Below are 72,089 nucleotides of genomic sequence, written 5' to 3'. Positions count from 1 at the left end.
TGCCATACTCCGTGAACTTGCCATGTCGAGAGTCAAAGAGATCCGGTCTCGTCCCTTCACCGCCGCGGAACTGGATGTTCTCATGGACGGTGTGCTCCGCAACTTCGGACGCCTGTACGGCGCATCTGGTCAGGTGGTAAGTGCAGTGGGGGACATGTTGGTGTGCATGAGGTGGTCCATGACACCTGGGCTCTGGAATCTTGGCGGTGTGATGTGGGACCAACACATGAGTCAAAATGTGCATGGCTGCAGAGAGATACGTGTTGCCCCTATCTGTGTAACTGGCCAACTGTCCACTGACTTGCACCCTTTTGTCTCCCATCATGGTAGGTCAAGCTGCACCTTCGCAAGGACGTGTGGAGGAGCATTGCGCGTGATGTACGGGCAGTGGGGGTGTCCAATAGACGACATACACACTGCCACAAACGCCGGGACAACATTTCCAGGCTGAGCAAGAATGTAGCGGAAGTGACACTAGGGATGATTCCAAGAACGGCATGTCTGGCCCGACGCTCAATGACCCCTCTCATGCACTGTATCATTGCTGTGACGCATCCTGACCTGTCCGAGCGGTTGCGTGTGGATGAACAGCAACGTGGCGGTAAGCATACTGTCAGTGTATGTTGCTTGTGAGTGCAATGCATGTATTGTTGCCCAGACACATTAGTGACTTCCGTGTATCGTGTGTCTCGTTGCAATGGCATGTTGGTGACATTGGCGCAGTGAAATGTCACGTCCAGGTCCGGCATGTTGACACGCCACTCGCTAAGCAGTTGAGTGTTGATGCACATGCTGTAGTGCTCCGTCACCCCATGGCAAGACTGGTGTGCAGATGTACGTGCTCATGCCCTGTCCGCATGCTGTACATGTTGCACGGCCAAACGGCCAACACCACTTATTTTCTGTGAGGATGACTGGTAGGGGTGGCCCGTGTGCAGGTTGGGGGATCGATGTACATTGTCATCAATGGCATTAAGGATTCCGTGGCAGTACTGTACGTGAGTGTGCCCATGACTTACACCCATTTCCTGTGCATTTCAGCATTGGCAGAGGGCACTCAGCCACAGACGGAGGAGATGATTGAAGGCAATGCATCCGGATCATACGTCGCGCACACGCAGACTGACACAGAAGAGGCCAGCGCCGGAGAGGGGGACAGGACTGTCCCGGAGGACTCGCATGTGGAGACAACATCGTCATCATCTTCCGACAGTGTTGGTGAGTCAGCACTGTTGTCACGGACTGGGAGTGGGCAATCAACACCTTCGGTCGGGACACAGCACACAGGGCCCACCCTGGCGCCAACTGCACCATGTACTGTTGGTGCACGCAGGAGTAGGGGGAGCAGAGTGGCGTTCCGTGTCGCCACCGCTGCCCCAGCCTCGGTGAGCCAAAATGCTCTTTGTGCAGAGGCTGTTGATCTGCTGCGACAGCTGTGTGTGTGGCAGACCAATATGATAAATGCTTTCCAAGACCACGATAGGAAGTTGGGGCAGGTGGTGGCTTTCATGGAAGGGATGCATGGCGATCTGGCTGGTCTACACAGGACAATGCAGTCATTGGCTAACAGTGTGTCGTCTGCCATTGTACAGTTGCATAGACTGGGTGCTACTTCTGTTCCACCATCTACAACACTGGATGTCTCAGGGGGGAGTGAATATTCTGACCAGGACTCTACTACAGGTTATTGCACTGGAAGCAGCGTCAGCCAGCACGTCAAGGCACGGAGGGCTCAGACACCATTCCCTAGGTCAGCAAAATCTGTTCACAAAGACAACGTCAGATACACTGGAGTACACATATGGGATCCAAAAGAGGGGTTGGGTGTAATGGCTACACATGCTGCACAGGCATCCCACACAAAAGGTACTCCCAAGGCAAGCCTCACTCCCAGTTCCATGGACACTACCTTGGACAAGGACAGTCAGAAGACGAAGGAACCTCATGAGAGCAGGGACACTCCCAGGGACAGGGACACTAGGAAGGAAGGAGCCACTCCCAAGGACAGGGAGACTAGGAAGGAAGGAGCCACTACCAAGGGCAGGGAGACTAGGAAGGAAGGAGCCACTCCCAAGGGCACGGAGACTAGGGAAGGAAGGAGACACTCCCAAGGCCAGGGAGACTAGGAAGGAAGGAGGAACTCCCAAGGGCACGGAGACTAGGAAGGAAGGAGACACTCCCAAGGCCAGGGAGACTAGGAAGGAAGGACCGACTCCCAAGGGCAGGGAGTCTAGGAAGGAAGGACCCACTCCCAAGGGCAGGGAGACTAGGAAGGAAGGACCCACTCCCAAGGGCAGGGAGACTAGGAAGGAAGGACCCACTCCTAAGGGCACGGAGACTAGGAAGGAAGGAGGCACTCCCAAGGGCAGGGAGACTAGGAAGGAAGGAGCCACTACCAAGGGCAGGGACAAGGACAGTCACAAGACAAACGCACCTAAGAAGAGCACGGACACTCCCAGGGGCAGGGACACACACAGGGAGAAGGTGTGTTCTGGGGATAGGTACACCACAGACAAGAAGTCTGCTGCCTGGAACAGGGCACCATCCAGGGAACAGGGAAGGTCCACAGACAACATTCCTCCTACAGAAATGGAACATCCAAGGGACAAGGCATCTCCCATGGACAGTGGCGCTGTCAAGGACAGGCATACATCACCCCTTGATGCACTGAGGCTGCTGTTGTTGAGGGAAGGGAATACAGATGTCTCCGTAGTGGAGTCACCCCTTACCTCCACTCCCATCAGGGCCCGTCAGGAGCGGATGCAGGGGGACCCTGTAGTAGCATCCCCCATGACACATGTTGCAGAGGCCAGAAGGCAGCCACACAGCAAATGACAAGCAGGCTCCAGCACGTCCCCAGAGAGCATTCCCCCCGCCAGCAGATGCACCTCCCATGGTGGGTGATATTTCTTTTCAGTCCGGGCCACTTGCCAGTCCTCCTGTCCTGTCCAGGGTGCAGTCACATGTCCCCAAGAAACGTAGACACACAGCATTGACACATGCCCACCCCGATGCCGGCCAATTGCAACTATCCCCTGCTCCCAGAGCCACCCTGCCTCCTGGCCCATACAGCCCTGTGGCTCATCATTTCAGTGGTCCCAGTGGCGCAGCTGCAGTTGACTCGCATGTGTCAGATAGTGGCACTGTGTCTGTTGTTTGCTGTCATGCATCATGTAGTGGCACTTTATCAGTTGTGCCCTCTCCTGTTTCTGGTGCTGGCAGGGTGTCTGGGTCTATGGCCCATGTGTCAGTCACTCGAGCTGTGGCTGTGTCTCAGACTCCTGTATCAGGTGCTAGCAGTGTATCTGGGTCTGTGGCGCATGTGTCAGTCACTCGAGCTGTGGCTGTGTCTCACACTCCTGTATCAGGTGCTGGCAGTGTATCTGGGTCTGTGGCGCATGTGTCAGTCACTCGAGCTGTGGCTGTGTCTCACACTCCTGTATCAGGTGCTGGCAGTGTATCAGGGTCTGTGGCGCATGTGTCAGTCACTCGAGCTGTGGCTGTGTCTCACACTCCTGTTTGTGGTGCTGGCAGTGTATCTGGGTCTGTGGCCCATGTGTCAGTCACTCCGGCTGTGGCTGTTTCTCACACTCCTGTATCAGGTGCTGGCAGTGTGTCTGGGTCTGTGGCTCACGTGTCAGTCACTACATCTGTGGCTGTGTGTCACACTCCGGTTTCTGGTGCTGGCAGTCTGTCCAATGTGGGTACTTCACGCAATCCACCTGATAGTGTGATGTAAGGTGCTGTTGACTTCACTCACATGTCATTGGACATGGTGTGTACATTGTCCATTGTAAACAGTCTTCCACTGCTGTGGTCCTTGGGACGGGTTAATTGTGATTCGTACTTGTGGTGCCTCAGATACTGCATTGTGCCCTCTCATGTGCTGCCTCTGATGTACCTGCTCTGGTGTCCACAATGCCCTGTTGCTGTTCTGATACTGCATTGTGCCCTCTCATGTGCTACCTCTGATGTACCTGCTCTGGTGTCCACAATGCCCTGTTGCTGTTCTGATACTGCATTCTGCCCTCTCATGTGCTGCCTCTGATGTACCTGCTCTGGTGTCCACAATGCCCTGTTGCTGTTCTGATACTGCATTCTGGCCTCAAATGTGCTGCCTCTGATGTACCTGCTCTGGTGTCCACAATGCCCTGTTGCTGTTCTGATACTGCATTCTGCCCTCTCATCTGCTGCCTCTGATGTACCTGCTCTGGTGTCCACAATGCCCTGTTGCTGTTCTGATACAGCATTGTGCCCTCTCATGTGCTGCCTCTGATGTACCTACTCTGGTGTCCACAATGCCCTGTTGCTGTTCTGATACTGCATTCTTCCCTCTCATGTGCTGCCTCTGATGCACCTGCTCTGGTGTCCACAATGCCCTGTTGCTGTTCTGATACTGCATTCTGCCCTCTCATGTGCTGCTTCTGATGTACCTGCTCTGGTGTCCACAATGCCCTGTTGCTGTTCTGATACTGGTGCATGCCCTCTCATGTGCTGCCTCTGATGGACCTGTACCTTGCCATGGACTGTTGGTGCACTTAGCCCCTCTCATGTACTGCCTCTGATGGACCTGCTCTGGTGTCCACTATGCCCTGTTGCTGTTCTGATACTGCCGTCTGCCCTCTCATGTACTGCCTCTGATGGACCTGTGCCTTGCCATGGACTGTTGGTGCACTTGGCCCCTCTCATGTACTGCCTCTGATGTACCTGCTCTGGTGTCCACAATGCCCTGTTGCTGTTCTGATACTGCTGTATGCCCTCTCATGTGCTGCCTCTGATGTACCTGCTCTGGTGTCCACAATGCCCTGTTGCTGTTCTGATACTGCTGTATGCCCTCTCATGTGCTGCCTCTGATGGACCTGTGCCTTGCCATGGACTGTTGGTGCACTTGGCCCCTCTCATGTACTGCCTCTGATGTACCTGCTCTGGTGTCCACAATGCCCTGTTGCTGTTCTGATACTGCTGTATGCCCTCTCATGTACTGCCTCTGATGGACCTGTGCCTTGCCATGGACTGTTGGTGCACTTAGCCCCTTTCATGTACTGCCTCTGATGGACCTGTGCCTTGACATGGACTGTTGGTGCACTTGGCCCGTCTCATGTACTGCCTCTGATGTACCTGCTCTGGTGTCCACAATGCCCTGTTGCTCTTCTGATACTGCTGTATGCCCTCTCATGTGCTGCCTCTGATGTACCTGCTCTGGTGTCCACAATGCCCTGTTGCTGTTCTGAAACTGCATTCTGCCCTCTCATGTGCTGCCTCTGATGGACCAGTGCCTTGCCATGGACTGTTGGTGCACTTGGCCCCTCTCATGTACTGCCTCTGATGTACCTGCTCTGGTGTCCACAATGCCCTGTTGCTCTTCTGATACTGCTGTATGCCCTCTCATGTGCTGCCTCTGATGTACCTGCTCTGGTGTCCACATTGCCCTGTTGCTGTTCTGAAACTGCATTCTGCCCTCTCATGTGCTGCCTCTGATGGACCTGTGCCTTGCCATGGACTGTTGGTGCACTTGGCCCCTCTCATGTACTGCCTCTGATGTACCTGCTCTGGTGTCCACAATGCCCTGTTGCTGTTCTGATACTGCATTGTGCCCTCTCATGTGCTACCTCTGATGTACCTGCTCTGGTGTCCACAATGCCCTGTTGCTGTTCTGATACTGCATTCTGCCCTCTCATGTGCTGCCTCTGATGTACCTGCTCTGGTGTCCACAATGCCCTGTTGCTGTTCTGATACTGCATTCTGCCCTCAAATGTGCTGCCTCTGATGTACCTGCTCTGGTGTCCACAATGCCCTGTTGCTGTTCTGATACAGCATTGTGCCCTCTCATGTGCTGCCTCTGATGTACCTACTCTGGTGTCCACAATGCCCTGTTGCTGTTCTGATACTGCATTCTGCCCTCTCATGTGCTGCCTCTGATTTTTTTTTTTTTTTAAATATATTTTTATTGCAGGAATCAGTAAATCAATACAGTAGCGACCAGCATTGTATTATGAACAACATATACAAAATAAAGCCCACCGACCCCCCTCCATAACGTTTGTACACAGCCAATTAGCCCATATCCCTGGGGTTGGGCGGCAAATGCAGCTGGGGTCAGTAGAATGCTGGAGCCGGTCCGGATAACACACTGTCCGTCATCTGCTTTTCTAAACAAACCCAAAACCCCCAAAATAACCCCCCCCCCTCGAAACACCCATTAACTATGAAACCCCCCCTCCCCCCCCCCCCCCCCCACCATCAGCGCCAGGGAGCTCATCAACATAGGATCCACTGCTTGACCCATGGGGAAGGTAATAGTGCTGTCAATGCTAATGTTTAACGGGACTCGGGGCGAGTTGCTTCTTCACTTTCGGAGTCGCTGGGGGTACAATAATCCCTGAGGGCCTGCACCAGTGTTTCCCACTCCAACGCGGCCTCCTGCGCCTTCTCATTACCCTGCCTCCAAGCCAGCTGGTATCTTAGCGCGCTCTCACCCACCGCCCATTTCAGAAGCTCACTGTGCCATCTGCTGCCTGCAGGACCAGCTCGTGCCTTCCAGTTCCTGGTCACCTCTCGCTTAGCAAGTAGGAGCCCCAGGTCGATAAATTTACTGGAGATTTTATTCCGGGGGGTATGGGGGAACCAGTGCAAGAGCCCTACCGCCACATCGAATGATAAGTGCCTCCCCGTCACCTCCTCCAAAGTCGTCGCTACCTCCTGCCAGTAGGACGTCAGTCCTGGACAGGCCCATAGCATGTGTAGGAGGTCCGCCTCCTGAGCCGGGCACCTAGGGCATTCCGCTGAAGCCGTGGCAAAATAACGCCTGATCTTTACCGGGGTCAGGTACGCTCTATGGAGAACATAATAGTGGACCAGTTGGAAACGGGCGCTACGTGTACCCTTCCAGGCACGCCTCACCAACTGAGCCCAGGTCGTCTCCGGGATCTCTCTACCAATGTCCTCTTCCCAGCGGGACTTCAATGTGGTGAGAGGAACCAACCCCTCGGTTATCAACCTGCCGTATAGGCAAGTGACCGCCTTCACCGTGCCCGCCGACATCATTACGTACTGGCACACCTGAGACAATTGGGGTTCCTCTAGCCCGTTCTGCCAGTGCGCCTGAATCGCTCGCACAATGGCCGAGTGCAGCAGAAAGTCGCCCCGGGGGATCCCAAAGCGGTCAATGAGATCCTGAAAGGACAGGAGCGCTCCGTCCTCGTACAGGTCCCCGACGAGCTGTAAACCCGAATCCTCCCAGTCCGCCAATCGTGACCAATCTCCTCCGTAGGGGAGGGCCGTCAGCATCCCCAACGGTATTTCAGGCGCATATGGCGTCCGTAGGTGGCCTCTGGCGTGAGCCCGATTCCAACATAGTCGGATAGTCCGCTCCTCCATCGACAAGTCCCGTAGGACCAAGCGTTGTCGCAGCGCGATGAAGGAGAGGACGTGCCTGGCCATACCCGTCCCTCTACCGTCTTCCGGGCCTCTGAATTCCCTGGCTATCTCCTGGGTGTAGGTCTGGAGCTGCGCCGCCAGATAGTACTTCTCAAAGTCCGGCACAGCGAGCCCCCCCTCATCCTTCGGCCTCATCAGGGTATTGAGGGCCACCCGCCGCCGGCCCGTTCCCCAGAGGAACCCGACCACCATAGAACGCAGGCGGCGAAACGTGGCCGGTGGGACCCAGATCGGCAAAGTTCGGAAGTAATACAATAGCCGGGGGAGCGCCACCATTTTGAGCAGGGCGATGCGTCCCGCCACTGAGAGCGGCAGCGTGGCCCAAAAATCCATGCAACCTCGGAGTGCTCGCATGCAACGGGCAATGTTCCCATCTAGGAGGTCGGGTTGGTCGTGGTACACAAATACCCCAAGGTATTTAAAGCAGTCGGGCTCCCATCTGATCTCCTTACTTAGCGCAGGAGCGGGGGTACCCCTGCGTACCGGGAAGAGGCAGGTCTTAGACCAATTCACTTGGAGGCCTGAGACCGCTCCGAACTCCGTTAGCGCTAATTCCGCTCCCCGCAAAGCGTCGACCGGATCCTCCAGGAAGAGCAACAGGTCGTCCGCATATAGCGAGACATATTGCGGGCCCGCCGCCGTCCATAAGCCCGTATAGTGGGCTCCCGAGCGAAGGTGCATCGCCAGTGGCTCCACCGCTAGTGCAAAAAGAAGCGGGGATAAGGAGCACCCCTGCCGCGTGCCACGCTCCACCGGATATCGCGATGAAATCAAAGGGCCCGATCTAACCCTGGCCGAAGCGGAAGCGTAGAGGACTGCAGTCCATTTGACAAATCCCTCCCCGAGGCCGAATCTCCGTAATACCGTGCATAGGTAGTCCCACTCTAGGCTATCAAAAGCCTTCTCCAGGTCCACCGACAAGACTACCGGGGACGGGGCATCCACGAATGGTTCCCCAAGCAAGCGGACCAACCTTCGGATGTTCATAGTCGTATTCCGCCGTGGGATGAAACCGGCCTGGTCCTCGTGCACTAGGGAACTCATATGTCCCAGCAGCCTCGAGGCCAAGATGCTGCTCAATATTTTGTAGTCCACCGTCAACATTGATAGAGGACGGTAGGACCCCGGGTCAGATGAGTCTCGGCCCGGTTTGAGGAGAGGAACCACCAACGCCTCACACATCGAGCCAGGGAGACGACCCAACCTCTTCGCCTCCCTGTAGACCACCAGTAACCGAGGGGCCAAGAGGTCAGCGTAAGCTGCATAGAACTCCACCGGAAGGCCATCTAGGCCCGGGGTCTTGTTCCTTGCCATCCGTTTGATGGCCTCGCGGATCTCCCCCAAGTCGATATCAGAACCCAGGGTTTCCGCCACTGCCTGTCCTACTGTGCGGAGTTCCAGTGGGCTAAGATAGTTATCAAGCCGGTCTGGGTCACGTGCGGAGCGACTGCGGTATAAACTTTCGTAGTAATGCCGGAAGCAACTAAGAATCTCCGGTTGGGTGCACACCTCGGTTCCATCTGCCCTACGCATATTTGTCGTCGTCTGGGACTGGCGCGTAGGGTTGGCCAACCACGCCAGCAACGCACTCGACCTGTCTCCCTCCGCAATGGACCGGACCGTATAGGCCTTATAATCAAAACAGCGGAGCCGTTCGACCTCCACCGCTACCTTCTCCCTCGCCTCTACCGTTTGTGTTTGCAATTCCGGGTGTCCGGGGCGGCTAACTTCAAGCTCACGGAGTGCCCGGTCCGCTGTGTCTAAATCAGTCAGGATAACACGCCTCATGCCCACCTTCTTAGAGATACAGTAGCCCCTCACCACTACCTTAAAAGCGTCCCATTCGAACGCCCTAGTACTCGCGGAACCGCCGTTGGACGCAAAATAATCCGTGATTCTCTCCCCTAGGTCCGCCTTGAAGACACTGTCCTCGAGGACCTCGGGCGCATCTTCCAGGTGGGTACTGCCGGCGTCCCGGGGAACCAGCGAATGTCCAGCAGGAGGGGGTTATGGTCCGAGATGGTCCGCGATAAGTACTCTGATCGGACCGCTGCCGAAACTAGTTCGGGCGAACCAAGAAAGCCATCTAGCCTGACATGCAGCTCATGGAGGCTCGAGAAGTATGAATAATCTCTAGACGCGGGGTGATGCGCCCTCCAAATGTCCGTTAAACCCCAGCGGGTCTGCCAATCTTGACGACCCTTAGCCGTACGCCGGATCGGGGAATCGGGGAGCGGGGGATGCGAGCGGTCTATGTCCACATCCACTACGGAGTTAAAGTCTCCCCCCAGCAGGAGGGGCCCGGCGAAAAAGTGGGCCAGCGAGCCCGATAACCTGGAAAGGAAGGCAGTCTGGTCTACATTAGGAGCATACACACAGCAAACGTTCAGGTCCCTCCCTCCTAGAGTGCCTGAGATGGCCACGAAACGCCCCTCTGGGTCCAACACTGTCCTCGTGACCTGGAAGGGGACTCCTGCCCTAATCCATATTAGCGCCCCCCTGGCATAAGCAGAGTACGCCGTGGAAAAGACCTGCCCTCGCCACCTACGCTGAAGCGCCGCCCCTTCCGCCTTGTTCAGATGCGTTTCCTGCAGCAGCGCCATTTGCACTCCCCTACGCACTAAATAAGCATGGACCTTGTGACGCCTGGACATAGTGTGAAGCCCCCTCACGTTCCAAGTAACACATTTCAAGTTAGCAACATCAGCCATTGTCCCAGAGTGTTCTTGCACAGTCTCCCCGTTCGGGTCCCCACAAAGAAAAAGCATCAATCCTCCCAGCGCTGATGGCGGCCATTTTCCCCAACCAAAACCAAACCACCCAAAAAACAACAAGGCCCCCCCCCAACCACCCCAGAACAGGACCCAAACTGCACCATCTAGATCCCATCCAAACCTCGACGTATATCAACCCCAAAACCCCCACTAGTCCTACGGTCGCCACCGTAGGAAGGCCTTATGGGCCAGGTGCGGGCTGGGCGGAGGCAGTGGGCCCTCGTCGCCCAGGCTACCAGGACTATAGCAAGCCCCCCCCGGTGTCACAACCTTCCGGGGCAAGAGCAGAGGCCCCCCAACCCTCTCTCCTTCGTTGTCAGCAATAAAGAACGGCAACCGCCTCCCCCCTGCCGGGCCCCCACCCAAAACAAGGCAGCATACCCCGTTACTCTTGTCCGTCCAGAAGGTCCTCCACCGATTTCGGTGTGATCACCGGTGTATGGGTACTGTCTGCCACTGAATCCTCCGAGTCCGATGGTGCCCCCTGAGCACCCGGGTTTTCTTCCTCCTCCTCGATGGCTTCACCTCTTGCTCCCGACAGTTCCGACAGAACTTCCAACACTCCCCTCCGCTCCGATGATGTCTCCGCAGTCGAGGGCCCTCCCGTGCGGCCGCGGCGATTCCTGACCCTCTTGGATCGCCTCCTTTGTTCCGGCTCATCCTCCTGTTGGGTCGAGGCGCCAAAACCATCTTTCCCTGTCCGATACAGTTCGAGCCAGTCACAGACCTCCTCCGGGGTGTCGAAGAACTGGGTTTTGTCGTCGACAATGACGCGGAGCTTTGCAGGAAATAGGAGTGAATATTGGATGCCCTCACTCCTGAGTTCGCGCTTAACCGCCAGGAAGGAGAACCGCTTGCGCTGCGTCTCGTAGGTGTAGTCAGGGAAGATGTTCACCTGACTGTTCGCAACTTGGAACGGGCCATTGTGCCTGGCGGCATTTAGGATCAAGTCTCTGTCCCGAAAATGTAGCAACCGCGCCACCACCGGCCTTGGGGTACGTCCCTGCTGTGGGGGCCGTGCTGGGACTCTGTGGGCCCGTTCTAGAGTGTAGAAGGAGGACAGACCCTCCGGGACCACCGTGTCTCGGAGCCAGGACTCCAAGTATCGCACCATATCGCCATCCTCGACTTTTTCCGGCAGGCCCACCACTCGAATGTTATTCCTCCTGTTGCGGCCTTCCGCATCTTCCGCCCTCCGTTCGAGGGTCTCGATTCGGGATAAGGCATCCTTTATCGTCGCAGCCAGGGTTCTCTGCGCCGGTTCTAGAGTTTTCACCGTGCCCTCCACCTCCTTGACCCGGTCCGAGAGTTTACCATGGTCCGCCTTAAGGAGGCCCAGGCCCGTCGCCACCTGAGCAATGTCCTGTTGGAGGGCCGACCGAGTAGCCTCTATTGCCTCCAGTACACGGTCGAACTGTTGCTGCAGTGGTGCGCCACCAGGTCTTTTTGGGTCTCCATGCTCTTCCTTGTCCTGGGCTTCAGAGTCCGAGGTAGTCTGGTTGGATCCCTTGGCTCCTTTAGGCTTCCCCATGCTGCCAGGGGTTCTCCGTGAGGGTCCCGGAGTAGGCGTCTCCGTGTACAGGTGTCGATCACGACCTTCCCGGGAGTACGTTCTCACGTCGGGTATGGGCGATCTCCTTCTCCAGAGCCTGTGGAGACTCCGCCGCTTCGGCTCACGCCACCGCCACGGCGTCCGAGGGCACCGATGAGGGGGCGGAGACAACCGTCGCCGGGTCAGGCAGGCCCGTTCACCCACTATAGCTCCGGGGTGAGGGCCACCAACTCCCTCGGTTGATCTGTGGCGCCAGAGTGTCGCGCCTCCCATGTAGTTGGACTGGCCAGGAAATCGTAGCTAGTTGCGGAGTCGCAATGCGGACCACCGCCTGGATCAGAGGGCACCCTCACTCGGTGCCCTCTAGTACGTGGGCACCCGCCCGGTCGTCTAATCGAGTATGAACCCGTTGCAGAAGGTCCGAGCCTGTCAATGTCCAATGTCTCAAACAACCGAGGATGGTGAAGCCGGGTGCCAGTCGACACCCGCGAGACCACTTCAACTCAGTAGTTTCGATCAAGGGGACAAAGGAGTCCGGGCGCCATGTTGGGTCGCACTCCGCAACTCCGCAAACTTCGGCATTTCTTCGGAGTAACCCCCGTCCAAACTCCACCAAGGCCCCCGGCAGGGTGTCGTCGTCTCGCTCAACCGAATGCGGGGTCTGGGGTGCCCCTCAGCCTCCGATGTTCACGATAATCTCGGGCTTAGTCCCGGAGCCGAGCTCTCAGGCGACCATCGCCATCGGCGCCCAAGCCACGCCCATGTGCTGCCTCTGATGCACCTGCTCTGGTGTCCACAATGCCCTGTTGCTGTTCTGATACTGCATTCTGCCCTCTCATGTGCTGCTTCTGATGTACCTGCTCTGGTGTCCACAATGCCCTGTTGCTGTTCTGATACTGCATTCTGCCCTCTCATGTACTGCCTCTGATGTACCTGCTCTGGTGTCCACAATGCCCTGTTGCTGTTCTGATACTGCTGTATGCCCTCTCATGTGCTGCCTCTGATGTACCTGCTCTGGTGTCCACAATGCCCTGTTGCTGTTCTGATACTGGTGCATGCCCTCTCATGTGCTGCCTCTGATGGACCTGTACCTTGCCATGGACTGTTGGTGCACTTAGCCCCTCTCATGTACTGCCTCTGATGGACCTGCTCTGGTGTCCACTATGCCCTGTTGCTGTTCTGATACTGCCGTCTGCCCTCTCATGTACTGCCTCTGATGGACCTGTGCCTTGCCATGGACTGTTGGTGCACTTGGCCCCTCTCATGTACTGCCTCTGATGTACCTGCTCTGGTGTCCACAATGCCCTGTTGCTGTTCTGATACTGCTGTATGCCCTCTCATGTGCTGCCTCTGATGTACCTGCTCTGGTGTCCACAATGCCCTGTTGCTGTTCTGATACTGCTGTATGCCCTCTCATGTGCTGCCTCTGATGTACTTGCTCTGGTGTCCACAATGCCCTGTTGCTGTTCTGATACTGCTGTATGCCCTCTCATGTACTGCCTCTGATGGACCTGTGCCTTGCCATGGACTGTTGGTGCACTTAGCCCCTTTCATGTACTGCCTCTGATGGACCTGTGCCTTGACATGGACTGTTGGTGCACTTGGCCCATCTCATGTACTGCCTCTGATGTACCTGCTCTGGTGTCCACAATGCCCTGTTGCTCTTCTGATACTGCTGTATGCCCTCTCATGTGCTGCCTCTGATGTACCTGCTCTGGTGTCCACAATGCCCTGTTGCTGTTCTGAAACTGCATTCTGCCCTCTCATGTGCTGCCTCTGATGGACATGTGCCTTGCCATGGACTGTTGGTGCACTTGGCCCCTCTCATGTACTGCCTCTGATGTACCTGCTCTGGTGTCCACAATTCCCTGTTGCAGTTCTGATACTGCTGTATGCCCTCTCATGTGCTGCCTCTGATGTACCTGCTCTGGTGTCCACAATGCCCTGTTGCTGTTCTGATACTGCATTCTGCCCTCTCATGTACTGCCTCTGATGTACCTGCTCTGGTGTCCACAATGCCCTGTTGCTGTTCTGATACTGCATTCTTCCCTCTCATGTGCTGCCTCTGATGTACCTGCTCTGGTGTCCACAATGCCCTGTTGCTGTTCTGATACTGCATTCTGCCCTCTCATGTACTGCCTCTGATGTACCTGCTCTGGTGTCCACAATGCCCTGTTGCTGTTCTGATACTGCATTCTGCCCTCTCATGTACTGCCTCTGATGTACCTGCTCTGGTGTCCACAATGCCCTGTTGCTGTTCTGATACTGCATTCTGCCCTCTCATGTACTGCCTCTGATGTACCTGCTCTGGTGTCCACAATGCCCTGTTGATGTTCTGATACTGCCGTCTGCCCTCTCATGTACTGCCTCTGATGGACCTGTGTCTTGCCATCGACTGTTGGTGCACTTAGCCCCTCTCATGTGCTGCCTCTGATGGACCTGTGCCTTGCCATGGACTGTTGGTGCACTTGGCCCCTCTCATGTACTGCCTCTGATGTACCTGCTCTGGTGTCCACAATGCCCTGTTGCTGTTCTGATACTGCTGTATGCCCTCTCATGTGCTGCCTCTGATGTACCTGCTCTGGTGTCCACAATGCCCTGTTGCTGTTCTGATACTGCCGTCTGCCCTCTCATGTACTGCCTCTGATGGACCTGTGCCTTGCCATGGACTGTTGGTGCACTTGGCCCCTCTCATGTACTGCCTCTGATGTACCTGCTCTGGTGTCCACAATGCCCTGTTGCTGTTCTGATACTGCTGTATGCCCTCTCATGTACTGCCTCTGATGGACCTGTGCCTTGCCATGGATTGTTGGTGCACTTGGCCCCTCTCATGTACTGCCTCTGATGGACCTGTGCCTTGACATGGACTGTTGGTGCACTTGGCCCCTCTCATGTACTGCCTCTGATGTACCTGCTCTGGTGTCCACAATGCCCTGTTGCTGTTCTGATACTGCTGTATGCCCTCTCATGTGCTGCCTCTGATGTACCTGCTCTGGTGTCCACAATGCCCTGTTGCTGTTCTGATACTGCATTTTGCCCTCTCATGTACTGCCTCTGATGTACCTGCTCTGGTGTCCACAATGCCCTGTTGCTGTTCTGATACTGCTGTATGCCCTCTTATGTGCTGCCTCTGATGTACCTGCTCAGGTGTCCACAATGCCCTGTTGCTGTTCTGATACTGCAATTTGCCCTCTCATGTACTGCCTCTGATAAACCTGCTCTGGTGTCCACAATGCCCTGTTGCTATTCTGATACTGCCGTCTGCCCTCTCATGTACTGCCTCTGATGGACCTGTGCCTTGCCATGGACTGTTGGTGCACTTAGCCCCTCTCATGTACTGCCTCTGATGTACCAGCTCTGGTGTCCACAATGCCCTGTTGCTGTTCTGATACTGCTGTATGCCCTCTCATGTGCTGCCTCTGACGTACCTGCTCTGGTGTCCACAATGCCCTGTTGCTGTTCTGATACTACATTGTGCCCTCTCATGTGCTGCCTCTGATGTACCTGCTCTGGTGTCCACAATGCCCTGTTGCTGTTCTGATACTGCTGTATGCCCTCTCATGTGCTGCCTCTGATGTACCTGCTCTAGTGTCCACAATGCCCTGTTGCTGTTCTGATACTGCATTCTGCCCTCTCATGTGCTGCCTCTGATGTACCTGCTCTGGTGTCCACAATGCCCTGTTGCTGTTCTGATACTGCTGTATGCCCTCTCATGTGCTGCCTCTGATGTACCTGCTCTAGTGTCCACTATGCCCTGTTGCTGTTCTGATACTGCTGTCTGCCCTCTCATGTACTGCCTCTGATGGACCTGTGCCTTGCCTTGGACTGTTGGTGCACTTGGCCGCTCTCATGTACTGCCTCTGATGTACCTGCTCTGGTGTCCACAATGCCCTGTTGCTGTTCTGATACTGCTGTATGCCCTCTCATGTGCTGCCTCTGATGAACCTGCTCTGGTGTCCACAATGCCCTGTTGCTGTTCCGATACTGCTGTATGCCCTCTCATGTGCTGCCTCTGATGTACCTGCTCTGGTGTCCACAATGCCCTGTTGCTGTTCTGATACTACATTCTGCCCTCACATGTGCTGCCTCTGATGTACCTGCTCTGGTGTCCACAATGCCCTGTTGCTGTTCTGATACTACATTCTGCCCTCTCATGTGCTGCCTCTGACGTACCTGCTCTGGTGTCCACAATGCCCTGTTGCTGTTCTGATACTGCATTGTGCCCTCTCATGTGCTGCCTCTGATGTACCTGCTCTGGTGTCCACAATGCCCTGTTGCTGTTCTGATACTGCATTCTGCCCTCTCATGTGCTGCCTCTGATGTACCTGCTCTGGTGTCCACAATGCCCTGTTGCTGTTCTGATACTGCTGTATGCCCTCTCATGTACTGCCTCTGATGGACCTGTGCCTTGCCATGGACTGTTGGTGCACTTAGCCCCTCTCATGTGCTGCCTCTGATGTACCTGCTCTGGTGTCCACACTGCCCTGTTGCTGTTCTGATACTGCATTCTGCCCTATCATGTGCTGCCTCTGATGTACCTGCTCTGGTGTCCACAATGCCCTGTTGCTGCTCTGATACTGCATTCTGCCCTCTCATGTACTGCCTCTGATGTACCTGCTCTAGTGTCCACAATGCCCTGTTGCTGTTCTGATACTGCCGTCTGCCCTCCCATGTACTGCCTCTGATGGACCTGTGCCTTGCCATGGACTGTTGGTGCACTTAGCCCCTCTCATGTACTGCCTCTGATGGACCTGTGGCTTGCCATGGACTGTTGGTGCACTTAGCCCCTCTCATGTACTGCCTCTGATGGACCTGTGCCTTGCCATGGACTGTTGGTGCACTTGGCCCCTCTCATGTACTGCCTCTGATGTACCTGCTCTGGTGTCCACAATGCCCTGTTGCTCTTCTGATACTGCTGTATGCCCTCTCATGTGCTGCCTCTGATGTACCTGCTCTGGTGTCCACAATGCCCTGTTGCTGTTCTGATACTGCTGTATGCCCTCTCATGTGCAGCCTCTGATGTACCTGCTCTGGTGTCCACAATGCCCTGTTGCTGTTCTGATACTGCATTCTGCCCTCACATGTGCTGCCTCTGATGTACCTGCTCTGGTGTCCACAATGCCCTGTTGCTGTTCTGATACTGCATTCTGCCCTCTCATGTGCTGCCTCTGATGTACCTGCTCTGGTGTCCACAATGCCCTGTTGCTGTTCTGATACTGCATTCTGCCCTCTCATGTGCTGCCTCTGATGTACCTGCTCTGGTGTCCACAATGCCCTGTTGCTGTTCTGATACTGCATTCTGCCCTCTCATGTGCTGCCTCTGATGTACCAGCTCTGGTGTCCACAATGCCCTGTTGCTGTTCTGATACTGCTGTATGCCCTCTCATGTGCTGCCTCTGATGTACCTGCTCTGGTGTCCACAATGCCCTGTTGCTGTTCTGATACTGCTGTATGCCTTCTCATGTGCTGCCTCTGATGTACCTGCTCTAGTGTCCACAATGCCCTGTTGCTGTTCTGATACTGCTGTATGCCCTCTCATGTGCTGCCTCTGATGTACCTGCTCTAGTGTCCACAATGCCCTGTTGCTGTTCTGATACTGCTGCATGCCCTCTCATGTGCAGCCTCTGATGGACCTGTGCCTTACCATGGACTGTTGGTGCACTTGGCCCCTCTCATGTACTGCCTCTGATGTACCTGCTCTGGTGTCGACAATGCCCTGTTGCTGTTCTGATACTGCTGTATGCCCTCTCATGTGCTGCCTCTGATGGACCTGTGCCTTGCCATGGACTGTTGGTGCACTTGGCCCCTCTCATGTACTGCCTCTGATGTACCTGCTCTGGTGTCCACAATGCCCTGTTGCTGTTCTGATACTGATGTATGCCCTCTCATGTGCTGCCTCTGATGTACCTGCTCTGGTGTCCACAATGCCCTGTTGCTGTTCTGATACTGCATTCTGCCCTCTCATGTACTGCCTCTGATGTACCTGCTCTGGTGTCCACAATGCCCTGTTTCTGTTCACGCACGCAACCTGGGCTTCATCCTGGACTCCTCCCTCTCCATGACCAGACAAGTCAACGCCGTCTCCTCGTCGTGCTTCAAAATCCTGTGCATGCTACGGAAGATCTTCCGGTGGATCCCCACCGAGACCAGGAAGACGGTCACCCAGGCCCTCGTCACCAGCCGACTGGACTACGGCAACGCCCTCTACGCCGGAACCACCGCCAAGCTCCAGAAGAGACTCCAGCGGATCCAGAACACCTCATCTCCGGACATCTGAGAGACCTGCATTGGCTCCCCGTCAACAAAAGAATCACCTTCCGGCTCCTCACCCACGCACACCAAGCCCTACACGATCAAGGCCCGAGCTACCTCAACAACCGCATCAACTTCTACGCTCCCAAACGCCATCTCCGATCAGCCAGTCACGCCCTCACCGCCGTCCCCCGCATCCGAAGAACGACAACAGGAGGAAGGTCCTTCTCCTACCTGGCCGCCAAGACCTGGAACTCCCTCCCGACCGACCTGCGCCTGACCCAAGACCACCTCTCCTTCAGGAAGAAGCTCAAGACCTGGCTGTTCGAGCAGTAGCAGCACCCCCCCTCCCCCAAGCGCCTTGAGACCCTCCGGGTAAGTAGTGCGCTCTATAAATGCCCTTGATTGATTGATTGATTTCTGCCCTCTCATGTGCTGCCTCTGATGTACCTGCTCTGGTGTCCACAATGCCCTGTTGCTGTTCTGATACTGCATTCTGCCCTCTCATGTACTGCCTCTGATGTACCTGCTCTGGTGTCCACAATGCCCTGTTGCTGTTCTGATACTGCATTCTGCCCTCTCATGTACTGCCTCTGATGTACCTGCTCTGGTGTCCACAATGCCCTGTTGCTGTTTTGATACTGCTGTCTGCCCTCTCATGTACTGCCTCTGATGGACCTGTGCCTTGCCATTGACTGTTGGTGCACTTAGCCCCTCTCATGTACTGCCTCTGATGGACCTGTGCCTTGCCATGGACTGTTGGTGCACTTGGCCCCTCTCATGTACTGCCTCTGATGTACCTGCTCTGGTGTACACAATGCCCTGTTTCTGTTCTGATACTGCTGTATGCCCTCTCATGTGCTGCCTCTGATAGACCTGTGCCTTGCCATGGACTGTTGGTGCACTTGGCCCCTCTCATGTACTGCCTCTGATGTACCTGCTCTGGTGTCCACAATGCCCTGTTGCTGTTCTGATACTGCTGTATGCCCTCTCATGTGCTGCCTCTGATGTACCTGCTCTGGTGTCCACAATGCCCTGTTGCTGTTCTGATACTGCTGTATGCCCTCTCATGTGCTGCCTCTGATGTACCTGCTCTGGTGTCCACAATGCCCTGTTGCTGTTCTGATACTGCTGTATGCCCTCTCATGTACTGCCTCTGATGTACCTGCTCTGGGGTCCACTATGCCCATGCTCAAGCCTTGACTGTGATGTTACCCCGATTATGTGTAAATAAACTTGTCAATCATGTGTCGTGGGTTGTCGGAGTCATTCCTGCGTGTGTGATGCTGGTGTGTATTTGTATTTACTTCAAGGCAGTGGGTTCAGATACATGTCACTCCCCCCTCCCTACGTCACGACCCTTGCAGGTGCTCCCCTCCACACGAATCAGTGGTTTCCGATACATGTCACTCCCCCCTCCCTACGTCACGGCCCTTGCAGGTACTCCTCTCCAGACAGCGAATGGTTTGTTGCCTACCTGCGTCGTCCTCGATGGTGGGCCAAGAGTAGGACGTGGTGGATCGCGAAGAGTATCGGGTAAGCGTGTAGTGCTGGGTCCATGTCGGCGAGCGGCTCGTGGTGGGTATGGTCGCTGTGGGGCATCCGCAGTGTTCAGGCAGGCTGTTTTTCCACAGCGCTTTTATGTGTATTTTCCGCCATCTTGATTTGGAGGACGGCCCTAGACGTCAGTCCGTACGGCGGAGTCTCTGGATTGGTTACGTCCGCCGCGTGGTTGGGTGTAGTTGGGCGGCGGACCGTGATCTACCGCCGCAGACGGATTTTGGCCCATATTTCCTATCCTGATCTGGCAGGCGGAGTGTCCGCGATGGGCGGACGCAGAATAGGCATGTTCCGCATGCTCCGGGGCTGCGGAGGCACTTCCGTCCGCCATCCTAATAAGCCCCTAAGTATGGCAGTAAAAATAGTCGCCCACGCTAACATGACATGTCACGCCACAGACAGCAAGCAGTAGCTCTATCATGCAGACACTCAAATGGCCAATCTTCCTCTTAAACACTAGACTGGTGGTACAAAGTAGATGCTACTTAATACATCAGCTGGTCCGATCTTTTGTCATCTTCCTCTGCATTGGAACAGGCACAGGTTAACGAGCACCCCAGGCTCTTCAGCCATAAATAAGCTTAAATACCACAGAACTCTTGGAAGAAGTGAACATCAGGGCACACTACAACTGTAAGTCTACTTTCCTTTTTCTTGAAGTTGAGGTGCTTTTATTCCATCCTCGTTGCCTGAGTAACATATATAAATGAAGCAATTGCACGTTCTTGTGGGTAAATAGAAGATACTTCAACATAGCACCTCATCCAACAAGAATCTAGTGGTAACTGACCACTGCTATTCAAAAAAATTCTACATTATACATTCCAATTTCTATGTGACATAACGTAGCAAGCCCAAGCAGTTATCACCCAACAGCACAAAACCAACAGAACACACCATAACTACAACAAAATGGCACACAACAAATATGCATCTTGTCACATATTACCACCACCAGAATCCTGTTTTCATAACATGGTGATAAAAGGTTTTGGAGCTAACACTGCTGTACCTTAACACCAAGGACATGAATTTGTTCAGGTCAAAATTGTATTTGTGATCTGTCATTTTGTCTCTTTGAAGTGCTGTCACGACCGATCTCATTTGAACACAGTGGCAAGCCTTTCCTATGCTAATGACACCTTCAGGCAAACTCCAGTCACTGCAGATTACAAACAAGTTACTAAGAAACAGTGGCTTTCTTTAACTTCTGCCAAGTAGAGAATAAAAAAGAAATATATAATTATTGTTACCTGTAAACACCTAAGTTTTGAAAGAAAGAACACACCATAGTACACCGTGGGAAAGTCCACTTCCTCTGTTTTTGCTCACACAATTATTAATGGTAGTACTGAGAGTGTCTAGCTGAAACATAGATATTGCTTTTATCCAGTCCACACATTAGGACACCCTGTTTTGTACATTTCTGTGTGCTGACTGTCTAATACTAAAAGGCACAAAACCTGCCTTTTAGTTAAAGGTTAATAAACATTTTGCTGTATATTGAGCGCATCTTGTAGGTTGCATGGTCATTTTTATGCAAGGGATAGCTGCAAGTGTTGTCGTAATTTAAGTTCCGCCCTAACTTGAACTCAAATGTCAAAATATTAGGTCTGCAGTGATTAAAAACATTTTTGGGTATAATCCTCTAGTAGGTATGTTTCGTTTCATAATCTTTATTCGAATTCCAACAAATTCATAAAAGCACAAGACACAATTTACACAATTATCATAAAATCCATATAAAATTGATTAAATCATAAAAGCATAATTATACAGATTAATATACAGAGAAAAACTCAGGTATTGTCCATCATTTTCCAGGCTCAAGCAGCGATTCTCAAGAAAGTGCAAGTGCGACAAATTATCTCCTCATTATCCAAGGAAAGCAGCAATTGATTTGATTCCTCCAGAGTAATTGGTCTATATTTTTTAAGCAGGGGGATTAGAAGCCATTTTACATATTTCAGATAAAACTTGCAAGCGAAGAAAAAGTGTAAATCATTTTATTTGCTTACCCCATCACAAGGGTAACTCGTGTTATCTAAGACTGAGTGATGACCCAGAGAAAAATTTAGCAAGAATCTAACAGTTCCAGCCCCCAGTCAAAACAAAAGACATCTTCGCCCAACTTGTCATGGGCAAGGTAAAATATAATAACAGGGGATATCTGTATAGTTCCCTGCTCATGTAAGTAACGACTGTGGTTTTCTCTGATTCTTTCCTAATTCTGTCCGTATTATAAAGTGCGTAGAGTGCCTTCTTCAATTCGTTCTTATGTACCAAGGTAACTTTGCTTGGTTCAGTGAAGATGCTACCTTTTTGAATACTGCACATACTTTTATAGACCCCCGAGAGCCATGGGATCTCCATTCCACTTTCACATTTTAGGCATTCAGTTATAATTTCTTGGGTCAGGGTCGCTAATTGATTCCTCCAAACAGAGTGCCAAAATAACATAGGTCGAGCGCTAATAAAATCAGATATAAAGTGTAGATTTAATTCCTTATGCAAGATATATTTGGAAGTGGAAATTGGTACTCCCAGCAGCTTTCTGCAGAACCGATTTTCTTCCTGGTGTATACACTCATTCTTTGCCGCACCCCAAACTTCAGCCCCGTAGGTGGCTACGGGGATGCATTGTAATTTAAAAATCTTTACAATTGCTTCAATGGCACCTAATTTCTTAGGTCGGGGAATACTTAAAATCGAATTGATGGCCTTTGAGAATTTGCTCGTGGACTGGGCCAAGTGCCCAGTCCACGAGCCATTTGCAGCAAAGACCATCCCCAAATATGGGAAATTATGAATGAAAGTAAGTCTGTTGTCCCCTACTAGTATGGAATTAAGCTGACGTTTCCCTGGGCCACATTACATAATAAATGACTTATTAAAATTCACCCGTAAATCCAGTCCATTTATGTATTCTATGAAACTTTTTACTAGAGTGCGCAGAGAATTAGGGGTGCGGCCCATTATGACCGCATCGTCTGCGTAGAGAAGTACGGGTAACGATTTGCCATTTATTATCAGAACGTCTGGGGTGGACTTTTCCAGATGGTTGCTCAGACCATTAATATAAATAATAAAGAGCAGGGGTGCTAAAACGCACCCCTGTCTTACTACCCTGCCTATTTTAATTGGTCCTGAAAGTTCCCCTCCCATTCATATCCTCACTCGTGCTTTAAGGTCAGTGTGTATGAATGCTAAAAAATGGACCAATAATTGGTCCAAAGCATAACTCAATAAAATAGACCAAAGTTTGGACCTGTTAACTAAATCAAAAGCGGATGACAAGTCCATAAACGCTAAATAAATAGGGGCAGAACGGGCAATATTGTATTTATCAATAACCAATTTGAGGTTTAAACATTGTTCGACTGTGTCGATCCTACTTCTAAAACCCAATTGACACGGGGATAAAATGGTGCTTTCCTCTGTCCACTCTAAGATCCTGTTGTAGATGACACAGCCCAGAATCTTTAGGGTATTATCAAGTAAAGAGATCGGTCTGTAATTAACAGGATCCAATCTATCACCCTTTTTGTACATTGGGACAATTACACTAGTTCCCCATGTTTCAGGCATAGATGCTTAAGGTAAGCTATTAAAAACATTCACAAGGATTGGGGCCCATATTTCAGGTTTCCATTTTATAATATCTATTGGTAACCCATCTGGTTCATGGGCCTTGTTACCAAGGCTCTGTGCAATTGCCTCTTGTACCTCCTGCAAAGTTATCTGTAAATTACCAATCTGTTCCCGCGCATGGTAATTCAAACTATGTGGTGGTGGGGCATACATTTTGGAAAAATGGTCTTCCCAACAACTACTAGAAATAGTACAGCTGACTGGAGTTAACTGTTGGCCCATATTTTGCAGATCTCTTACAGCGGGCCAAAATACATTTCCAGTCTTTCCGGCTGCTATTTCTGCGAGGGCTTCCCATCATTCTCCCAGAAGAGTACCCTTCCACTCGTTTATTGTTGTTTTGTAAGCTTTCCTAGCTACACTAACATCTGCCCTAATTCTAGGTATAGCTGTTAGGGCCTTGTGCAATTTCCTGTTCGCTTCAGAGCAGTTATGGTCAAACCATCTTGGGTCTTTTGGACCCTGGGATAATGGCACTGATAAAAGAGATCTAATCACAGTACATATTTTTGTAAAATCTTGAATTACATTAGGACCTCGAGCTGTTATCAGTAGACAAGAGTTAATTAATGTCTGATGCCCTATTAATAAGGACCTCGTTATTTCCCCGCTGTCTATCCCTTTCCATTTTAATCTCAATTTATCTGTCGAGGGGGCTATGTCCCTCGTCCCTTGTGTGGTAACATACACAGGCCGGTGAGCTAATCTTAAAGCCACTGTCAAGGGGTTGTGGTCCCCGAAATCTGTTGCTACAACCTCTCTGGCCAATATCCGGTCCGCCAAGCTGGGAGAGACAAAAATAAAATCAATAATTGAAACGCTATCTCTGCCTCTCTATGTTGGCACCAGCTATGTTGTGTTGTGTGGGCCTAAGTCCATTACATTACTAAGAATGTATTCATTGAGAAAGGATCTCAATTCTAATCCCTTCCGCACTGGTGGATCTGCCTGTCGTGTGCCTATATTTCGAATGTCTTTTGGGAGCTTAGCATTGAAGTCCCACCCCCCCACCCCCCACCCCTCCAGAAAGATCCCCATGCTCTCACCTGAGCCCTGAGTTTTCTCCAGTTTAGAAATACATTTGAAAAGTGCTATAAAATTCTTGTTTGGGGTAGAATTAAAATAATTATTTTAAAAGTTTATTAAATAAAAGGGGACTTGACGCTTGTATTCTATTGCCTGTATATTGGGATTATTGGTATTTATAATCTTAAAGCTCCCACCAGCTGCTATATTGATCCCAATAAATAGGCCCCCAACAGCCCAACCAAAATTTGACTTGGTAGCAGCTATACTAATACAATGGAACCCTTCTATATGCAGATCATGGGGTGCCCATGTTTCCTAAAACATTATTATATCCTGCAAGGAGAATAGGTGTAGCAATTCTTTATCTACTAGTCTTGGCTCAAGACGGGCAACATTCCAGCTGAGGATTCTGCGGTCAGAGCCATTATTACTTAGATTGCTATTCTGAGGTGCCTCAACTGTTGACACACCTCTGGTTTTATCGTGGCTAGTGCCACCCTTAGCCTGTCTCTGGGAATCAGTAGGGATCGTTAATAACTGTCTATTACAGGTCCCCTGAAGTTCTTGCTTCTTACTGAGTGCTGGTAAGTGGGGACATAAGGAGACAGGTAGTGTATTGTCATTTGTCATCCTACTTGTCAGTCAGTCTTGTGAGTCTAAGTTGGAAAGAGCTGTTTCAAACCCGTTAGATGTTGGTACATTATACTCGTACCTTCCCTGGTTTGGGGCATTAGTTGGTAGATGGCATCTAGTAATAGGTAAAGGTGGTTGGGTCCGATAGAAAAATCCTAAGGGTAAAATGTGTATCGCTTCTCTGTCCATGTGCCTTGTCCCCGCTCTCTCCAGGATGTTATGTACTATTTCTATTGAGCCGAAGTTTAATATTATACAATCACCTCTACTAGATTTAGGCAGTCTCCCTATCCATGGAACCCTTCTTGCCATTTTAAATTCCTGAAACAAGCAGCTCCCCAAACCCGTCTTAATGTCCAGTAGATGGAGTGCCCTGTTTCTTAAAGAAATCCAGTGTTCCACTGTGTTGGGAGCTAAAGGTGGCACATTGGAGAGGACAATAACATAGGGTGTACATTCGGGAGGTAAATTCAAATAATCTTTGGTGTGAGTAATTTGTACAATGATTGGGCTATCCTTGTTCAGGTCCCTATTAGTATTGTTATTCCCCAGCTCTAGTGTTTCCCTCCTTTGATTTTGATTACATGATGAAAAATGTCCCCTATTAGTGCCTGATGTGGGGGCACTTGTGCCCATTCTGATAGGATCACTATTTGCAATCGCTGGTTGACTAAAAATAGGTGCCAGGCATATACTAGGTGCCCCTGGGGCTGCCAGGGTTCCATTGGATATCTGGTTAGGCTAAATCTGTTCAATATTGTCGAGTCTAGTGTTAATATCCGCAAGTTTGTTTAGCAATGGATTTAACAATACTCCAAATTTGTCTACTAACTTTGATAATAACAGATCTTCTAGTGTGGTTTGGGGCTGCTTACAACGGCAGTAGCACCCAGAGATACAAAGATCAGTGGGGCAACTGTCGTTAGCCAACTCAATTGGGCCCCTCTTTCCATGAGCAGTGCCTTTAGTTTTAGCTACTTTGTTGGTCTGTTGGGTTGTGGAAGGTAGGTCCCTTGCTTTCCATTTCCGGTTTAGGGTTTGAGTTGTGTTTGCCCCACCCAGTTTTTGTCGTGCAGATCGTGTGACGATTTGAGGTGGCGGTGGAGACGGTGGAGGGGCCATACCTGCATCTGCATCTAATGTTATAATGGGTGAATCCACAACTACCAACTCAGGCTCAGGGGATCTGGTAACTAGATGAAGAGGATTAACCAAGCTGCATTCAGCTGATTTAGATGGAGTAGAAGAAGGACCACGTGTTACTGTTTCAATAGGAGCAGAACGAGTCAGTGACAGTCTTTTCTGTGTGAGCTCAATCTCCTTATTTATAAAAGATTCCGCCCGGACAAAGAAGGCATCGAGGGGGCCCACAGCCCCATTACCCCCAGCCCCACTACGATTGCTCATTATACAGTGAGAGATTTAACACAAATACTTCAGCTATGTATATAACTGATGTCAAGTTACAGAAGGGGGATGGTCCTTCCCTGCCTTATCCTGCCTTGGACGGCCACAGACGGCCCGCCCTTTGCCTGGGCTTAGCCCGGCACCGCCCGTGAGCGTCCCGCGACGCGGGGGCTCTCACGGGATTTTAAGCTCCTCCGGGCGCTGACCAGGTGGATGCGACTTCCTGTTGCAGGGGACGCTGGGTGTTGTAGTCCGCCTCTCACTGCAGCCACGCCAAGGTTGTAAAATGCTGCGGCAGCGGGGGGAGACTGGCGTCAAGGGCAGGGGCAGGAAGCGTGGTGCAGGAAAGGGAGTCAAGGAGCCAAAGATCGCCGCCAAATCAGGTCTGTCCACTCGTTCCAATTACAGTTAAGCCCCCGCTCCCCCGGGGCTCTCGCGGGATTTTAAGCGCTTCCGGGCGCTGACCAGGTGGATGCGTCTTCCTGTCGCAGGGGACGCTGGGTGTTGTAGTACCCCCCTCACTGCGGCCGTGCCAAGTTGCAAAAGGCTAAGGCGGCGGGGGGAGACTGGCGTCAGGGGCAGGAAGCGTGGTGCAGCAAAGGGAGTCAAGGAGCCAAAGATCGCTGCCAAATCAGGTCTGTCCACTCGTTCCAATTACAGTTAAGCCCCCCTCTAGTACGTATGGTTTAGCATCATTATTTATCCAATACTTTAAAGGTGTATGCCTTCATTTATTTATAGTCATTAGCTTCCAATATGCAATATTTTGGTTCTCTTGTTTTCCTAAGAGCCCCCATTACGTTGTAGTCATTCTAGACATTTTGACACACAAATGCATCATAGATGTGCTCCAAGCCTTATGTCGTAAATAATCAGAGTGATGCTGAAACATACAACTGTTCTATTGGAAGGGGTTCAAACCTCAGTATATGTGAATACAAATTTTCGTGTGCAACTATCCCCTCCTTAGAACTTTAGTAAACAGCTACTGAGCTTTGTATCTGTCAAGTTAATAAACTGCACCCCTTTGAACAGCACTGAAAGTATCAAATGAATTGAATGCCACAGCTAGTTAACCCCTTCGATGCTCATTTTTGAACGGTTCCATCATGAGCATCGGTGCCCCTGTGCTCATGACGGAACCATTCTGGAATGAGGGGCAGTAGCCCCAATATGTCCTCCCCGGGGGGGGGCAAAAAGTCCACTAGACACCAACGATGATGCTGGCTCTCCTAATGCGTTGGGGTGGGGGCTGCCCAAAATGGGCATACCAATTCCCCCATCCCCCAAGAAAATAGCCATAGTGTTTCTGACCACCTTGGGGGCATATTGGGGCAACCCCCCCCCCCCGATATCCCCCCGGGCAGCAGAAAGCCGACTAGGCATGGAGTTGTTTTTAGCAATATGCCTACCTGTGAATTTTGGGCCCTCGCACAGCTAGCACAAAGGTAAACTAAGCAAACCTGTACATTTTTGGAAATAGACACCCATGAGAATTCAGGATGGGGTGACTTGACTGGGTCTTGCCAGGTTCTTACCAGTGTTACCTACAATCCCTTGCAAACCTAAAAATGTGCCCAAAAACACATTTTCCTCACATTTCTGTGGTGGAAAGTTCTGGAATCTGCGTGGATCCGCAAAATTCAACCCACCCCGCGTTCTCCAAAGTCTTCCAAGAAAAATGGCACCTCACTTGTGTGGGTAGGCCTAGTGCCCGCAACAGGAAACGGCTCCAAAACGCAATATGGACACACCACATTTTCACAGTGAAAACGAATCCTTTTTTTTGTAAAGTGCCTAGCAGTAGATTTTGAACCCTAGCTCTGCCGGCACCTAGGGAAATCTAGCAAACCTATACATTTTAAAAAACTAGACACCCAGGGGAATCCAGGATGGGGTGACTTGACTGGCTCTCACCAGGTTCTGGTACCCAGAATCCCTTGCAAACCTAAATATTTGTCAAAAAAACACTTTTTCCTCACATTTCTGAGGTGGAAAGTTCTGGAATCTGCGTGGGTCCACAAAATTCCACCCACCCTGCGTTCCCAAAAGTCTTCTGAGAAAATAGTACCTCACTTGCGTGGGTAGGTCTAGTCCACGCGACAAGCAAGGGCTCAAAACCTATTGAGGCAACATCAAAATTACCTATCACAAAACAACCTGGTTTTGCAAAGGGGGTACCATGAGTTTTTGGCCTCGGGCTTGGCGGCCATCTAGGGAAATGTTAGATCTGGTGGTATCTAGTTGGCAGAGGTGGGTACCAATGTCCAAATAGGGACCCTTGCTTCTAGTCACGGGAAGGGGGATACACACTTTAGATAACCCCTGCTCACCCCCTTGGAAGCTTGGCACGAGCAGACAGGCTTATCAAAGGCAATGTGTAAAGTATTTGTACCAACACTCACAGTAACACAGTGAAAACACCACAAATGGACTCCACACCAGTTTAGAAAAATAAATGTATTTAATCTAAACTACACAAGACCAAAACAACAAAAATCCAACATACACAGTTCAAGAATATGATTTCATAAGAGTTCTAGGGTTTGCGTCAAAATAATCCACAGTGGCATTACGTTTAGCCCAAAGTACCTATAGATGCGACAAAAGTTCCAAATGGAAGCTGCAGCGTTAAAAAATAAGCAATGCATCACTCCTGAGACCCTGGGGAGGCAATGCGGCAGCCCCGCTGGACGCAGCGGGCGTGTTGCGACAAATTCAGTCTTTATGGGGAGGGATGCAATACCTTGTATGGATTCCAGTGTGCAGGTTCGGTAAGAAGCGTCTCGCACAGGCACGATGTGACGATCTTTGGGACGGCGACAATCTCAGGTGCGGTGGCGATGCGCAGCGTCGATCTTCTCCTCTCGCTGCCCCTTGATGTCATGGCTCTGCGACTATGTTCGCAGCGACGTGATGAGGTCGGCAAGCAAGCAGTGCGGCGATCTCACCCAGCAACGACAGGCTCTGCGACGATACTCGCAGCAACAGTAATCTTCCCACCCCGGAGCGGTGTGTTCCGCAAGTGAATGAAGCATCGGTTCTTGCACCGTCAACAAGCGCTGCGACGATCTCGATCTTCGCGGCGGCGTTAATTCCCTCGCACTGTCGGGGATGAGCTCCGCAAGCGAGCAATGGTTAAAATTGCAGATTGTCTTTGTTTCTCCTTGTCCAGCTCCCCAAACAGCAGGCACAACTTCCAGTGGCCCCACAATTGGATCAGGCACTCTAGGAAGGGCAGAACTCTCAGCAGAGTTCAGGGGGAAGCTGAGGGTGAAGACCTTTTGTTCCTGGGACTTCTTAACAGGAAGCCAGCTTTCCTCAGGCCCTTAGAGATCTCTTCAAGCAAGGGGGCACAGCAAAGTCCTTCCCCTCTCCTTGGCAGCAAAGCAACTGCAGGTCAGCCCACAAACATACAGCAGGACAGTCCTTCCTCTTCAGTCGTCCAGCTTTTTCTTTGGCAGAGGTTTGTTCTTGATTCCAGTATGATCTAATTTTCTGTAGTCTGGGTAGCCCTTTTAATACCAGTCTTTCCTTCGTTCTCTAGAGGCAGAGAGGCCTTGGCTTGGTCAGGACCAGTTCAGGTCAGTTCCTGAGCACTTTGTTTTTCTGTCTTCTCCTTTCCTTTCAGAGAGAGGGGCAGGGTCCTCAACCGCCCAGCAGGAGGTGGAGCCAGCATTGTGGAAGGCAGGCACAGTCCTATTCAGGCCCAGGTGCTATCCCCGCCCACGAATCAAGATGTAGATGAAGTCATTCAGCCTACGGCTGACTCATCCATCCTCCTGAGGGCTCCCCAGCCCCTGTCACTCACAAACCAGACAGTCAATTCACAAACAGACCAAGGCACACATAAAGGTTAGATAAGAGAACAGCCACTTTCTAAAAGTGCTTTTCTCAAACACAGGATTTAAAAATCATCCTTCCTAAAAGATGTGTTATTAAATTCTGAGCTCAGGGATACCAGCCTTTAATTTTCTATCTTGCTCCTATGGGAAGATATGCAGGTAAACATTATACTCAGCATTCCCCATTATAGCCTATGGGCAAGTTAGCCCTCTCAATAGTGAAAAACGAAAATGGCTTTAATTCACTACCAGAGCATGTCATCACACACACCAGTACATGCTCTACCTTTCATATACACTGCACTCTGCCCAGGGGGGTACCTAGGGCCTTCTATAAGGGTGTCCGTTGTGTACAGAAAGGGAAGAATGAGGCCTGGCCAGTGTGGACACTGGCCAGGGCAGTACGGCAGTTAGCAACTGCACACAGGCACTGCGGTGACAGGCCTGAGACACCATTGTAGAGCTACTTGTGTGGGTGGCACAGCCAGTGCTGCAGGCCCACTAGTAGCATTTGAATCACCAGCCCTGGCACACTCATTGCACTTTACTAGGGACCTACTGGTAAAACAAATATGCTAATCATGGATAACCAATCACAATAACAATTTATACAGAGAGCATATTCACATTAGCCCTGATCAGCAGTGGTAAAGTGCCCAGAGTCCTATTGCCAACAACCACAGGTCAGGAAAAACAAGGGAGGAAGAAGCAAAAAGTTTAGGGATAACCCTGCAAAAAGGGTCATTTCCAACAAGAAACCTACCATCCACACACATTTCTGAAAACTAGACACCTGGGGGAGTTCAGCGAGGTATGGCTTGCATGGGTCCCCCAACGTTTTCCTACTCAGAATCCCCTGAAAACCTCAAATTTAGCTGAACAAATCACTTTCTTCTCAAATTCCTGGGTGGGAAAGTTCTGGAATGTACGTGGACCCACAAATTTCCTCCCACCCAGCGTTCCCCCAGGTCGCCCGATACAAATGATACCTCACTCATGTGGGTGGGTCAAGTACCCACGACAGGCAAGGGCCCAAAACCTATTGAGGCGACATCAAAATTTCCTATCCCAAAGCAACCTAGTTTTGCAAGGGAGTTCCCATGGTTTGTTGGCCTGTTTTAACCCGTAGGGTTAAAAAACGACAGCTAGGCACTTTGCAAATAATTTCTCATTGTGAAAATGTGGTGTGTTCACGTTGCGTTTTGAACCATTTCCTGTCGTGGGCACTAAGCCTTAACACACAAGTGAGGTACCATTTTTATTGGGAGACTTTGGGGAATTCAGGTTTGTAAAGCAACTGTTATTACCTATTGACTTTTAATGCATTTCATCCTTTCAAATGAAAGACAATGTAAAAAGAAGTAAATTTGAAAAATGATCCCTAATTCTCATGCTAGTATGAGTCTTCCCAATTTCGGAAATGTGCAAACATCTATTGTTTCTAAACTCTATCAGTCTGATTCATGAAAACCGAATTCTGCGAATTATAAATTGCGATTGACAGCGAATCGCAATTTAGAATTCGCAGAACGGCATTCATCAAAATCTGCGATAAAATAAAGCTAAATGCGATCTCGCAAATAGCGAGAACACAAAAACGGGAAGTCGCATTTCGAGCACAGTGATGACATCACAACCAGGAAGCAGGCAGTTCCCACCCCCATTCAGAACAGTGAGGCAGATCTCGAGGCTGCATCACACAGAGCTCCTTCCAGAACACCTCCAAACTTTCAAATCTTTCACTTTTGTGACTGCAGCAATGGCAGAGGATGCAGCACCAGGGCCCAGTGACACCGGGCGCAAGCGCAAGCTTAAATTTTCTAAGCAGGAGTTGGAGCACCTAATAGTCGGAGTGGTTGAAAACCACCCAAAACTATTGGGTAAGGACTCCAGGAGGGTGCCTGAGGTGGAGAAACGCCGACTGTGGCTGGGGATCGGCGCAAAAGTCAACGCTGTGGGCGTGACACACAGGTCGATCGAGGAGCTAAAAAAGAGGTGGTACGACCTCCGAGGTCGTGCCAAGGAGAGGGTGGCAGAGAGGCTGGGCGAGAGCCTGGCTACTGGAGGTGGAGAACCAACAGTCCCTCCCAACCCCCCATGGTGGACCGTGTGGAGGACACACTTGAGCGAGAGGCGTGTATAGGGGTCATCACTCTGGACTCATCCCGACTCACCCAAGACAGCCAAGGTAAGCGGCATGCGACTGCGACCCTGTCCCCTAACAATGGCCATGACCCTATAGCCTCCCATAATCAACCCAAGTCATGCAATCCATGCACAATAGGTTATGCCCAAAAGCATTGTGGGACTTGTAGTCTGCCCACAATGTACAAAAACCCCAATGCAGCCAGACATGTCCCAAAGTACGCAATGCCACAGCCAGTCAGGGAATGTCAGCCAGCATGCATGTAGCAACTGCACGTGTGAAAGATACATGCAAATAATCTACGTCCACTTCCCCTCACAGGTGGAGCTGACAACAACAGCAGCGACAGCGATAGGCTGCTCATAGACGAGGAACGAGAGGATGCAGAGGAGGTGCCAACAGCCACACATCCTGCACCATCAGGCGCTGCACCAATCCCTGCTGCCAGAGCCCCACCATCTGCGCCAGCACCATCAGGCGCTGCACCAATCCCTGCTGCCAGAGCACCACCATCTGCGCCAGCACCATCTGGCGCTGCACCAATCCCTGCTGCCAGAGCACCACCATCTGCACCAGCACCATCAGGCGCTGCACCATTGGCAACCGCAACACCATCACCAGCGGGACCCTCAACATCTGGTGCTGCTAGAGAGGTGACAGTGCGCACACCCACTGTGGCCAGCCAGCACAGCAGGCATGGCAGGGATCGCCAGCAGAGCACAGCATGCAGCGGCAGGAGGGGGATGGCTGTGCGCGTACCAGGGCTCAGCATAGAGCGCCGGATGCTGCGCATCCATCAATTGCAGGCACGACGCCTAGGGGCAATCCAACTCCAGCTCCACAACATTGGCTGCAATGTAGCAAATGTGTCTGACAGGATAGAGCGGATGACAACTGCCATGGAGGCTAACACTACGGCCATCATCTCGCAGCGCAACACCTCCCGCCGCCGCCACCACCAGCTACTTACGCCGCTATCTGCCTACACGCGCTCAAACTATGTAATTGGTAATGCCACCTCCCAGCTCTCACGTCGGTCCCTGGCTATGCAGCAGCAGATGGTGCAATGCTGCGAGGATGTGGCGCGAGTACTGGAGCAGGTCACCAGTGCCGTACTGGCACTACATCCAACTGGCCCAGCCAATCGTGGTGGGGACAACACCAGTGAGGGGACCTCCAGTGTCAGCAGCCTGTCTGCTTCACAGGTCGGTGTGCTACGCCGCAGCAGCAGGCCCACTGCGGGTTCACGTGCCGTCCCTGAGGATGAGCCAGAGAGGCGATTGGGTGCCGCGCGCCGGAGGCGCACTTGACTTCACTGTCCATTGGCAGGGACATGCTGATGATAGAAGCATGTCCTGTGTATGGTTTAGAGCAGTATGGCGCAATACTGCTCACATGTAAAGAATTGCAAAATGACATTATTATTGTGCCTTTAACAATAATATTTATTCTAGCATCGCACATCAGCCTCCTGTCATTATTTCCATTGGCATGCAATTGTGAATTGTTGGGTGAGGGGAGTGGGTGCACTAGAAACTGTTCATTGTGATGTGGTTGCGGCGTCTGTATCCTTCAGCTGGATTCTCCCCGCGTGCATGACGCACATGTGCAGGTGGCCGGCCGTCCCCTTCTGACTCACTGCCAGAGATCTCTACAGGTATCCAGCGCTTGGTAGCAATGTTGTGTAGTATTGCACACACAGCCACAATGCGGCAGCACACATCAGGACTGTAGTACATGGCCCCACCAGTCTTGTGCAGTATGCAGAATCTGCTCTTCAGTAGCCCAAATGTCCTCTCAATGCAATTCCTTGTGCGTATGTGTGCTACATTTTAGCGCCGTTGCTGTGGTGTAGCAGGGTTGAGGAATGGGGTGAGGAGGTATTGACGGAGGGCGTAGCCACTGTCACCTGAATGAGAGGAGCAGAGGGTGAGTGCCTGTGCAGCGCAGCTACTTCATCACAGTGTAACATTGTGGGCCAAGTGTACTTACCAAGTAGGTGTCCTTCACCAAAGTCTCCCCTGGCCAGTCGTGTGTGGAGGCCGCAGTGCCGGAATATGAAGGAGTCATGTGTGCTCCCCGGGTACTGTGCCACTATGCCCGTGATGTATGTCTTAGCATTGCACACCATCTGGATGTTGAGGGAGTGGTAGGACTTGCGATTGCGGTACATGTACTCCGTTGCAGCTGGTGGGCAGATGTGGATGTGGGTACAGTCAATGCATCCTATTACATGTGGGAAATGCGCAACATTGTAGAATTGATGCTTGGTCTCATCCAAGTCCTGTTGGCTGGTGGGAAATTTGATGTGGTGGTGTAGCTGGGTCAGCATTGCATTTAGGAAACTCCTTAGGCAGCGGGACATGGTGGGCTGGGATATCCCCCCAGCAGCGGCAACTATCCCCTGGAAGCTCCTGGAGGCCAGAAGGTGCAGGCTGCACAATACCTGGACATGTGTGGGCACGGCATTGGTCCGCCTTGTTGGGTGCTGCATCAGGGGGTCAAGGTCCTGAATTAGCTTGATGATCATTGGCCCATTCAGGCGGTACTTTGCGTATATTTGCTCTCTGGTTTGGCCCAACAGGGTGACCCGCTGGCGGAATATCCTCTCCTGTAGAGTCCTGGCATTGTGAGACTCCTAATGCTGCTGCTGCATCTCCTTAAGTGTGTTTGGTCAGGCCAGCACCTGTTACTGATTGGGAAACGGATTTTCCCCAAAAAAATCCTAGGCTTTGATGGTTACCACCTGCTTTGGGTTGTCCTTAAATTGCGCCTCGTAATAAGCGATTTACGGGTTTTTCGCAATTTGCCATTTTTCTTGAAAACAGATTGCGATTCTATTGCGATTTTGCAATTTTAATCGCAGAATCCGTGGTTTCTCGCAATTTCCGATTCGCTAATGGGCTACTGCCGGGATTCTGCGAATGTTTTAGCGATTTCGCTATTCTGTGTTTGCGAATTCGCTTTTTTCTTCAAGAATACTGATTTTGTCAATTGCGCTCGCAATAGCTTTTTCGCAGCTATTGCAATCGCAATTTTGCTTCATGAATCAGGCTGTATATTTTGTTCCCATTTCAGAAATACATAGGTGTGTTTCATACCGATTTTTCCATGTATACATTTCCCCAGAATATTTGCTATATACCGGTACATATTAACAAACCATTGCAAGTCACTGCTCAGTTTTTGGCTCTGGCTTCGTCGGGTTCTTGGTGAACCTACAAGTCCTATATATCCACGCAACCAGAAAGGTCCAGCTGATGTAAAAGTATATTGCTTTCAAAGAGTCGTCATAATTAGAAGAAGTTACATGTGAAAATGTTGAGACAAAAGGCTGTTGTTTCAACTAATTTTCAATTTGTCCTATATTTAACTGTTAGTTTCTATAAAGAAACCGTGAAGGATCTACACAAATGACTCCTTGCTGAATTCAAACTTTTGTCTACTTTTCCATACCCATGTTTACCATTAACTGGTTGCGTAACACACAAAATAGCAAAAATAGACAATGTCCCAGAAAAATGCTAAAACTGTGTACAAGATTTTGGTTTTCTAACAAAAGTCTGCTTGTCCCTGAGACCTGGGAAGATAATGAATTCAGCACCACAACCCATTTTTGATGCCATTTGCAGGGAAAAAAATAGACGCTTTCATCTGTAGCACTTTTTTCGCATTTACCCCCCAAAAAACTAAATTTATCTGTATTTTGACAAATTTCTGGGTCCCCTCCAGGGGAATCCATCAACCGTGGGTACCTTTAGAATCACCATGATGTTGGAAAAAAGGGCACAAATTTGGCATGGCATGGTCAAAGAGTTACAGAGGCTTAAGCGCAAACTACCCCAAATTGCCAAAAAAAGGCTGGGGGAAAAGGCCTAGCAGCAAGGGGGTTACCGACCTGTTTTAAGGAACAGGCATAATGCACAATTACTGCACTCTTCATTTGCCTGGGGCAATTTTTGGAAATTTCTGAAGCTGTATTTCAAAACTTCATGTGTTACTGCCTTAATGTGGACTTATCTCAGCTATTTCTACAGTAAACTCTTTCATTAGGATGTCAGTTTGTATGATCGATATTTTCTTGTGCAGGTGGCTGTTATGTTGGGAGATGGGTAATCCCAACATGTGAGCTTAGGGAGTTGTGTTCCATCGTAAAACCCCATGATGTGGGCTAATGTGGTTGTGGCCTCCATGTGCAGTGAGGCATTAATAAAAGGTCCAGATCCTGGACCTCATGGTTTCCAGAGCAGCAGATGTGACATGTCCATTACTGTATGTGTGTGTGACCAGGGGAGTCAAACATGGGACCTACGTGCAGGCCCATGTACAGATAGGCTGAGCTACGCATCAATTGGCAATGAGGTGGGATGCATAGAATCCCTTCACTGTCTCCCATGCCACCCTACTCACTTTGCTGCTTCACCTTTGGCTCCTTTTGTACCTACTGCCGATGTAGGCCGCCACACATTTCCTGGGCTGCGACCATGGAGCTGTTCTCATAGCCCCAGGCTACATCGCCCGTGGCTCCCTGCATTCCGACCATTGCCACTGCCATTGGGCGTGCTTATGCTGCCTCTCCTGCCCTGCTGCCAGGGAGCTGATAATAGCTCCTGGAGGTGTCACAGCATTTCTTGAAGTTATCTGGCCAGCTGTCCCATGGGGGCATGGCTGCATTGGCCTGCCGCCGGAGGGGGTAGTGCTGCATGTGTATCCCGCATGGGAGGCTCCTGCTTCTGCCTACAACGCAAGCAGTGGCTAGCCCCACCCATGAGAGAGTGAATCAATGAAATTACCTCGCTTTCGTGGCCCAACTTTTATCCCAATCCTGCCATTTGTCTGAACGTGTTGGCCCGGTGACGCACATGACTCCTGTTTTTTCTTCTGTTGAGGGGTACTCTAAGTCATCTCTCTTCCCATGCTACACTGATGGTCAGACCTTTGCTGACTCTTCCCCTACGCTGAGGGCTTCATGCTTTTTATCTATAAACTCTAGCAGTGAGTGTGACTCTTTCTAAGACTGTACCATCATTACCCATGATGGGTCTGCCTGGTAGGTTTAGCTCTGTTTGACACGCTACTTGGAAGTGCTGTGCTTCCTGCTGAACTGTCCTAGCTTAAACATCACCTGTTGGGAGTAGCAGTGTGCTCTCACTGAGGGACCATGGACTTTCTAACCCCCACCCCAAGGGCAACTGTTGCCCAGGCAAAGGGTGCCCATGGCATCCGTACCTGCCCTTGAACCATTTGTGGTTGATGGCCCTCAGTCTTCACAGTCAGCAGAACGGAAGGATTGGGTTGAATCTATGGAAATATACTTTGCGGCGGTAGCATTGGACAATGACTGAAGATGCCCCATGGTCCTACATCTGAGGGGTGACACTATTTGCAAACTTGGGAAGTCAGTCGTAGAAGCCGGCCCTCCTTTCATGTATAAATAATACTCTGAACCAGGTGCCAAGGGTTCACTTTGAGCCGCTGCCAAATCCGGACTATGAGCAGTTTGTGTTATGACAGGCCAGGCAACAACTTGAAGAATCAGTAGACACTTTTTATTCTCATCTAAAAGACATGGCCAGCACATGCATACTACTGGTTGCTGACAATGAAATAAGGGCCCAATTTATTCAGGGTTGTTTTTCTGCCAAGCTAAGAGAAAGCATTCGCTACTTCCACAATCAAAAGAACTGTCTAAAGCACGTGCCGTGCACATGGAAATGGCTTTACAATGAAAGGTAAAAACTGAACCACTCAACGCGGTACCAGCAACTGGTGCTGAAAAAAAGAAAGTCTGCCACAAATCAGTCATGGCTCCCAAGGTGTGTCACATCAAGGAAACTGCCCCACGCAAAGGATAAGATGTTCTGCATGCAATAAGCTCAATTACTTTGCTTAGTTATGCCCCTACTCCACACCCCAGAAGGTACAAAAGCAGAAGTCGGTGAATGTCATGGTGACCCCAGGAGTCCTGGATGGTGAAGGGGACATGGATGAAGATAACTTGGACGGCAAGGTATACCTCATACATGCCATGCAATCTCGATAGTGCTACAGGAGACGAAAATGCCATGTCCTCATTGTGGGCCATCAAATCCCAGCCCTGGTTGACGTGATCAACATCTTGGTGGGGTCAGTCCTACAGACCCTTCCACAACAATCTGTCTGCACCCCACCTTGACTCAGGTGTTTACTTTTGGCTCCTCACCACCCCTCCCGCTAGTGGGAGTCTTCACAACTGAGATCATTCATGAAGTCCGCACAACACGAACCAAAGTATCAGTTACCAAAGGCGGCTCCAGAATGTTGCTGAGCTGTCAGATGGAGGAGTATCTCCACTTAGTTTCATTTGATTCAGTGTGTGTATTTAGGGAATGTGGACAATTTGTTGGCCAAATTCACACAAATGTATGAGGGCATTAGATGCCGCAAAAGCCATTTGATACACCTCCACATAGATGATTTGATTCAACTAGTTGCATTGAGTCATCTTTGAGGGGCATTCCATTTCTGTCTAGAGGTAGAGGAAGAACTCTGAAAAGTGGAACAAGTTGACATCATCGAGAGAGTTGAGGACCCTACCCCCTGGACATCTCCAATGGTAATGGCTTGAAAACCCAAGCAGCCCGGAGAGGTCCGGATTTGCATGGATATGCACTTACTCAACATGGCCATTCAACATGAAAGACAGCCATGGCCAATTATATCATAGCGGAAGTAAGCGGTTCCAGAGCAATCACAACGTTCTCCACCCATTTGAGTTTGAGGAGATACAAACGCCTCAGTTTTAGGGTGACCAGTGAGGCTGAAGTGTCTCAGGACACAATAAGAGGGATGTTTGCAGAAGTGGAGGGGGTCATCGATGTCAGTGCTGACATTCTGGTGCTCACTCCAACACTCGAAAAACACCTCAACAGATTGAGAGTGGCATTTCAAAGACTGTTGGACAATGGTCTCACTCTCTATAGGAATAAATGTGCATTCCTCCAGAAGGAAATCTGTTTTTTGGATACTGCTTCTCCAAGAATAGATCCAGGGAAAGTCCAAGACATTCGATACACCCCTGCTTCCACTAGTGTCACAGGTGTACTTACTTTTATGAAGAAACTATGGCCCATAGGGAACAGAACCATTCCCTAGTGCGGTAAAAGCGGAGAGGAAACCTCTAATCGGAGTATGTCCTTCGTGTTCTAATGCCACATCACAGAAAGTACCCCACAAGCATGTGAACAGGGTCCACGAGTATCTAACATTAACCCTGGTAGGTTAGGTATGGGAAGATCCTATGTGAAGTCATGAATCGGTACCCACTAGGGAGTGGGGAAGGAAACAGTTCCTTATGTTTATATTAGCCTGACATATCCTAGTGGTATCATGCTTCATCATTGGGTCATCCTGACCCCTAGAAGTCAGGGTTGGCTAGACCATATTCCAAGGAGCTCTTGATAGCAAAAGGCCAGGGGATTTAAAGATAAAATACCCGCAAACAGATCCCAGTATTCTTTTATTAGTGGATCTGTCAGCTAAATCCGCATACTCACTGCTCCCAATTGAAGAAACAGAGCTGGAACCCTAATTGGGTAATTCTATACTCATTTTTAACACAGTGTGTGAAATCTAATTGTCTGCATATGTTTCCAGAGTGTGTCACCTATTTGCCATGCCATGTGATCTGCTTTGTACTGTGCTATTGGCACCATACACTGATTCAGCATGCAGTATAACTTTGAAGCATGCCGCACCAAGATGATAATACACCAACTTTGCCTGCTGCTTACCGCAATCCCACCGCTCTGCCCTGCTGCCACCATCCAGTCCCTAGGGGACTGCAACATTGGATTCCTTCACGCGGGACTCCATTACCCAGAGTCCCCGGGGGCGTGACTCACCAGCGTCACCAACAAAGCGCCAGGAGGCACTTAAAAACGCTGCAGCCCTCCCACAGCGCGGGTCACCAACTTTGCCTGCTGCTGGCCGCAAGCCCACCATTCTCCCCTGCTGCCCTGCCACCAACCAGTCCCTGGGGAACTGCAAAGTTGGATTCCTTCGCGCCGGGACTCCATTACCCAGAGTCCCAGGGGGCGCGACTCACCAGCGCCACCATCAAATCACCAGGATGCACTTAAAAATGCTGCAGCCCTCCTGCAGCGTGGGCGTGCCGGGGGGCTGCCCGGGCCAAGGGCGGGCCCGTCCTCGCTCGTCTAAGCCCGTATAAGACTGGACTGGGTCACCCCCCTGAGATTACTTCTGGTGGACCTGCCTGTACCTCTTGCCTGGTAAGAGAACTGATTCAATTGTGATCTCAGACTTTTGGTTGATGGAATAATGTACAACATAGCTACCTAATATTCTAGTTTTTGCCCCTTGTGCCTCATTGCATCGGACTTGCTGCTAACTTTCTAATAACCTTTGATTCGTTTGATCTGTTCACCCATCTATCGGTAGGAAACCGCTGGGAAGCCCAAATGATCGTAGGCATGTACTACTTTGTATTTGTTAACGCCAATCTGTGCCGGATTTATGTTTTATGATTCGGAAACTTGCATCGTATATGATAGCTAATATTAGATTCTGAGAACTAATTGCGCATGCTTAGCAATCCCTCCTTCATTGCGTCGACTGGTTTACAGCGCATGGTGTAGAATAGCTATGGGGAAAAGGAAAGCGGTAGAAACAACTACAGGCAGGGAAAAAATCCCAAGGACACAGCAGTTGTTAAAATCTGAATTAGACACTAGCTGACATCGACAACCTCATTGAAGAGGGGGAGAATATATTGGCTAATGGCAAGGAGTCTAATTCTAAATACAGTAATAAAATGTCATCATACTATGGCAAAAAGGATAAAACCACAAGTAAAAATGTCGACAGCCACACAGTTACAGTTCAACAGACAATAGGAAAGAATTGTTCTCATATACCATTACCATTAGCTCCTAACCCCCAAAAAGAAGGGATCAATATAAGTAATTCTTACATCACTGGTACTGAAACAGTAGCTAATCTGGATAATAATCCTGATCTCCATGATGAAATTATAACAATAGAATGCTCCAATAGATACTCAGTGTTAGCAGAAAATCCAGAAATAACGATAGGCCCTCATTTGGGGGGGGGGGGGGACAAACCATCTAATAGGAGTTTGTCTAAACCACCCTCATTACTGGCTCAGGTGCAAACAGACGTTGCTGACACTCACAGTTTGGTGATAGCATTGACCAGTAAATTAAGTACAGTTGAGGAAGAGATCAGAGTGATCAAAAAAATGATAACAACTCTTACTAGTAGTCTGTGTATAAGTGAGAAGGGCCCAGTTCCAAAATTTGATATGACCAAATCCGTAGAGACAAGCCTGGAAAATATTGTTACTAGAATAGACAGGCCGAAGAATAAAACTGAGGGACTAGAAAAATCACAAACTAACAATACCCATGGGTGGCATGGTGCTGGCCATACCCGTAGTCTACGATCAGAGCCAGGATATCCAGGGACCACCCTACAGGAACAGCACAGAGCACACAGAGGACAACACATCCCTTCACATATGAAAAGGCCCCCTGATAGTTTACCCCCTGCCAGTTTGCGCAGGGGGGACTGGGAATGGGGAAGCAGACAGAGACAGGAGGTTTCTCTACAAGCATTACATTGGGAACCAACGTACAAGTCCCATGGGGGTCTTCGACCTTCACATTCCCAAGTTTTCCTTACAAATGTCCCCAGGTTAAAGCCGGGAACCAGGGAGGATATGGACTCCTTGGTTAATAAGGTTATACACTGGAAAACGACTAAACGCTATTGTCTCTCTGTAATTAAATCTGACATTAAGAGCGCTGAACGGTTGCAGCAAGAAGGAGGGCGCTAAGATGATATCAGGGTAACCTTGTATTCTAAAGTAATAGCTTATAGTTTGATAACTCTGAACTTAAGGACCCACTCATTATTTGATTCATATATTTCCATTAGGCAAAACAAAACAGATAGTTTGAGTTGTGGATCTTCTTTGAACTCTAATACGACCAAATCTAATGTGGGTGCCCCTGGTGCTATTCTGATGCCACAAAGTGGACTTGAAGCAGTGGATTGACTAAGTCCACCATCTGACTCGACATCGATAAGGTTAGGGACACAGTACTTTCCCTGGGAGATTCGAGAAGAAGCAAGCTCGGCAGAGCAAATCGCTCATGATGATATTGAGGGGGAACCCATCCCCAATCTCAATCGAAAACCCAATACACTAAGGGAAAGAGAGCCAATTACAGTGAAGGATAGTGCATCCAAAACAACTGCCACAAAACTATTGTTGTGGAACATAGCTGGTCTCACAAAAAACTCTTGGAACCCGACTGGCAAGAATATATAGACAAATATGATTTATGCCTTTTTCAAGAGACCTGGGTGCTGGAACCCCTATATAAGGTGGCGTCTCGAACATTCAGCATTGAGGCAACCCGACCAAAAAAGGCAGACCCTCTGGCGGGCTTTTAATATGGGTTAAGAACCAAGTAAATGCTGAAATAGACACTATACCGACTAGCTCAGCTGATATCCAGGGAGTACATTTAAAGTTCCCCAACAAATTTACGATCTCATTCCTCAATATTTATATAAGACGGCAAGACCACTCCAAGGAATATCCACTAATTACTCAATTAGGTGGGATTATTGATTCTATCACAAATAATGGCCCCATTGTAATTGGTGGGGATTTTAACTGTTGCTATGAACCACTAAGGGGCATGGAATCCATAATGGAGGAAGAGGATCTAGCTTTGGGGATCCCATTATTAACCACCGAAGGATTTTCGGGATGAACCGTCTCAGCCCTGCAGATTTTTAACCTCACCGTAGAAAAAAGGCTACGGCGTGCAATGGAAGATGCCCTTCTAATATTGAGCATATAAATACTTTCACAAGGGGTCAGTTGTCCTTAGCCATAGACTACATTATGATAAGTGCTACACATTGGGCTCATGTGATTGATTTTAGAGTAGAGGCTAGGAGGGAAAGTGACCACTTCCCCCTATGCCTAGAACTAGAAGTAAAATACTCCGAATACCATTCTAGACCAGCCCAGCAGGTACCACAGCCTACGCTGTGCAACAATAGACGCGCAGTTAGGTGGCCAACAATCCTAGGAAAACTTGAACCTCTTACTTCTATTTATAATATTTTTAGTGACCTTTTATCTTTTTTTCTTTCCACTGATGATTTGAATCCTATTACAATCACTCAAACCCATGCAAAACTAGTGGAAAAAATGGAACCCTATCTTACAAGAGCAGCAATGTTCAAAACCTCCTTTAAGGACAAGTCAATACCAGCCAATCCCTGGTTTAATGAGGGGTGCAGAGAAGCTAAGAAAGATCTAATTAAGGCATTACGGTCAAAGGAACTGATTAAAATAAGGCAAGAGAGAAAAAACTATAACTAGACATTAAGGCTAGCACGTAAAAGCTGGGAAGATGCAGGCTGGGAAGAGTTCCTAGCTGCAGCGAGGGCAAGAGATCATTCACTCCTCTGGTGGATTATTGCAAATGGCAACAAGTCTAGCAAGCCAGCCCAGGATTACCACTTAGGTCCTATAACATGGTTTAACCATTATGCACACTTATATGCATGTCCGGGTACCGCATCAAGCGAGAATCTACGTATAATTAACGAGTTGATATTGTCTAAGAGGACAGAGGAAGAGGTGTGGCGCCGCGGTTAGTGCGACTGAACGACTGACTCCGGAATCTGGGAATCCATAATGGAGGAAGAGGATCTAGCTTTGGGGATCCCATTATTAAGCACCAAAGGATTTTCGGGATGAACCGTCTCAGCCCTGCAGATTTTTAACCTCACCGTAGAAAAAAGGCTACGGGCGTGCAGAAAAACTTGAACCTCTTACTTCTTTTTATAATATTTTTAGCGACCTTTTATCTTTTTTTCTTTCCAATGATGATTTGAATCCTATTACAATCACTCAAACCCATGCAAAACTAGTGGAAAAAATTGAACCCTATCTTACAAGAGCAGCAATGTTCAAAACTTCCTTTAAGGACAAGTCAATACCAGCCAATCCCTGGTTTAAAGAGGGTTGCAGAGAAGCTAAGAAAGATCTAATTAAGGCATTACGGTCAAAGGAACTGATTAAAATCAGGCAAGAGAGAAAAAACTATAACTAGACATTAAGGCTAGCACGTAAAAGCTGGGAAGATACAGGCTGGGAAGAGTTTCTAGCTGCAGCGAGGGAAAGAGATCATTCACTCCTCTGGTGGATTATTGCAAATGGCAACAAGTCTAGCAAGCCAGCTCAGGATTACCACTTAGGTCCTATAACATGGTTTAACCATTATGCACACTTATATGCATGTCCGGGTACCGCATCAAGTGAGAATCTACGTATAATTAACGAGTTGATATTGTCTAAGAGGAGAGAGGAAGAGGTGTGGCGCCGCGGTTAGTGCGACTGAGCGACTGACTCCGGAATCTGGGGATCACGGTTCGATCCCTGGCACCGGCAGCAGGTTAACCCAGCACCATGTGACTCTGGGCAATAGCTTGCTTAATCTTCCCGACGGCCACCAGCGCCTACAGACCCTTACGGGTAATTGTGCGCTTTACAAATGTGGATTTAATGAGATTGAACCACTACATTTTAGAATCTTAGACACCAAACAGGCTATAGCCGCTATTAAGTTGTCCAAAGCGCCTGGCCCAGATAATATCCCGGGGGACCTTTTTAGACATGATCCAGAGGTATGGGTACCGTATATCAACTTACTGTGTAATGCAATTAGCAGTGGGCAGCCCATCCCTGCATCATGAAAGGGTGCGGAGATTGTCCCTATATACAAGAAGGACAGTAGGGACAACCCCGCTAATTATAGACCTATCAGCTTGATAGATATTTCCCAAAAGGTCTACTCTAAGCAGATACTTGAAAAGCTAAGCGATTGGCTAATTGATAATGATATATTGTCGCCGTACCAGGCAGGGTTCAGAAAATGAACCAGCACCATAGACCAGGTGTTTAGGTTGTTAACCATTGCCTGGAAATACACTAAATTAAGATCTGGCAACTTGTATGTGGCCTCTATTGGTTTAAAGATCGCATTTAATTCTATTCCAAGAGATTTGCTGTGGGTAAATTTGTGAAAACAAGGTGTCCCAAAAAACATACTGGTATAGCTTATAAAAGTACACAAAGATAATTTTGCGAAAGTACGCTGGGGCTTGGGTGGGGAATAAACGGAAGAGATCCCGGTGAGGAGAGGTGTGCGCCAGGGCTGTGTCCTGGCGCCCACCCTGTTCCTCCTCTATGGTAATGATATGGTGGACTTCCTATTGGACTCAAACCACGATTCTCCAAAGTTAGGTGACTCTCATGTATGTGCCCTGACATTTGCGGATGACACTATCTTGCTTTCACAGACCCCAAGGGGGTTGCAAAATCTTTTGAATAAGCTTGTTGTGTACTGCAAACAAAAAGGACTGGAAATCAACCCTTCAAAAACAACATATATGTCCATTAGGCTGCATAAAAGCTTTAGGAAGAACATAATGTTGAACAGGGCAGTAATAGAGAGGGTTCACAGTTTTGTTTATCTAGGGGTGACCTTAGATTCTAAGCTCTCTTGGTGCCCACACAATAGAATATCAGCGACGATCTTAATGCAAAAGTCAGTGCCCATCCCGAAAAAACTCCATGCTACTTATACTAAGTCTATTATCCCAGCATTGGAGGTATCTAAATCTAGGGCCCAAACTGCTGTTCTCTATAGCTCCAACTTTTGGGGCGGGGAGCAAACATCCACCTTAACTGTGGTAGAAAATAGGGTTTTAAGAGCAATGGTCCCCCTCCCACAAAATATCCTGGTGATCCCCTATACGTACGACTTGGGGCTAAAACGCATTGAGCATAGGGCAGTTTTGATGACCTTGTTATACTGGATTGGGTTATGGGTTACCGATGAACTTCATATCTATAGGCAGGCACTAAGTGAACTCATTGCAATAGATACCCATGTCACCTTCCCATGGTTGATCAACATACATAGATGGCTCCTGGACTTGGGGCTTAGCGAATTTTGTCACTACCCAGATAGGCTCACTGTAAATTCAAAAAAAGAACTCAGAAGGGTTTACAGGAGCTCAATTGTTCACAAAGCTTTACGAAACAGTGCAACTGGTTCACTTACAAATTAATTTCTAATGGCTAAACCCACACCCCGTTTTGAGGTGTTTTTAGATCAAATGGAACCTCAACTTGCGAAAATATTGTATTTGAAATTCAGGTACGGGACCCTTTGTTTTAAGTCTTTTACAACCAAATGGGAAAAGTCCGGTAACGGGGTGGAAGATAGCGAGTGTAAAATGTGCCAGCTGGCCATGCAGGAAAATATAGCACATGTTCTGCTATTCTGCCCCATTTATATGAGAGCAAGACGGTAATGGATCATACCGCTGGGAAGGAAAATGGGTGTGAGGAGATATAAAGATATGTTATGCATTTTAAAAACAGATAACACCCAACTTATCGTTTTTGGAATTTCCATATTTTTACTGGCTGTTAACTATATAAGAATGAAGAAGGGTTTGAAATTTTAATTAGGATCCTACTATAGTGGACTAAAGCTCATTAACCATGTACTGTAGGACCATGTTGGTGATTTCTTTTATTGTATATAGTATTTAATACATCATAATGAATTTTGTTTTCAGCAACCTTATTTTAAATTGAACTTGTAACAAATACTAAAGGGGTACAAGCATCCGTGGAGAATAACATCATGATATAAAAGCACTGCACTTTATTATCCTAACTGCCTATCACATTGAAAATGTAATGGCCATGCTCTTTTTCTTTTTTTTTCTTTCACTGTTCTGATTGTATTTTATTCTGGAAGTACGTATTTGCACAAATATAATGTGTTCTTAAAATTTGAAACTAATTTCTTCATTGATCATTGTATTGGACTGGAAGGATGTAAATACCGTATAGTATTGCTTGTTCTTTTATGATTCTATGAATTGAATAAAGATGATTTTGATGATGATGATAATACAACCACCTCACCATTGATATGTAGGTGAATTATGTTAATTTTTTATTTTCCATTAAGGTCGGCTTCCCCTTTTACGGGGAAACAATGTTAAGGTATTGATAACTACACCACAACTATGTCATTTGTGATTTGATGCTATTTGATACAGCCAGATTGCAACCACTGTGTAAATTAGGAGAATATTGGTCCTGACGAACTGCCAAATGGTCATCATTGACTGACCCATGGCAAGAAAAATGTTGACCTCTTAAAGCTGTCATAGATCATTGTGTCTTGTGATAGCCACCATATTTTTAACCAAACAAGTTGACTCAATTCTAAAAATTCCCATCTAAAGGTCTACTTAGTCTATTTTAAATATGCACTTCCTTACACATTTTCACTTTCACATACCAATCTACACAACTGGCCCTATACCCACACTTCACATACAGCACTGGGAAAAAGATCTCCAATAAAGAGCCCTCTTGTGGGTGCCTGACGATCATTGCAGCACCGGCCCGACGAGGAGCACGCCCTATGATAAAGCTAGACACCCATTTGGGTGTATGAGGGCTTCTCTTCCTAAGAGAGCGGACCCCCTTCCGCTCCCCTAGTGTTTGTGCGACCTCTCATTCCTTTTCTTGGAAGGAACTGCATACTCTTGTTATATTTATGATCTCATAGGGGACATGTATGCTGGACTTATACGTGCTCCTTCTCCCCCTGTTCTGTTGTGAGACACTGAGGTTGTGACACCATCTGGTTCCCCGTCAGGTTCAGGGGTCAAGACGGTGCACTGTGAGCCAGCAAGGAATTGGGCAAACATATTTTGATTATATGAGTGCATTTTGTCCACATATATTGATGTATATGTTCTCCAGATGCATAGTCCTACTTAATTAGTAGGATCCGCACGACATGGCACCATCAATATTATAGGTCAAGTCCCTTTTTAATGGGTCTCCTATTTATTATTTATTTATTTATTTTTGTGTTTTATAGAGCGCGAACTTGATCCGTTAGGGTATCAGAGCGCTTTACAGAGTCATAGAGTTGCACAAGAGGCATGGGATCACAGAGTATACCATAAATTAGGGAGGGTGGGGGGGTGCTGAGTACAAGAGGGATGGAAGTATACAAAGTACAGTTAATATTACAGTTGCTGAGGACAGGCCCCAGGTTTCTTGGTGGGACGAAAGGTCGACGGAGGGAGGCAATAGTCTCTTTGGTGGTTGAGGGACGGGGTTTAGCAGAGGAATTTACCCATGAGGAAGGATTTGCCCTCCTTTTTGAAATGTGCAAGAGAGAGGATTCTTCTGATGGTGGGTGGGAGGGAGTCCCATATTCTTGGTGCAGCCCCAGCGAATGCCCGATTATAGTTTTTTTTTCTCCAAAAGCGTGCAGGCTGGAGTAGGAGGTCACTGGCAGTCCGTGAGTTTCTGATTCCTCCGGATACCACAAGTTTCTGTGCAAGATATGCAGGGGCGTTTGAGTGCAGGGCCTTGTGTGTGATGCATGCCAACTTAAGTTGTATTCTGGCCTCGAGAAGAAGCCGGTTCAGCGCTTTCAGATGAGGAGAAATGTGATCAAATTTCCTTGTGCCGGTAAGTAGTCTGGCGGTTGCATTCAGGCAGGCTTTTAAAGGTGCTAGGGAGATCTTGGGTAGACCAGAGAGGGTGGAACAGCCATATTCCAGTCTAGAAATTACTAGTACTTGGACTGCCAGTTTTAGGTCGGGAGCATCAAGAAAGGGTTTCAGTTTCCATAGGTAGCTCAGTTGGAATCTGGCAAATTTGGCCGTTAAGTTGATGTGGTCTTGCATGTTCAAGTTGCAATCCAAGGTTATTCCCAGAGATTTAGCTGAGTCCACAATGCTTGGTGGACAATTTAAGGCTGTGATGGCTTTAATCCATGTCTGGATATCAGGGTCGGTGTTAGGAGCGAAAATAAGAAGAAATTCTATTTTCTTTGCATTGAGTTTGAGTTGGTTGGAGGAGAGAAATTGGACGGTCAGCTTCAGGGCCTCATTCAGCAAGAGAATCTCCTTGAGAGATGAGATTTTGATGTAGATCTGAGTGTCGTCGGCGTACATATGGTAGGAGATATTTGCGGTGCGGAGGACTTCGGCAAGGGGTTCTAAATAAAGGTGGAAGAGGGTGGGGGACAGCGTTGATCCTTGAGGGACTCCAACCGTGACAAAAGAGGGAGCGGACAGGTTGGCGTTAAATAGGAATCTCTGAGATAGGTTTTGGAGGAAAGATCTAAACCATTCAAGGACAGGGACATCTAATCCAATCCTAAATTTGAGGCGTTCGAGTAGCTTCTCATGGTTGACCGTGTCAGAGGCTGAGGATAGATCTAGGAGGATTAGGAGACAGGTTTTGCCTTGGTCAAGGGCTTGGAGAGCATCATCCTAAAATGAAATTATATCCATATTGTACTGGTGTCAATAGTAAAGTTAGGAAGGTGACTACCATACCTAACTTATCAGCGCCATGCCACTATTGTGTTTAGAATATCAGGTAGCCTCCTGTTCTCTATGAAATTTCTAAACAAGGCAATACGGTACCTGTTACGTCGGTGTTGTAATTGTGTACCAATTCTTAGCCACAGGCGTACATTTGTTGCTCTCAACCACAATAAGTCACATGTCCGACTAAATATTATTCAGACTTACTGCTCATCATACCCCATGCTTCACATTATAGAATCATTATCCAAAATCTCTACTCACTCAGTCACATCTATCCTCTGTGAGTCTATATCTATCACCAAAAGCAAAGTGAATATATACATATCATGAATGCTACAGCCATTAATCACCGAGAAAATATTGCAATTCCCGATCATAATTGAGCGCCTCTTCCACGGCCTGTAGCTGCGTGATCCACCGCGCCTCATGCCTTCACAGTTTAAGCTCCCTGTTGCCATGTCATGAGTCCATTTTAACTTGCTCTATTACATTAAACATGAATGTTTTGTTGGGAACCTGTGCCGCACAATTATGCACATGCTCCTCAATCTGATACCTTAAGTCATTCTGTTTCACCGCTCTCATGTACTCACCAACACGATCCTTTAGTGCCCTTATGTTTAAGCATGGGCGAATTTTGCGAATCTCGCGTTCGCGAATTTTGTGGATTTGCGAATTCGCAATCCGCAAAATCCGCGAATTCTCGCGAATTTGCGGATTTTTTTTTTGTGTTCGCAAGTGTTTCTGCCAGTTCGCGAGGATTTGGTACTAGTTCGCAATTGCGAACTTACTTGTCGGCTCGCAACGGTCGCGACTATGTTGTTTCTACGTCTGGTTCATCATCACAGCCTCCCAGCACCCTCTGTTTCACCACTGGCACCCTCTCTTTGACCCATGCCACCCTCTGTTACATCAATGCCACCCTCTGGTTCATCATCACTGTAGAAGATGGGGGGGAAAAGCAAGCCCACCTGCCCTGCTTGAACTGACATGAATTAATTTGGGGTTAGTTTATTAACAACACCTGCCCCTGCCCCAACTGACAATAATGAATTAGGGGCTAATTAATGTGTCACTGAAAGAATTTGAAGTTCCAGCCTGGCACCTGCTTGTCTGCTCCTTTAGCTGTAAATCAGGACCTTTGTGGCATACAGTTAAGGTCAGAGCAGGGTCACACAATAGTTGCAAGCAGGCAACCGAATTCTGGAGGGCCCCCTCAGGAAGCACTACAGGGAATCGTTACAAATCATGAGGTTGACCTTTTGCACCTGCTCATTGGTTTTGCTTTTGCAAAAATCGTTTTTCGGTTTTTTCGCGCTATTCGCGGGACGCGGCGTCGTGCGAAACCGACCGCGGAAGCCGGCAATTCGTGCGAATGAGCTTTTTATTTTTTTGCGGCTTGTTGTTTCGCGAGTTTTTTTGCAGTATTCGCGAGCCGCTTGCAGCGCAACACGCGAATTTACCCCAAGGTCAAGTACGGGCGCGGCCATTTTGTTTGCGTGACGTATTTCCGTTTCCGCCCGCTATGTATATTCTCGCGCAGTAAGCGCATTGCGAGTAGAGGTTCGCACGAGATCGCGAGGGAAATCTAGAGGTTCGCACGAGATCGCGAGGGAAATCTCGCGCGAACTTACTTTCGCGCTCGTGAACGGGCGCCGGCCATCTTGTTTTTCATTCATTTCCTGTGTCTGGGCATGGTGTTTAATCCTCTTGGTATCTTTGCCATCCTTTGCTTGTTTTCAGTTTTTTTTTACGATTTTGCTTCTTATCTATCCCTCTCTTTTCCTAGCTGTATATTTTTGTCTTTTCTGCTATTTTTCTTTACTTTTAAACTACTTTTTTAAACTCTTTTCTTTTCTTCTTCCCTATCCTATTCTTTCTTAATTTTCTACTTCTTCCTACCTTACCTGCCCAGACCATGGTCAAACCAGGCGCCGTGAAGCTGCCCAGGCACTTGAGGGCCGCAGCGGCGGCGGGGAGTAGTACTGGACCCAGAGCCAGGACAGCATGCAGGAGATTGAGGGGGGAGCAGGTGACGCGACGGGAGATATTCAGCCCGGAGGAAGTGGGCGCGCTGGTCTACTTCGTCCAGCGCCGCCTGCCCAGGACCATCGCGGGAGGCGGCAGGATCGCGGCCGGCGGCTACAACATGCGGGAGCGCCGGAAGCGGTGGGAGAAGGTGCTCTGGGCCATATCCCACCTCTACGGGGTCCAGCGCACCTACAGCCAGGTCACCCATCGCTGGACGGACCTCCTGGACCGGGAGCGCGACCTGCTGGACCAGCTCGGCTTGGAGATCCCCGGGCTTGGTGAGTAGTAGTAGCCATTTCATCACTCACTACTATGATGTTTTCTCCTGCTCTGTGTTGTTGTATTGCAAATATTTGTTTTTTACATGGAGCAAGCCAATAATGCCGCTGATGACGATTACATTGTAGTTAAATTATATTTCAAAATCTTCTGTGCATTTCAGGTGCACTGCTCTCCTTCTCAGTGGCGTTGCTACTATGCTTATTTGTTTTCTATTTCGTGGTCTCATTGGCCTGAGTAACTATTATGTATGCGTGTACTTTACAGAACTGCGTAATGCTAGACACTATGGGGCAGATTACATTTACAAGCCCCTTGCGCCACGTTTACGTTGCCTTGCGTGACGCAACAGCGGCGTAAACGTGCCGCATCCCTGCGAGTCATTTACAGCATGACGCATCTAGGGAGATGCCTCACGTTATAAAGCCATGGGCCTGCACCACAATGGGTGCGTTCCTAGTACGCAGGGTGGGCGGTCCGGCGGCTGTGCGCCTCGCAAAATTGCCTGCGTGAAATCTACAAGATTTAACGCAGGCACTTCTGCGACGCTGCTATGTCAATTCAATTCCTTATGCCTGCTTGAAGCAGGCGAAAGGACTGACACAGCATGTTAAGTATTGGGTGGCCCTGAGCATTACTGGAGTTGCATTGCGTTGGCGACGTGACTCCAGCGGTGCGCCGCTCTTACGTGACGAGATGCGTCACGCAAGTGCCTACCCTTGCGCCAGGGCGCGCCGCATTGTAAATGAGGCACATCTGCCGTGTCGCAAGGGTAGTTTTGCGTGACGCATTTCATCTGGCGCATCTCTGGAGATGCGCCAGAACGCGTAAGTAAGTATGCCCCTAAAGGGGCAGAATTGCAATTACCGTCGCATCCCTGCAAAGTAGCAGGGATGCGCCATTAATTGTGCAGCCCGCTACCGCCACCAAACATGGTGCGCCGTATTTGCAATGCGGCGCACCATGGGCCCAAAACGTCACCGAAGCTTTACTGCGGGAGTTGCGTCGCAACGATGGCGCAGCTCCAGCAATGCTCTGGGGTACCCTATCTCCCCAATGCTGGGTCAAGCCGTACGTCTGCTTCAAGCAGGTGCAGGGTTTGTGTGACGCATCATTGTCCTAAAGGTGACGGATTGAAATTTTGTAGATTTCCCTCAGCCACTTTTAGGATGTGTTCCAGCGCAGGAATGCCCTCCCTTGCGCCGGAACGCCCCCTGATGGCGCAGGGCTTTATAACGGGATGCATCTCCCAAATGCGTCATGTTGTTATAATATTATACGCCGCACCATGGCGCCCTTTTTTGTTTAGCTGCTGCGTCACAAAAGTCACGCAAGAACGGAGCAAAAGAGCCGCAAGGGGCTTAAATCTGCCCCTTTATTTGTACCCCTGACAATAAGAAAAATAGTGGCGGTGGATTGATAGTTTGACTATTTAAATGACTGGTAATGTAGCAGGCAACTGTTAGTGTTGTCACTGATCTGACTGAAATCACAATGGAGTTTGTCTGTCACTTTGCGTCTTGCCTGCGGACTGCTGCCTGCCAGTCCTAGGTGAACCTTTCAGTACTTTGTTTAGTGAGTTACGTGACTTTCGAAGTCACAGGTCCGTAAATAAATGAAAACTAACCCTAATCAATATAATTTCGCGGAAATATTTTGTTATTGTTCTTTTGAAATGTTTGATTGAGTTGACATTGACAAGCAACAATCATCCATTTTTTCTGTTCTTTCTTTCATGTTGTACGTCAGCTCCCCCCAGGGGCGAGAGGAGGACACAGGAGCAGCAGGCGGCGGATGCTGTTCAACAGGGCCAGGATCGGGCAGGCGAGGGCTCCTTTGCTGGCCCCAGTAAGTTTTCATTTTAGACTAGTACCTATTTTTCCTAGCGTTCCTCATTTGACTTTTTTCAAAATTGTCTTTGATCTTCTTGTAGACTGTATCTAAATTCTTATCCTGCCTCTACTATGACTCCCTGTGGTATTACTAGATTATTCTTATTAGTCTGTCTGTGTAGCTAACTAAGATTGCACGGTTGGCGAAACTCCCATGATTCTAGTCAGCAATAGCTCTATCAACTTAGTGCAGTCCTCTGGGATTGTCCATAATGTCTTTTGAAGTGTTCTATCTGGACTCATGCTTGCAAAAATTGCAAAACCTTTCGCTCAGTCACTCTAGTCTGGACCAAAAAACACAGATTGTATTTAAGTTTAAAAGCTTTATTAAAAGTAAACACACTTATTAAAATGAAGTCATAATAAAACTAAACGTTTAACTGATAATGGAAAAGTGGTTAGTGCTGACGATTAATTGAAGACATTTCTTGTGGTCGAGCCGAGCTCTCACCTGGTTTCAACTTGATCTTGTTGTTAGAAGTCCATCTTCTGTCTGTGTGGAGAAAAATGGTGCGTGTTAAAAAACCAGCCTTCATCAGTTGTGCCAAAAAGTGCAGCAAGACAACCTTCCCTGGAAAAAGGGACATTTTTTTAACTTTAAAGTAGACAGTCACAAATTACATTGTTTTCACATGTCTTCATTCCTAGACCAAAGACTAGTGAGTGCTTTATTCTAACATTCTTAAATGTACTTTGTAGGTGGAACATCTGGTGGCGGGGCCAGCGTGGAGGTGGTGGTGCTCGACACGGAGGCGGAGGGCGATTCTTCAGGGGAGGAGGCGGCGGCTGTGAGAGTTGAGACGGTGGTGGTGGCGGCCAGAGGTAAGCTCTTATATATTCCTTACTTATTGAGATTGAAGACTAGCTGGGAAGGCAAGAATATGAGATGCATGGCTGGGTGAATGATGAAGCAATGATGGGTGGAAGGACAACAGCCTGGGTGGGTGACACAGAAACTGTATGTGTCCATATACCTGGATCATGCTACTATCTGACTCTTAGATAGCATATGTGTATCTAGAGCAGGGGTACTCATAGTAGGGCCCACGGGCCGGTGGTGGCCCGGCAAGCCTTCCTTGGTGGTGCGCAGACCTTGCAGACAATCACTGCTCCCCCAGCCCCCACAGAGCAGAGGCTTTTTTGTATTTCACCTGTTAGCGCCCCTGCATCTCCACTCTGGCAATCACTGCTCCCCCGGCCCCCACAGAGCAGAGTGGAGATGCAAGGCCACAAAGAGGTGAAATAGAACAAAGCCTCTGCTCTGTGGGGCCAGGCAAGCAGTGATTGTCAGGGTGGAGATGCAGGGGCGCTACAACAAACAAAGCCTCAATAATATGTTAATGGTCTTTTAACGACCTGTTAAGTACTTTGGTGTTGTTGTCTGTGTGTGCGCGTTGAGGAAGCGGTCTCAACCCGGGCTGAAGGCTGACACAGATAGACACACACACTGAGATGACAGAGGGGGAGGGAGAGAGAGATGGAGAGGGAGGGCAGGAGGGAGAGCAGGAGGGAGAGAGATGTATGTAAATGCTGGGTCTGGTGGCTCAGTGGATGAAGGCATCTGCTGCAGGGACCTGTGTGCAACCTCATGGTCACAAGTTTTCGTTTTGCTTTAGCCCCGCCCCCTCTGACTCCGCTCCCACAAGTGCGGCCCTCGGCCACAAACTACACTGTAAATTTAGCCCCTGAGAGAAAGTTTGTGAGTAATCATGATCTAGAGAGAGTAGACGGTCAGTGGATGAACTAAGTGTAACTTTGAAGAGCATGTAACACTGCACCCGCACGTCCGTTCCAGTGTAGGAAAGGCAAGGAAAAGAAGTTTTAATTTTGTCCAAATACTACCATCAATAGTAGCAGTAGTTTGTATTGCAAGCACAGCATAGATCCGGTTATTACGGTGGCCACTCCCTACCTCTCTTAATAAGTTTAGTAGTACTCAGTCATTCATGTGTGGATGTATCACTGGTCACTCAATAAAAAAGCAAAGCACCTAAAGTCATCCCATATATAAGCAAAAACATCCCATGTGAAGTGATAGATAATCAGATTATTTATCTTCTTCAATTTTCCATTTCTAGTACTCATTTCCACTGTAGGGTGAAAGTTAAATTAATTAAGCAGGAGCCCTTGAGTTGTAACAGAGTATTCTCAGTGCCACCCGTAATAGAAAAGTAAGAGCTTCACCACCTGCATGTACTGGACGGGTACAGTAACGCAACGCAAGTCTAGGTCACTCCTCATGGCGTGCGTCTCTTTCTCGGGTGCAAGTTTACTGCGCTGGCATTATGCCGGCTTGCAGAAGATAACGTACCAATTTTCCTAAACAAGAGACAAGAAGAAGAATAAGACTGGTGTACTTTCATAGTCGACTCCAATGGAAGTCCATAGTGCTCGTAGAATTTGTTCCTTAAACTCCAACTAATGTTAGAGCAAGGATGAAGAAGTGTGAGGTTAGATGGATACTGGCCTCAATAGTTATGTAATGCGCTCGCAATTAGCTAGTTGTAGTGCAACACAAATTTCTGCTGAATGATTGAGTTAATCTTAAAGAGCATTGGTTACAGACTATGTCTTTCTTTCTTCATATAGGTTCTCCTTCCAAACGAACAAGGAGGAAGGAGCTGGCTAGAGCGGCCCGGCAACGGAGGATCGATGCCACTGTGGCCGAATATCGGCGGCTGGTGGCCCTGGAGGACGAAGAAAGTGTGCAGTCGACCACAACAACTACGTCGTCTGCATCGGCCTCCGTGCCCCCACGGGCTGTAAGTGCCACCCAGCACAGTGGTCCACCCAGACTGAGCCGGGCTTCCAAAACCAAACGCCACCGCCGAGTAGCAAGGACAACAGCACCTGCAAGGCATTGAAGGCACGCCTGCGCCGCAGTACCCTGATGGTGTCCCGCCTCCAGCAGGAGCTCCACCACTTTTCAAACCAGTTGGAGGGGCTCCGCGTAGAGCACGCCTTGCTCCGCCAGGAGCATGATGCCCTGGCCCAAAAAGTAGACAGCATCCACCCATAGTGTCCCTTGCCCCTTTTTTAGAGACTTTTGGGGGGTGGGAATTGGGAGTTGGGTTTTTGGGGACTTTTGAAGGACAATCGTTGGGGTTAGGGAGGGTCTTGCGGGAGATTATTTTGTTAGGGATATAAATATACTTTTTCAAACTTTATCTGAGCATACCCGTTTCTTACTGCTTGCCTGGTGGGTGGGGGTTTAACAGTGACTTTGTTTTCCTGAAAGTTTAGTTCCATTTTCTTCCTTTAAGTGTAAATGCCCAAATGTTTTCAACACTAAGTGCCTCTCACAGAGTACGTGAAGTGAATCCAAGAGTCCTAGGACTTTAGTAGTACTACCGTCAGTCTCTCGTCTCTCCTACTAATACTCCATTATACCCCCAAACCACCAAACGCTTATCTTACCTGTAATTTGTGTTTGAAAGTAGGGCTAGACCCAGGGCTGGCTCCACGGGAAACAGCGAATAAGGTTGGCAAACTTGGTCGGATAAAATTTCCTCATAGCGGTGGTACTAGTGGTGTGACACAGTGGCAGTTGCATGCCTATGAAAGAAAAGAAAATGAAATCTGGTTTGTCCTCCTGAGCAATTCAACGGTACAACTGAGAATATAGCAGGTGACAGAAGTACACTAGAACAGTGCCACATTGTAGCCTAACAAATGGTAAAGTATAACTACTAATTCGGTTGAAGTTCTTTGACATTAGCCATGGGTCTTTGTCAAGCAGAGTAAGAATATATCCTCAGATTTCTTCACCAGCCTGTTGCTATCACCTTATCCTCCCCAGCAAGTGTGTGGATTTATTGCTGTAATTTAGTCACACATCAATCAAAACCACACAGCCCGGGGGAAGAGGGTTAGGGTTTGAAAAATGGATGGGTACGGGGGTTTTTGGGAAAGGTTTTGGGAGACAAGAAAAAAAGCACAGCATAGACAAACAATGGAACATAAAAAATTCTTTGGGTACAAACCTATCCATCAATCTTTGAAAGTGCATGCACTACTGCATGCATGTCAGTGAAAAGTAAGTAGTACTTTCGACAACTGTGGAAGAAAGAATGCGACAGTACAGGGCCTGTGTGGAATTATTGATAACGATATTCAACATAAGGTCTCTGTAGCCAGATACCCGAGAGCCTTGCTGGTCACTATAAATCCATTCACAACAACACTCAATGGGGTTGGTCTGGAAGGTATAGTAGATAGAAAAGGAGAAATTGCTTTTTTTCTAGGTGTCCCCCTCACTCACCAGGGTTGCCCCTTGGTGACATGCTTCATCATTGGGGCCATCCCAGTCCTCTACGGGCTGGGGCGTGCTGCGACTTGCGAATTACATAGGAGCACTTACAAATGACTATGTGTGGTGCAGATGTGATAGTGGAGTGGACTAAGTGATGTGTTAAGGGATCAATTTAGAAGCAGAGAGAGATCCAAGAAATGCAGTCACAGTCAGAGAAAAAGGCAAGGGATACTGTATCTATGTGGTTGTAGTTGTCCTGTTGGAAGTGGTAAGTAAGTTGCCTGCAGAAAAAAAATCCTCTTATTAGCGGCACTCCTCCATTGCAGCCGACGCTTCGTCCATCGATGTTGGTCACCAGAAGACACCCTGTAAAAAAAAGCACAGCATAGACAAACAATTGAACATAAATAATTCTTTGGGTACAAACCTATCCATCAATCTTTGAAAGTGCATGCACTACTGCATGCATGTCAGTGAAAAGTAAGTAGTACTTTCGACAACTGTGGAAGAAAGAATGCGACAGTACAGGGCCTGTGTGGAATTATTGATAACGATATTCAACATAAGGTCTCTGTAGCCAGATACCAGAGAGCCTTGCTGGTCACTATAAATCCATTCACAACAACACTCAATGGGGTTGGTCTGGAAGGTATAGTAGATAGAAAAGGAGAAATTGCTTTTTTTCTAGGTATCCCCTCACTCACCAGGGTTGCCCCTTGGTGACATGCTTCATCATTGGGGCCATCCCAGTCCTCTACGGGCTGGGGCGTGCTGCGACTTGCGAATTACGTAGGAGCACTTACAAATGACTATGTGTGGTGCAGATGTGATAGTGGAGTGGACTAAGTGATGTGTTAAGGGATCAATTTAGAAGCGGAGAGAGATCCAAGAAATGCAGTCACAGTCAGAGAAAAAGGCAAGGGATACTGTATCTATGTGGTTGTAGTTGTCCTGTTGGAAGTGGTAAGTAAGTTGCCTGCAGAAAAAAAATCCTCTTATTAGCGGCACTCCTCCATTGCAGCCGACGCTTCGTCCATCGATGTTGGTCACCAGAAGACACCCTGTCCACTGCCTGCCTGATGCTGAATTGTGGCTCGCTACTGTGAAGCCTGACTCCATCCTTTTTTCCCCATTGCAGAAACTGAAACCCGGCCTGTAATTATTCAACGAAAAACAGGAAGTGATATAATATTACAACAACACTGATAAATAAATATAAGGTATGTAGGCTGTGGAGTGCAAAAAGTCACAATTTGATTTTCCTAGTAGACAGTACAATATTTTTGAAAGTGCGTACTCTGTCTGAGTCACCTTTTGAAGGATAAATAAGTATGGGCAAATTAATGTAGCGGATCTTTCCCCTCAAGCTAGGTGTACTGTAAACTGTGTTTTAGAACAAAATTAGATCTTCCTAGCAGTGCTCCCACCCAGACCCTTAATAAAGCCAGTCGCAAAAATGTAGAAGACCCCCAATCAAATCTCAAAAAACGAGGCCTAGCAGAAAACTGGTGACAAAACTTACTTTGAAAGTAAAAGTAGGCCGAAGTACCCCCTTCCTAATTACCCCTTACCCACCGTGGATTGCATTCAAACCACTTGCAAGCAAAAGTAGCCATAGCCAGCATCGCTCCAAGACTCGAAATCCCCCCACTCAAACACATGCAATAGAAATACTGCTAACCCTAACGAACCCTAAGTTAAGAATAGTGGCAAAGGCTTTCTTTAAGTATGCCAAATCCCCCCTTTCCCCTTTCCTCACTCGACGCTTGCCAGCTGAGTGGTCGCTCCCTTGAGCAGCGGTATCGTTGCTTAGCGCTTCCTTCCTCAATCTGTGTCTTCTGCATTGCCTGCTGTGCGCCCTATTTTCCGCTGTTATTATTTCATTGTTAATGTGTTTTGCATTGCCTGCTGTGCGCTCTATTTTCCGCTGTTATTATTTCACTGCTAATGTAATTTGCATTGCCTGCTGTGCGCTCCATTTTCCGCTGTGATTTTTCACTGTTGGTGTATTTTACATTGCTCGGTCTGCGCTCTGTTCACTGCATTGCTTACTTCACTATCTACCAGCGCGACTTGCCGACCTGTAAAGCGCATTCCCCCAAGCGCCCTCCATTTTGTTGTTGTTGTGCTTCTACCCAGCCCGCCCCGCCTCCCAGCTAAGACGCCCTCCCACAGACTACTTCAGCGCTCCGTTACCTGGAAGCGCTGTGACTCACTCGACGCTTGCCAGCTGAGTGGTCGCTCCCTTGAGCAGCGGTATCGTTGCTTAGCGCTTCCTTCCTCAATCTGTGTCTTCTGCATTGCCTGCTGTGCGCCCTATTTTCCGCTGTTATTATTTCATTGTTAATGTGTTTTGCATTGCCTGCTGTGCGCTCTATTTTCCGCTGTTATTATTTCACTGCTAATGTAATTTGCATTGCCTGCTGTGCGCTCCATTTTCCGCTGTGATTTTTCACTGTTGGTGTATTTTACATTGCTCGGTCTGCGCTCTGTTCACTGCATTGCTTACTTCACTATCTACCAGCGCGACTTGCCGACCTGTAAAGCGCATTCCCCCAAGCGCCCTCCATTTTGTTGTTGTTGTGCTTCTACCCAGCCCGCCCCGCCTCCCAGCTAAGACGCCCTCCCACAGACTACTTCAGCGCTCCGTTACCTGGAAGCGCTGTGACTCACTCGACGCTTGCCAGCTGAGTGGTCGCTCCCTTGAGCAGCGGTATCGGTGCTTAGCGCTTCCTTCCTCAATCTGTGTCTTCTGCATTGCCTGCTGTGCGCCCTATTTTCCGCTGTTATTATTTCATTGTTAATGTGTTTTGCATTGCCTGCTGTGCGCTCTATTTTCCGCTGTTATTATTTCACTGCTAATGTAATTTGCATTGCCTGCTGTGCGCTCCATTTTCCGCTGTGATTTTTCACTGTTGGTGTATTTTACATTGCTCGGTCTGCGCTCTGTTCACTGCATTGCTTACTTCACTATCTACCAGCGCGACTTGCCGACCTGTAAAGCGCATTCCCCCAAGCGCCCTCCATTTTGTTGTTGTTGTGCTTCTACCCAGCCCGCCCCGCCTCCCAGCTAAGACGCCCTCCCACAGACTACTTCAGCGCTCCGTTACCTGGAAGCGCTGTGACTCACTCGACGCTTGCCAGCTGAGTGGTCGCTCCCTTGAGCAGCGGTATCGTTGCTTAGCGCTTCCTTCCTCAATCTGTGTCTTCTGCATTGCCTGCTGTGCGCCCTATTTTCCGCTGTTATTATTTCATTGTTAATGTGTTTTGCATTGCCTGCTGTGCGCTCTATTTTCCGCTGTTATTATTTCACTGCTAATGTAATTTGCATTGCCTGCTGTGCGCTCCATTTTCCGCTGTGATTTTTCACTGTTGGTGTATTTTACATTGCTCGGTCTGCGCTCTGTTCACTGCATTGCTTACTTCACTATCTACCAGCGCGACTTGCCGACCTGTAAAGCGCATTCCCCCAAGCGCCCTCCATTTTGTTGTTGTTGTGCTTCTACCCAGCCCGCCCCGCCTCCCAGCTAAGACGCCCTCGCCCCTCCCCTTCCACTATCCATATATGACAGTAGTTCCCACGCGCAGCGTTTACGCGCAGCGTCCGCGCCCAACCCGCGCCGAAGGTGCGCCAAAGGTAAGCCCGTCTACGCCCGTCCGCGCCTGGACCGCGCCCAGCGCCAGACCCCCTGCCCCTCGCGCTACCCAGCCCGCCCGCGTCACCTATGATGCCGCCACCCTCCTAGCCCTTAACCCCGGTCGCGCCCCCACCTGCGTCCAAGCCGCTCCTGGACGCACCCATGGACCGTTCTCATGGTACTCTTGCAAATTCAGCGGCACCAACAACATCTCCGCTACGACCACAACACAGATCCCCGACCCCAACCACCTAGAATGCATCCTTCTCAACACCCGCTCGGTCCACAGACACTCCATTGACCTATGGAACCTACTAGACACCATTTCTCCGGACGTCGCCTTCCTAACGGAAACATGGATGAACGCTTCCTCCGCCCCTGACATCGCCATCGCTATCCCTGATGACTATAAGATCACACACAAGGACCGCACCGACCATACAGGAGGTGGAATCGCTATCGTCCATAAGAAATCAATCCGCATTTCAACCAGTTCTGACGCCAACCTCGCCAACTCCGAACACCTTCACTTCCAGATCCACATCGACCCCAAGACCACACTCAGAGGCACCCTCCTCTACAGACCACCAGGACCACGCGCAAAATTCAGTGAAGACATCACGGACTTCATCACTCCACACGCACTCCCCTCCAAAGAATACATCCTTCTGGGAGACCTCAACTTTCACCTTGAAAATATCAACGACCGCAACACCGCCACCCTCTTGGACAACCTCGCCAACCTCGGACTTAAACAACTGGTCACTTCCCCCACCCACATCGCAGGCCACACCCTCGACCCCATCTTCACCTCCAGCAACCATGTCTCCTTCAGCCACACTACGGATCTCCTCTGGACTGACCACAGCTGCGTTCACTTCACCTACAACATGCCGAAACCCATCATCCACCTACAACCAACTCTACAAAGAAACTGGAACAAAATCACCACAGAGCAGATCTCCACATCGCTCCTTCAAACCTCCCCAGCCCTCTCCTCTAACACCAACGAAGCCGCCTCCAACCTCACCCTTTGGTTATCCAACACCGCAGACAACTTAGCTCCACTGAAAAAACGTCAACACAAACTTGGCAACAAGAAGGCCTCATGGTTCAACGACGACCTCAAGAAGTCCAAAAAACTGTGCCGCTCCCTTGAAAATGCCTGGAAAAAGGACCCATCCACCAGCAAGAAGGACGCCTTCAAAAGCGCCATCCGCACTCACCACCAAATGATCCGAAAAGCCAAGAAAACAGCATTCAAAGATCGACTTGACAACAACGCCCACAACAGCAAGGAACTGTTCAACATCGTCAAGGAATTTTCCAACCCCTCGGCCAACTCTAACGACATCACCCCCTCCCAAACCCTCTGCGACTCCCTAGCCTCTTTTTTCCACAACAAGATTGCTGACATCCACAACAGCTTCGACAACCAACCTGGAAACCAACCCACCCTTCCATCAGCTGACCATCCTCCCCCCGTTAACACCCTTAACGCCTGGAACCCAATCTCCACTGAGGACACCATCCGCCTGATGAATTCCATCCACTCTGGATCCCCCACAGACCCATGCCCTCACCACATCTTCAACAAAGCTGATTCCGTCATAGCTCCGCACCTCCGAGACGTCATCAACTGCTCCTTCAACTCCGCCACCTTCCCGGAAAGCTGGAAACACGCTGAACTCACCGCCCTTCTGAAAAAACCCACAGCGGACCCCACCGAACTCAAAAATTACCGCCCCATCTCGCTTCTCCCATTCCCGGCCAAAGTCATCGAGAAAGCCGTCAACAACCAGCTCGCCGACTTCCTCGAAGCCAACAAATCACTTGACCCCTCACAATCTGGCTTCCGAGCTAAACACAGCACAGAAACCGCCCTCATCGCAGCAACAGACGACATTCGTACTCTACTGGACAATGGAGACACAGTCGCCCTCATCCTCCTCGACCTCTCTGCAGCATTCGACACAGTCTGCCACAGCACCCTTCTACAACGCCTCAATAACATCGGAATCCAAGGAAAAGCACTTGAATGGATCACCTCGTTCCTCACCGGAAGAACCCAGAGAGTACGCCTTCCTCCATTCAAGTCCGAGGCCTCTGAAGTCATCTGCGGCGTGCCTCAAGGATCATCACTCAGTCCCACCCTCTTCAACGTATACATGAGCCCCCTCGCGGCCATCGCCCGCCAACACAACCTCAACATCATCTCTTACGCGGACGACACTCAACTGATCCTTTCCCTCACCAATGACCCCAGCACCGCCAAAACCAACCTACACGAAGGAATGAAAGAAGTCGCTGAATGGATGAAACAAAGCCGTCTGAAACTGAACTCAGATAAAACAGAAGTCCTCATCTTAGGCACATCCCCCTCTGCCTGGGACGACTCCTGGTGGCCGGAAGCCCTCGGAAAAGCACCCATTCCGACAGACCACGCACGGAACCTTGGCGTCATCCTGGACTCTTCACTCTCAATGAACAGACAAGTCAACGCCGTATCCTCTTCCTGCTTCAACATTCTTCGCATGCTCAGAAAAACATTTCGCTGGATCCCCTCCGAAACAAGGAAAACAGTCACCCACGCCTTGGTCACGAGCCGACTGGACTACGGAAACACCCTCTACGCAGGTACCACCGCTAAACTCCAGAAGAAACTCCAACGAATCCAAAACGCCTCAGCCAGGCTCATATTAGACATCCCACGCAACGAACACATCTCCGGTCACCTTAAAGACCTCCACTGGCTACCCGTCAATAAAAGGATCACCTTCCGACTGCTTACCCACGCACACAAATCACTCTACGACATCGGACCAGATTGCCTCAACTCTCGACTGTCCTTCTACACCCCCCCCGCCAACTACGCTCTTCCAGCCAAGCCTTCGCCACCGTACCTCGCATCAACAAGACCACCATGGGAGGCAGATCCTTCTCATACCTGGCTGCCAAAACATGGAACTCACTTCCCGCTTACCTCCGCCTCACCCAGAACCACCTAGCGTTCAGAAAGCAGCTTAAAACGTGGATATTTGACAAATAATCCTCCTAACCTTCCTAAGCGCCTTGAAACCCTCTGGGTATGTAGTGCGCTATACAAATTTTATGACTTGACTTGACTTGACATTTTCTTCAAATGACTTGCAACCAAAATTACACATTCTCACGAGTGCTCTAAGACCCCAGAACTCAGTTGCAAAAATCTAGAACACCCCGAAACACATGCAATCCTGCTGCTAGGGCTAAGTTACAAAAAGTGCCAAAAGGCTTTTCCGCGAGGATTTTGTCCCAACCACTTCTACCCGGTATTAGACCTTCCCACGAATGCCCCAAGACCCGCCAACCCAACCCACCCGCCAAGAAGCATAACACCCCAAACAGGCCAAAAGCAAAATCTCAAACTTGCAATATTTCTCGGCCTTCGGTCCAAACGCGCTGCGTAGCTAGGCCATAAGTCGGGGTTGCCACGACGGATTTCCTGAAAAGCAAATGCAATCAAGATTAGAGTGTCCCAGCAGTGCTCCCAGACCACGAAACTCACCCACAAACAGACGGAACCCCCCCCTAAGAGCACCTCAAAGACAAGCAAGTCATCAAAAACACACAAAAAATTTCCGCCTGGGATTTGGCCCAAAACACTTGTATCCGGTATTAGAGCTTCCCAGCAATGGCCCCAGAGCCGTCAACCCAGGAGAAAATGGGTAGAAGACCCCCAAACAGCCAAAGAGCAAAAGTACAAAAATGGGGACTTAGTCAATTTTTCACAAATTTCCCAAATCACTCCGCGCGCGCTCTGCAGCTAGGCCCTAACTCCCCTCTGCCACCATGGATTTGCTTCAAACCTCTTGCCAAGTAAAGTATATATAGCCAGCAGTGCGCCCAGACCCCGAAACCCACCCACAAACACCAGGAAGCCCCCCAAACAGGCCCCCGAAAACGCTACATTGAGCAAAATGTCAGAAATAGCCCAAAAAAAATTAGCCTGGATTTTGTCCCAACCACTTCTACCCGGTATTAGACCTTCCCAGGAATGCCCCAAGACCCGCCAACCCACCCGCCAAGAAGCATAACACCCCCAAACAGGCCAAAAGCAAAATCTCATACTTGCAATATTTCTCGGCCTTCGGTCCAAACGCGCTGCGTAGCTAGGCCATAAGTCGGGGTTGCCACGACGGATTTCCTGAAAAGCAAATGCAATCAAGATTAGAGTGTCCCAGCAGTGCTCCCAGACCCCGAAACTCACCCACAAACACCAGGAAGCCCCCCAAACAGGCCCCCGAAAACGCTACATTGAGCAAAATGTCAGAAATAGCCAAAAAGAAATCGGCCTGGATTTTATCCCAACCACTTCTACCCGGTATTAGACCTTCCCAGGAATGCCCCAAGACCCGCCAACCCACCCGCCAAGAAGCATAACACCCCCAAACAGGCCAAAAGCAAAATCTCATACTTGCAATATTTCTCGGCCTTCGGTACAAACGCGCTGCGTAGCTAGGCCATAAGTCGGGGTTGCCACGACGGATTTCCTGAAAAGCAAATGCAATCAAGATTAGAGTGTCCCAGCAGTGCTCCCAGACCACGAAACTCACCCACAAACACCAGGAAGCCCCCCAAACAGGCCCCCGAAAATGCTACATTGAGCAAAATGTCAGAAATAGCCAAAAAAAAAATCGGCCTGGATTTTGTCCCAACCACTTCTACCCGGTATTAGACCTTCCCAGGAATGCCCCAAGACCCGCCAACCCACCCGCCAAGAAGCATAACACCCCCAAACAGACCAAAAGCAAAATCTCATACTTGCAATATTTCTCGGCCTTCGGTCCAAACTCGCTGCGTAGCTAGGCCATAAGTCGGGGTTGCCACAACGGATTTCCTGAAAAGCAAATGCAATCAAGATTAGAGTGTCCCAGCAGTGCTCCCAGACCACGAAACTCACCCACAAACACCAGGAAGCCCCCCAAACAGGCCCCCGAAAACACTACATTGAGCAAAATGTCAGAAATAGCCAAAAAAAAATCAGCCTGGATTTTGTCCCAACCACTTCTACCCGGTATTAGACCTTCCCAGGAATGCCCCAAGACCCGCCAACCCACCCGCCAAGAAGCATAACACCCCCAAACAGGCCAAAAGCAAAATCTCATACTTGCAATATTTCTCGGCCTTCGGTCCAAACGCGCTGCGTAGCTAGGCCATAAGTCGGGGTTGCCACGACGGATTTCCTGAAAAGCAAATGCAATCAAGATTAGAGTGTCCCAGCAGTGCTCCCAGACCCCGAAACTCACCCACAAACACCAGGAAGCCCCCCAAACAGGCCCCCGAAAACGCTACATTGAGCAAAATGTCAGAAATAGCCAAAAAAAAATCGGCCTGGATTTTGTCCCAACCACTTCTACCCGGTATTAGACCTTCCCAGGAATGCCCCAAGACCCGCCAACCCACCCGCCAAGAAGCATAACACCCCCAAACAGGCCAAAAGCAAAATCTCATACTTGCAATATTTCTCGGCCTTCGGTCCAAACGCGCTGCGTAGCTAGGCCATATGTCGGGGTTGCCACGACGGATTTCCTGAAAAGCAAATGCAATCAAGATTAGAGTGTCCCAGCAGTGCTCCCAGAGCACGAAACTCACCCTGAAACAGACGGAACCCCCCCAAAGAGCACCTCAAAGGCAAGCAAGTCATCAAAAACACAAAAAAAATTCTGCCTGGGATTTGGTCCAAAACACTTTTATCCGGTATTAGAGCTTCCCAACAATGGTCCAAGAGCCGTCAACTCACCTGCAAAGAGGTACAACAACACCCCCACAAATGCTGAGTCTTTCTTCATTGGGCGTAAACCAGCCCTCTGGTTTGATGGAAATAGGAGTCTGGAGGAGGAGGATAGAGGAGCATGTTCTTCTGAACTTGTGAACCTGAGGAATGCAGACTGCGGCAACTTCAAATCAATTAGCAAACCAGTGAAGACAGTTCTGCTGATGGGCTTGATTTTGTGATTATCTGATTAAAGTTTGAAATATATTAACTGTGCACAACAAAGAAAGACAGACACACAGGAATAAAAGTGAATAAGGACGAAAAAGAAAGTTATTGATTCGTTGTCTCATTTTCAGGGCTTTGTATCACGGTCCAGGAATAAGAATAAGGCTTCGTCATCATACTCTGCGAATTCAGGCAGGGTGAGCTCAGTGTCACCTGACAGAGTAGAAATTCCCTCATCTATGTTGCTGGCCACCTCCTCTTCATCCGGCACGCTTTCTCGTACTCTGAAATCTGGTGGTATGAGGTGCTGATTCATCTTGATCATTGTTAACCTCTCCACATTTTTGGGCGAGAGGCGGCTCCGTTTGGGAGTTACAATGCCACCAGCAGCACTGAAAACCCGTTCAGAAGACACGCTTGCGAGTGGGCAAGACAAGTAGTTTAAAGCCAGGTTGGTGAGCTGTGGCCACAATTCTTTTTTCCCATGCCAATACGCCAATGGGTCAGAATTAACATAGACCTCTGTTGAGTCATTCAGATAGTCCTTCACCATCGATTGAAGGTCCTCATCCAAGGTTCCTCCACTTTGCTTAGCTCTTGCTGTGCCTCTGACCTTTTGAGAACCAAACCCACGCAGAGCTAGCCAATCCTCTTCAGCCTCCAATGTTTCTGTTGTGTCTCGTGCAGATGATCCGGTTGCCGGTGTCTTTAACGGCTGAGAGGTCACTTGTGCCACAGCCACAGGTGCAGAAGTGGATTGTTTTGACTGGGGATGGCCTGCTGATGTACTGCCATTTCCTTCAATTTCCAGCCGTTCTCTTTCAAACCTCTTGGCTGACAAGGCTAGCCAACCTTTGTACTTTGGAACATGTTCATCATCAAAAGGAAAGAATGCTTGGCCTGCCAGCGCCTTTTTGTAGCGTGGATCCAGAATAGTAGCACAAATGTAATGCTCTTCTGAGTGGATCTTTTTAAGACGTTCATCACCTTGTAGGAGCTCTTATAATTTCTCAGCCAGAAGCAAAGAGTCTTGGTTTTTGTCATCGTCTGCAAACACAGAACACACCTCCTTCAGTTGGTCCTCCAGCATGTACAACAATGGGATAGCTTTTCCCAAATTAGAGTCCTCCTTGCTGACTGCACGCGTGAAGAACTCAAAAGGACGAAGCATGCGTGTCAGGCTTTGAACTATGTTCCATTGCGCCGCACCCATCCTCAGCTCCTCTGTACCCTCTGTAAGGAAATATTGATTGAGTTCCTTATACTGCTCATACAGACGCTCAAGCATGTAGAAGGTTGAGTTCCAACGTGTTACCACCACCTGGATGAGTGCTTTCACTGGCATTTGACGTTGATATAGCAGGCTCCTCAGCTGCTTCCGGGCCTTAAAAGAATGGCTGAAATGCTTGCACATTTTTCGGCAGGTGTCCAATACACTGTACGCTGCACTGCCTTTATTACCCAAGAATTTTTGGACAACCAGGTTTATACAGTGCACCAAACACGGCACTCTGAAATAGTCACCGTCCCTCATGGCCTTAACTATATTGGTGCCATTGTCCGTGGAAACATAACCAACCTGGCGTTTTAGTGGGGACAGCCACTTAAGGACCTTTGTCTTAAAGACATCCAAAATGTTATCTGCTGTGTGACGTTTCTCCAAACCAAACATGGCTAGTGTTGCATGTTTCCGAGCAGCTTTAAAAACAATGTCTGCGTCAGCCCCTGAAAAAGAGACCCAGTGTGCAGTGATGCACATGTAATCAGCGCCTGCGCCACTGGTCCACATGTCTGTTGTCAGATGTATAGTGTGAACAGCACTCTTCTGCAAAGCTGCCCCAATCACCTTCAGAACATCTTCATGTAGTGCTGGAACCGCAACTAGGGCAAAATAGAACCGGCTAGGAACCTTCCATTTAGGGCAGAGCGCTGCCACTAATTCTAGAAAACCAACCCCTTCTACAAAAGAAAAAGGGAGAAGGTCCAGAGCTAGCATTTTAGCCAGCTTAGTGTTTTACAGACGCGTCAGTGGGTGGTTGCGTTCATATTGCGCTTCTGTAAACAACATCTTTTTAATGTTGCCCTGGACCAAAGATTTACGGGATGATGATGATATCTTCGACCCAGTTACGCTCGCTGATGAACTTTTTCGCAATGGTGTATCACTCTCTCCCACACTCTTAGTGTGGCTCACATGGGGTGTGCTGCTGACAGGGGTACTGGGTGTAAGTGAAATTTTTGACACGTCTTCTTCCTCCTCGTCATCATCAGATGAAACATCATTACGTGCAATTCGGCCTTCATTGATCGCCTGTAGGTGCGCAAACCATTGGACAGCGTGCTTTCTTTCAAGATGACCTCTCTGGCCTCCGGTACCATAGTTGGAACCAAACTTACCATGACTAACTGCCAACTTACAAATGCTACAAATGGCGAGGTTTTCCTTTTTTGTGGAAACACTAAAGAAGTCCCAAACTGCGGACTTGAAATGTCTTTGGGGGCCGGAGGAGGCGGCGATACTGGTGGTGGTGGTCCTGCTGCTAATGCCAGATGAAGTGGAGGATGTGGATTGCCGAACTTCAGTACGTTTTGCACTTTCACCACCACGAATTGAGGTCGAGGTGGATGGAGGTCCCTTCTGGCGACTAAGAAATATGGAAGCGGTAGGTGTTGGTGTACTAGTTAACTCCAATGATTGTGGTGTTTCTTCCATTGCCTCCTCGTCGACATCACCATCACGCTCAGCAGCTTCTCGGGATAGGGTCAAAATGTCTCTTTGCTGCATGCCCGGTGGGGCTGCAGTGACCTTTGTGATGACTGGCTCGTCGTCATCGTGAGAGGCTTCATCACCAGCAGTATCTGTCACTTCTTGTTGAGCCTCATCACAATCCATAGCTATGAGTTTTTCGACGACCTTCCTTTTACGCTTAGGTACCTTTGTCAGATCATGGTGTGCCTCACTGTCAGACCGCAGTTGTGGATGCCAAGACAGATCACTTGCATCAGAAGGAGGTGGGCTTGAAGAAGATGTAGACACCCCCTTGATCTTTTCCTTGCTAGGGATGTGGAAGACAATGAATGATCATCAGGAGGAGTGGCTTCCAATACCTCGGCTTCATTGTCGATTTCCTGATGTGCCCCTACTTCGGGAGGAACAACTACTGTGGGCACTTGTGAACCTCCATGCACCTTTGCTTGCGCATCTCCTTTTGCTGCTTCTCCTTCCACATGTACTTGGGCTTGTACTTGCACATGTGGTTGTTGTTGCGGCTGTGGTTGTTCAACACTTGTCAGATGAGTTACAACAACCTGTGTTGATTCAGGGACATTGCTGCTACTTTCTTGCGATGAGCCAACATCACTGGTCGATGGTGATTGGAGAAGTACACTGACTGCCTCTGAAGCACTCAAGGGCTTTGACTTAAGTTGGCGTGGTGGTGGAGGCACTGAACCCAATGGAGCAGGGGTGCTGCTCCCAGCTTGGTCCCCAGCAGATCCTGCTGCTGCAGGCGTACTTTTTTTGCTCCCAAAAAACGTGGCGGGTGGCACACCAGCCTTCTTGGTAACTTGCTTCTTCTGCTCCTTACTAGCAACTTTCTTGCTAGAGGAGCTACGGAGAAATTTTTTTGGGGCCATCTTCTTCAGAGCAGGTCAGGCAGCAGGCCGCAGTTGCACGAATTGTAGAGTTGTCTGAGGCCAGACGTGACGTCGCGTGACGTTATGCTGCACACACACACCGCTGCAGGACTTCTTCCTGGCACTGGTGGTTCTCTTGAGTCTTGTGCACCTAAAAACAATGGAAGACAGAGGAACATCAGTTCAGTTATACAGCACAAAAAATTCGAAAAACACTGCAAAATCAGCACAATCCCATTCCATTCATGCCCTCCATGATGTTTAAGTTCAAGACAGCCCACAGAAAGACTAGGCCCATGCTAGACTCAAATACCCCTGGTGAAAAGGCCACAAGTACAGGCCCAAAAAACGAAAATCACTGAAAAATCAGCACAATCCCAATCCATCCATGCCCTCCATGATGTTTAAGTTCAAGACAGCCCACAGAAAGACTAGGCCCATGCTAGACTCAAATACCCCTGGTGAAAAGGCCACAAGTACAGGCCCAAAAAACGAAAATCACTGAAAATCAGCACAATCCCAATCCATCCATGCCCTCCATGATGTTTACATTCAAGACAACCCACAGAAAGACTAGGCCCATGCAAGACTCA

This window comes from Lissotriton vulgaris, chromosome 11 (genome assembly GCF_964263255.1).
Source record: "Lissotriton vulgaris chromosome 11, aLisVul1.2, whole genome shotgun sequence".
Lineage (NCBI taxonomy): Eukaryota > Metazoa > Chordata > Amphibia > Caudata > Salamandridae > Lissotriton > Lissotriton vulgaris.
This window is presented reverse-complemented; position numbering follows the sequence as displayed.